This window comes from Dipodomys spectabilis, unplaced genomic scaffold (assembly GCF_019054845.1).
Source record: "Dipodomys spectabilis isolate Male_0828 unplaced genomic scaffold, ASM1905484v1 ptg000630l, whole genome shotgun sequence".
NCBI classification, from domain to species: Eukaryota; Metazoa; Chordata; class Mammalia; order Rodentia; family Heteromyidae; genus Dipodomys; species Dipodomys spectabilis.
The window spans coordinates 182,876-254,964 of NW_024871307.1; the positions used below are offsets into that span (position 1 = coordinate 182,876).

At 40.9% G+C, this 72,089-nt stretch overlaps 2 protein-coding genes across 6 annotated transcripts; both read left to right on the top strand.

Annotated features, from left to right (window-relative positions):
• The first annotated feature begins 24,151 nt into the window (after positions 1-24,151).
• On the top strand, positions 24,152-29,669 carry LOC122101130 (tubulin beta chain-like). 5 transcript variants are annotated; one of them, XM_042671484.1, is made up of 5 exons: positions 24,152-24,208; positions 25,057-25,165; positions 26,634-26,636; positions 27,843-27,953; positions 28,609-29,669. In XM_042671484.1, exons 1-5 carry the CDS (start codon positions 24,152-24,154, stop codon positions 29,667-29,669), a joined length of 1,341 nt encoding a protein of 446 aa, XP_042527418.1. The 5 variants fall into 5 exon arrangements, with proteins under 5 accessions (XP_042527418.1, XP_042527417.1, XP_042527419.1 ...); XM_042671483.1 differs by lacking the exon at positions 26,634-26,636 and having other exon boundaries at positions 25,057-25,169; positions 27,817-27,953; XM_042671485.1 differs by lacking the exon at positions 26,634-26,636.
• Positions 29,670-32,662: 2,993 nt separating this feature from the next.
• Positions 32,663-56,099, top strand: LOC122101128 (chromodomain Y-like protein). Its single transcript, XM_042671482.1, is given in 7 exon segments — positions 32,663-32,845; positions 32,946-33,121; positions 38,453-38,660; positions 44,521-44,594; positions 44,596-44,656; positions 47,701-47,818; positions 56,020-56,099. Coding segments are annotated over 7 exon segments (900 nt in total).
• The last annotated feature ends 15,990 nt before the right edge of the window (positions 56,100-72,089 follow it).

Genomic DNA, 72,089 nt, shown 5'->3' on the forward strand with positions numbered 1-72,089 from the left:
TTTCCAAGTCTTTCCATTTCCTAACAAATAGGGCAATATCATTCTTTCTCATGGAGATATAGAATTCCATTGTGTATATACCGCATTTTCTTGATCCATTCATCTACTGAGGGGCATCTGGGTTGGTTCCATATAATTTGTAGAGGGGAAGGAAAAAACAAATCGTTTACATAGGGATACAGGTAGACCCATTGCAACAATGAGATGTACAAGTCGTTATGTCAAAAACGAACTTTACAACTTTGGAGGGGGGGAAGGAGGATTGGGTGGGGGTGGCGGGGGGAAGATGGGAAGGGATGGGAAGCAGAAACAAAGGAGGAGGCTACCATGATTGATAAGAAATGTACTCAATATCTTGCCCATGTAATTACACCTCTGTACAATATTTTTACAATAAAATAAAATAATAAAAAGGAACCAATCAAGGGCCAGGAACATGGCTCAGTGGTAGAGCGCTTGCTTTGCATGCATGAGGTCCTGGGTTCGATTCCCCAGCACCACATAAGCAAAAAGAAAATAAAAGCCTGAAGTGGCACAGTGGCTCAAGTTGTAGTGTGCTAGCCTTGAGCTAAAGAGATGAGGGACAGTACACAGGCCCAGAGTTCACACCCCACGACAGGAACCCCCACAAAAAAAATAAATAAAAGAAACCAATCAAGCCACAGGAAAACCAAACGTTTCAAGCAGACCAAAGACTCCACAAAGAGACTGGTTATGAACACAAGGGAGATACAGGATCTTCCCATGTCCCCCCTCAAAAAAATTAAAAGATTTTTCTAATTTTTAATTTTTTAAAAATTGTTTCTTATTAATCTTGTTTTTTCCTCTTATAATTTTTACTTTAGGTGTATATATGTGTGTGTGCTTTTTTTTTTATCTCTATTGACCTTTTGGTGCTTTCTTTCTTCATTTTCTTCATTCTTTTCTCTTTCTTTTTTGTGTGACTTAATTGCTTTTCTGTTCATCCGCAGATATATTCCATCGTCGATTATTAGACCTTATCCCCCTTTGTGTACACATTTAATCCAGAAATTTATTATTCAACCTCTTTGGCTTAAATTCTTCAATAGCAGTATTGATAATAGAGACAATAGAGATAATAGCAGTATTATCTCTTTATATATAATATTTTAAGAATTTTTGTTTTTCCATTTTTTTCTTGTTTTTTTCTTCCCTTTTTTAATCTCTCTCCTAACATTCTGTCCAATTCATTTCCCTCTCTGAGATTAGGAGTTGGTTAAATCACTCTACTTTTACCTCTCCATATCCCTCTAATCCTATTTTTCCTCATATTTCTCCCAAAACCTAATAATTTCTGGCTTGCCAAATTCTTCATTGCTGTTCTTAGCCCATTAATCCATAGTTGTTTGATGTTGAATAGATTGTGTCTGTTGAACTAGATTATATCAACTGGCTTTTGACTGTGCAACTACAGGACTTTGGTTGATGTTTGCCTTAAAATAGTCTTCTAGCACAAAATTGGTGTTACTTTCATACCAAATGGGCAGAACAAGCCAGAAAAGAACAAGAAAAATGGTAAGTCCGGGTATTTCAACTCCCACTCATGATAATCAGGTGACAGAACAGTTAATGAATAATCCAGTGTACAGTTCCCAAAGAGCTCTACAAACACTTCTGGTAAACATTGTGAATGAAAAGATTAAAGACCTGTAAGGGACTCAGGGAGAGAGAGGAGGTAAACCAAAGATTAATACAGGAATCTCGTGAGTGTGAGGAAGCTACTCAAAGATTGATACAGGAATTGTGTGAGCAGGTTGAGAACAGTCAAAGAGAAATAAAGGAATTGTGTGAGCAGGCTGAGAACAGTCAAAACAAAGACATGAATTGCATGAACAGGCTGAGAACAAAGAGAGACACGGGAATTTTGTGAGCAGGCTTAGAACAGTCAAAGAGGTCTACAGGAATTGTGAGAACATGAGGAAGTTAATCAAAGAGTAATACAGGAATTGAGAGAGCAGGATGAGAATACACAAAGATCAGTAGAAGCATTCATGGAATCCATAAACAGAGAGCTGAAAGAAGTCAAGGAGACCACAAAGGGAATGCTGAAGGGAGACCAACAGAAGGAATGGGAGTCCAAGGAAACTATAACCAATCAACTAAGTGATTTGAGAATAAACACTGAACAACAAATTAAGGAAGTAAAAAAGTTCATACAAGATCTAAAACAAAGCTCCAACTAAGAATTTGAAGCCATCAAAGACGACGAATTAGAAGGAAAAGAAATAAAAACAAAGTGGAAAGTCTTGACAGTAGGTTAAACCATGCAGAAGATAGAATCTCAATTAATGAAGACATCCTAGATATTATAGAGAAAGAACATACAGCCATCCAAGACAAATCCAAGGAATATTATAGATCAATACAAGATTTAAGAGACACCTAATCTGAGGATAATGAGTGTAGAGGAGCACCTAGAGACAGAAGTTAATGGTCTAGGAAATTTGATTAACAGGATCCTAGAAGAGAACATCCCAAACATGCAGAAAGATAGGCCTATTCAGATACAAGAAGCTTTTCGAACTCCAAATAGACGAGACCAGAACAGGACATCCCACTGTCACATTATAACCCACACAGGATCAATTCACACCAAGGAAAATATCCTTAAAGCTGTTAAGGAGAAAAGATCAATTACCTATAAAGGCAAAACAATTAGAATCATCTCAGATTTCTCAGCAGATTCAACCAAAGCAAGAAGAGCCTGGAATGATGTATGCCATGCCTAAAGACAAACAATTATCAACCAAGAATACTGTACCCAGCTAAACTCTCCTTCATAACCTAAGGTCAAATAAAAACATTCCATAGCAAAGAAAAATTGAAACAAGATATCTCCACCAAACCAGCCCTAAAAAAGATTCTTAAAGATGTCCTACACATAGAAAACCAACAAAACCACAATAAAGACCAAGAAACCACACCCAAACTGAGAATCCAAGAACCATTGGAAGAATTCAGCTCTCGCAGCCACCAAGGTGGATAACATGACAGGAACTCCCAAATACCTCTCAGTCCTATCTCTCAACATTAAGGGAGCTAGCTCTCCAATTATGTGAAATAGACTGTCTAGTTGGATTAAAAAGCAAGATCCTTCTATCTGCTGCCTTCAGGAGACACCGTTCCCATAAAAACAAACACATTTTTAATGTGAAAGGCTGGAACAAAATCTACCAAGCGAACGGCCGCCATAAACAGGCGGGAGTTGCAATCCTAATATCAGATAAAATAGACTTCAAATTAAAATTAGTAAGAAGAGATAAAGAAGGTTGCTAAATACTAATTAGCATATCTCTACTCCAGGAGGATGTTACAATTCAAAATATCTATTCACCAAACAACGGAGCACAAAATTTATGCAAGAAACACTACTTTCCCTCAAATCTCACATAGATCCAAAGCATTAATTGTTGGGGACTTTAACACACCACTATCTCCACTAGACAGATCAATTGAGCAAAAATTCAAGACAAACCGCAGATCTAAACAACTTCATAGATCACTAGATTTAACAGATATCTACTGAATATTTCACCCAGCAGCATCAGAACACATGTTTTTCTCAACAGCACATGGAACATTTTCCAAAACAGACCACATTTTATTTCACAAAGCCAACTTGTCTTAATTCAGAAACATTGAAGATATACCTTGCATTCTCTCAGACCACAATGGAATAAAATTAGAAGCCAACACCAAAAGCCACCTTAGAGAGTCCTGAAATACATAGAGGCTGAACAACACACTGTTGAGTCACCAGTAGGTCATGGAAGAGATTAGAAAGGAAAATCAAATGTTCATGATATTCAACAAAAATGAACACACAAATTACCAGCATCTCTGGGACACGGCAAAGGCAAGAATATAGTTCTGAGTTCCTACATCAACAAATTGGAGAGATCAGAAACCAAATATTGAATGAGACATCTGAACATCCTTGAAAAAGAGCAGCAAGATAAACCCCAATCCAGTAGACAGAAAGAAAATTAAAATTATGAAATTGAAGCAGAATTAAACGAATTAGAATCCAAAAAAACATAGAAAGAATTAACAAAGAGTTGGTTTTTCGAACAAAATTTACAAAATTGACAGACCCTTAGAAAATCTTATCAGAAAAAGAAGAGAACATACCCAAATAAATAAAATCAAGGATTAGAATGGAAACATCAACACAGAAACAACCAAGATTCAGAACATTATAAGAAAATACTTCTCAAACCTTTATGCTAATAAGTTTGAGAAATTGGCAGAAATGGACCTTTTCCTAGTAGATATTGACATCCCAAACTAAACCAAGATGAATTAAACCATCTTGACAGGCCCATATCAAGCATTGAAACACAAACAGCAATAAGAGACCTTCCATCTAAGAAAAACCCAGGACTAGATAGATTTACAGCAGAATTATACAAGGCCTTCAAAGCAGAGCTCACACCAATAATCCTTCAACTCTTCAATGAAATTGAAAGGGATTTCAAAAGTTCACTACCGAACTCATTCTATGAAGCCATCATAACCCAAAACCAGGCAGGGACTCATCAAAGCCAGAGATCTATAGGCCCATTTCTTTGATGAACATTGATGCAAAACTTCTCAACAAAATTTTGGCCAATCGTCTTCAACAATGCATCCAAAAAATCATACACCCCGATCAAACAGGATTCATTTCAGGGATGCAAAGCTGGTTCTATATATGCAAATCAATTAATATAATTCATCACATCAACACATGGTTATCTCAATAGATGCAGAAAAAGCATTTGACATGATCCAACACCCCTTGATGATGAAGGTTCTGGAAAAATTAGGCAACCAGGGAACATTCCTCAATACAATAAAGGCTGCATATGACAACCCTACAGCCAGCATTATACTTAATGTTGAAAAACTAACCCCATTTCCTCTAAACTCAGGAATGAGACAAAGATGTCCACTCTGTACACGTCTCTTCAATTTAGTATTAGAATGCCTACCTACAGCAATAAGACAAGATGAAAACATAAAAGGGATCCAAATAGGGAAAGATGAAGTAAAACTCTCCATCTTTGCAGATAACATGATCTTTTATTTAAAGAATCACGGACACCACTCGAAAATATTCAAGCTGATTCAAAACTTTAGCAAAGTAGCAGGGTATTAAATTAACCCTCAAACATCAACAATGAGAAAAGTGTGGCTGAAATCAGAAAAGCAACTCTGTTCATAATAGCCCCACAAAAAATAAAATACCTAGGAATTAACTTTACGAAAGAAGTGAAGGACCTCTATGATGAAATCATTAAAAATCTGAAAAAGGAAATCAAAACAGAACTTAGAAAGTGGCAAAACCTCCCATGCTCATGGATTGGAAGGATCAACATCGTAAAAATGGCAACACTTCCCAAGGATATCTACAATTCAATGCAATACCTATCAATATTCCATCCTCATTCTTCAAGGAAATAGAAGAGGCAATCCAAAAATTCATGTGGAACAATAAAAGACCCAGAATAGCAAAAACGATCCTTAACAGAATAAAACAGTGCTGGAGGAATATCAATACCAAATTTTAAACTCTACTACAAAGCCATAGTAATCAAAACAGCTTGGTACTGGCACAAAAACAGACCTCAGGACCAATGGAATAGAATGGAAACCCAGAAATGAACCCATAGACCTAAAGCCATCTACTCTTCGATAAGGGAGCTAAAAACATAGAATGGAAGAAAGAAATCCTCTACAGTAAATACTGCTGCAAAACTGATTAATCACTTGTAGAAAACTAAAGCTAGAACCTTATATATCTCACTGCACCAGAATCAACTCCAAATGGATCGAAGACCTCAAAGTCAAAGTAGACACTCTGAAAACGTTATAGGACAGAATAGGAGAAACACTAGGTCTCCTTGGCCCAGGCCCAAATTTTCTTAATAGGGACCCAGAGACACAACATATCAAAGAAAGGTTGGACAAATGGGATTGCTTGAAGAAGCAGAGCTTCTGCATGGCAAAGAACATAGCTAGCAAGATCAATAGAAAGCCCATGGATTGGGAGAAAACTTTCACTAGCCATAAAACAGATGAGGGTCTCATATCAAAAATATACCTGGAACTCAAAAAATTAAATCCCCCAACAACAAATCTTCAAAGAAACAACTGCTCAATAAATAAGTGGGCTAAAGACTTAAAGAGAAATTTCTCTGAAGAGGAAAGAAGGATGGCCAATAGACACTTGAAGAAATGCTCAACCTAGCCATAAAAGAAATGCAAATCAAAACAACATTGATATTCCACCTCACCCCAGTTAGAATGGCTATAATCAAGAACTCTAATAACAACAGTTGCTGGAGGGGATTTGGTCAGAAGGGAACCTTACTGCATTGTTGGTGGGAGTGTAAACTTGTTCAACCACTTTGGAAAGTAGTATGGAGTTTACTCAAAAGACTCCACATAGAGCTCCCTTGTGACCCAGTAATCCCACTTTTAGGCATTTACCCAAATGATCAAAAACAAGACCATACTAAAGCTTCCAGAACAACTATGTTTATTGCAGCCTTATTTACAATAGCTAAAATATGGAACCAACCCAGATGCCCCTCAGTATATGAATGATCAAGAAAACTTGATGTATATAATATATATAGTATATATATTATATTATATTATATATATATATATATATATATATATATATATATATATATATAATGGAATTCTATGCCTCCATCAGAAAGAATGACATTGCCCTATTTTTAAAGAATTGGAAAGACTTGGAAAACTTTATATTAAGTGAAGTAAGCCAGGCCCAAAGAAATATAGATCCCATGTTTTCCTTTATTTGTAATAATTAGTATATGTCTAATACAAACAGAAAGTGTCAGACAAGTTGATGCTAGGTGAAATGAACCCCAAGATAAGGGTTCAAATGTTTTTTTTTTTTTTTCTTGCAATTGTTTCCAACATATTTATAAGATTATTTCTTTGTTGCTTTGTATGTACCTTCCCCAGGCTATAAGCCCTGCTTTCACTCTATTTGATATTGATATAATTTGTGGAGGGGAAGGGAATAAACACACTGTTTAAATAGGATTACAGGTGGACCCATTACAACAATGAGATGTACAAAAAGTTATGTTGAAAAACGAACTTTACAACTTAGGCGAGGTGGGGGGTGAGGGGTGCGGAGGTGGTGGTATAGGGTGTGTGGGGTTGGCAGGGTTGAGAGTGGAATGGATGGTATGGGGAAACAAAGGAGGAGGCAACAATGCTTGATAAGAAATGTACTCACTATCTTGCCTATGCAATTGTAACCCATCCATATGGTATTTTCACAATACTAATAAAAATGATTAATAGTTCCTATTTTATTCCAGTCCTGTTTGTTTTTGCCAGTCCAGGAGCTTGACCTCAGTGCATGGGCAGTGTTCTTGAGCTTCTATTGCTCAAGGCTAGTGCTCTAACACTTGAGACACAGCACCACTTCTGGCTTTGATGTAGTACTGAGGAATCAAACCCAGGGCTTTATGCATGCTAGGCAAACACTCTATTACTAAACCACATTCCCAACCCTAGTTTCTATTTTCTTGTCATGGGAAAATATTTATTAACTTTCTTTTCAAATCATGCACTCACTTTTACACATACAAATTTTCATATTTTTTGAAGGTGGTTTGAAGATCCAAGAATGAGATAAATTGGGGGGATTATGTGTAAGAGTTATACAGTGTCATGTCATATTGAGGAGCTTAGTTCAATGATTTCTTTTGATTTGTAGTAATGAGTGTGTCAAGAATTATTTTCTTAGTGACTAGTAGTTTAACATTGATCTGATGAGAACATGCTAGAACATAATTCCAAAGATGGGAGGTAGTAGATAATGGATATTTTCATTATTTAGTTTCTAGCTATGCACCAGTGGCTCATGCCTGTGAACCTAGGTACTCAGGAGGCTGAAATCTGTGGATTACTATTTGAAGCCTACACAGGCAGAAAAATCCATGAGATTATTATCTCCACTTAATCTCCCCAAGAGTGAGAAGCGGCACTTTTGCTCAAGTGGTAGAGTGCTTGCCTTGAGCAAAAGGGGCTCAGGGACAGTGACCTGGTGAGAGTTAGGGAGCCAGGACTATAAAATGAAATAAAATAAAATAGTTTCTTTGAATCTTTAGTTGGATTACTACACTAGAAATCATGTGGTTTGAGATAGCTGATCTCAGTATCCAGCTTAAAGTTGGAGAAAAACATCCTCTTTCTATGCCTCATAGCTGAGCAAATGTTGCCACCTCAGGCCATGCACAAGAGTAACAAGGCTCAGGACTCTTGCCCCAAGAGCTCATGTCACTGCCCATGGACAGGGTGATAAGACTCATGTCTCTCACTTTCCAATACCCAGATAACCCTCTAATATGGTATATACGTATAAGTTTACATATATATATATGTGTGTGTGTGTGTGTGTGTGTGTGTGTGTGTGTGTGTGTGTGTATGAATGTATGTATAAACACACACACACACACACACACACACAGAAATCCCATTCATCCATCACAGAGTACTATAGACTAAAATTTGTAACTAAATGGAAAGACTGGAAATGCATTACATTAAGGGAAGTAATCCAGACTCAGAGAACATAGGATGCATAGTTTCCCTTATTTGTGGCAGCTAGGCTGCTCCAATAATTCCAGAAGCCAGTACACCGGATTTTGTGCTAAGGGTTACAGCTGAATTACCTGAAGCACAGTGGACTCTATGAAGGGGAAAATAGTATGACTTCCATGTTCTCTGAAGAAATGTTTAATGGTCTGACAAGAAAATAAAAACTTCAAAAGTTTTCAGTTGTCAATAACTTAGTAAAGAAGCATGCTCTCATCTGAGTGGACCAGACTGAACATAGTCACATACATTTTAGCAACTAAAAATCCAAAGCCTACTGTTAGCACAAATAAACGTGTCTTGTTTAAAATTTTAATCTATTTCTATTTCCTGACTTTCCAGACCAAGAATTATTTTCTTACAAGGGAATACAATAACAAAAACATCCATTTCTGGAAATTTGCATGAGGTTAGTTGTTCTTTCTCAGAAGTTTGACTCAATGAAAACAAACAAGAAACTTAAATGCTGAGGAAAATAAATGTTATTTTTTCATCATACCATAAAAAGAATATAAACTCTGAGCAAGGTAAAATGACACGCAAAAATAAGGTAAATGACAGAAGTTTCAGTGAAGTAAATGTCTTTGTTCACATTGCCATCTTAAATCCTTCACCTCTGTGTTCCTCTAGTACACAGCTGAGAATCTGGCAGTCCTCTCAAGAAGCAGAGCAGAATGGACAGTCTCCACACAGGTAAGATGAGCACAGTGAGTTCAAAGGTACCCAAGGTAGGTGTTTCAGTATGGGAAGCTGTTGGATTTACTATTCTTTCCTTATATCTTAACCGACACATGATCATGCCAAGGTCCAGAAATGTAGATGTAAGACTATCAAAGTCAAAGGTGAAAAACAAATAATCAAGCATGAAAGTAAGTTAAATGTTTCAAACATAAATGTGGTAGTGCATGACTGTAATCCCAGAACTCAGGAAACTGAGGCAGGGGCATTTATTCACTTTCAGTCCAGCTAGGCAATAAAGCCAGGTTTTCCCTTATGAGGCTCAGGTATCCTATCATCACTTGCCAAAGAATAACTACTTGCACAAGAATCACCATCTGGGATTTCCATGGCACCCTCTCCACCTTCACATTCACTGCCTTTACTAGCTTCTTCTCTATCACTGCCCATTTCCCAGTCAATCAATTGTAATTAATCTCCCTTGTTCCCCTCTTTTGCACACAAAGTATTCCTGCCTATTCCAGTGTCATTCTCATTCTTTCTCTGTATTTTAGACAGTGTCCTGTCTTCATCTGAGTGATCATTTCACTGGAACACCATGCTATACTTGTGAGCTCAATGTACTAGATATGGTTGATTCTTTCTTTGGTCATGGAGCTAAATCAATATCCTGTTTGGTAATAGCTGACTTTAGGCAACTATTGGCAAAGTTTCAGAGGTGTTCTGAAATTCTCTCCACACGTGAGCCATGCTTTAGAGTAGGAGGAAGCCTCTGTGCCCACTGTCCTAAGATTTGCTCTTCTTACCACAGTGGACACTTCTGGAAAGGAGGGATACTCTATGTCCCACATCCTTTTCCTCTTGTGTCTGATGGTGCCTTCACCGGAGACATGTATCATCCTGTGCTAGAATAATGCTTTAGAAAATGTAAGACAAAACCTAATAAAGGAAGCACAAGGAAATTATACATTGTTCAGTGTGAAAATATAAAATTCACAGTGAAGCAAAATTTATGGGGGTCAAACCTCCATTTTCAGAGGCCTTGCAGGTCAAGCCATCATACTAGTTCTTCATGTCTGTGTGCAACATAGTCAGGCTCTTCTTGTGGTCATGTAGGTCCAATTGACCACCAGGAGTCATTGGAAGTCCAGTGTACATTTGTTACATGGGTGGAGGGGTTCTCCTAGAGGACCTTTTGGGCACTGACAGGCCAGGGATGAGGGTGAGCAGCCAAAAAGGAGGCCGCAGTAAAAGTAGGGAAGGCTGCAACAGTGGCTACAGTCGCAGCCTGAAACCTGAAGGGCTACACCATGGTCACTGCAACCTTTGGAACTCATGCACTCATGGGTAGCTCAATTAGCATGCACAGAGCAGGGAAAAGTGGAGTATCCTGAAGCCAACCTTCAGACAGCTGCGGCGGTGCAAACTGAGGATTGACGCTCAAACATACTGGACTGGACAAGGAGGCTCCAAGGTCACCAAGGGCCAGGGCAGGTCTATTGGTTTTGAAACTCTAGGAAAAGTAACACCCTTTACCCAAAAACTTAGGTAAAGCAAATCTGATCCATCTCAAGGATTGCTTTATGCCTTCCTTTCCTGCTGGGATTCTTTCCATTCATTAGGCTCCAGTTTCACACAGAAGACAAGAACATGAATATGTCAAAGCATAAATCAAGATGCATATTGTCATCTGAATCCCAGACAGACCCTGCATGACATGGATTTAGTTCTAAGTTAAAAATATGCCTGTGCTGCCATACGGGGTCAAGGCTCCCAGGGATCAAGGGTCCTGCCTGCTAAGACACCAGCTGTAGTGGAACAATGTGGAAGCACTGAGGACAACATAGCATGTTGTACTCCCACCTGATATTCAACAAGAAATGGTTGTTAACAAAGTCTCTGAACAGGTTCCAATTGACCCCAATTGTTCTCTTTTTCCTCTGCTGAGATTTTATAAAGCACTAGATCTGTAAGATTCTTTTGTGTGTGTGCCAGTCATAAGGCTTGAACTCAGGTCTTAGGCACCATCACTGAGCTACTGTGCTCTAAGCTAGTGCTCTTCTACTTGTGCCACGGCTCCATTTCCAACTTTTTGGTGGTTAACTGGAAATAAGAATTTTACATACTGCCTAGTTTGGCTTTGATCTGTAATTCTCAGATCTCAGCCTCCTGAGTACCTTGGACTATAAGCATGAGCCATTGACACACAGCATAGATTTGTAGCTCTTAAGGAGTTATTTACTATTACCTTTTCAGAAACATATGACTTTGTTTTTTTAAATCTTATTTTTGTTTCTACTTATTGATTGGATGGTTGCAATATAGGAAATGGAACACAGAATATTGTACATATATGTATCACCTACCTATCTCCATGACCAGAGATAAATGAGCCAAACAGACATAGTGGCACATGTCTATACTCCCAGCAATTTGAGAGGTGGATTTGGGGATGTTCAATGCCAGCCCTGGACAAAATTTAACAAGAGACCCCATTTCAAAAAGAGGTTGAACATGATGGTATATGACTGTTACCCTAGCTATTTGAGAAGCAAGATGATAGAGATTAGAAGTCAGTCAGTGCAAAAATAAAGACCTTATAAGAAAAGAAAATAACTAAAGCAAAGGAAATAAAAAGATAAATAGGCCCACTATTATACTAAAACAACCTATTCAAGACAAAATAGGAAGTTCTGGTTTCTCTCAGTAACAACCCAACACATTTTAAGATCTTCGGTATGAGGTTTTAAGACCTAGATTACATTTGTTACATTCTCATTTATTTTGGTCATTAAAGTCAGTTGGATTAAATAGTATATTTACAACCGAATTTCTATCAGTATTTATCTAATTTCTCATTGAATTTCAGATCTCATTGTTTATAATGTGTGGTGTGTGTGTGTGTGTGGTGTGTGGTGTGTGTGTGTGTGTGTGTGTGTGTGTGTGTGTGTGAGTGTGTGTGTGTGTGTGTGTGTGTGTGTGTGTGTGTGTGTGTGTTTCTGGGGATTGAGACCAGGACCTTCAATTTGCTAGGTTAGTTCTCTACAACTCATCTAGCAGGGATTGCAGGTATTCATTACCATATCCAGGATAATTGTCTCATAACAAATCTTCAGTGCTTTCTGGAATCCATACCTAAGCAGTCATCTTCAGGAAGTGTGGGCAGGGATGGTCTATGTGAGACCCTGCTCACCTCACATATCAATGGGAAGGAGGAAGTGATGACATCTGATGATTACCATGGTAGGTAGCATCTTGGTTATTTGTCAGCAATCACTCCCCGAGGTAAACACGTCTCAATTAACCCTCACAGAAACTCTGTGAGACTGAGAATCATATCCCAGTTTGGGAGCTAGAAAACTCAGGCCCAGAGAGGTGAGGTGAGGAGCTACTCTAGGTCAAATAGGATGTGACGAACAGGAAAAAATAAGGCTTCTCTAACAGAGAACTTGAGTGGATTAAAATTAGAATTCTTGGGTCCCCATATCTTGGGGCATTTAATGAAATCTAGAATGTGGGATGCTCAATATGGATTCTGTTTCTGAGTATATGATTCCTGAATTCTCATAGAAGTGGTAATTGTATTTTTTTCTTTTGGTACTCCTGGGGATTGAACTGAGGATTTCCCACTCGCTTAGCTTGCTCACTGCCAGATTGTTTGCTTCCTCTTGAGTCATGCTCCTAACCTTTTCCTTGTTATTTTATGCATGGTGCCTTGAAGATTTTTCTTACTAGGTTAGCTTCAAACTGAAATCCTTCTCCTCTCAATCTATAGAGGAGCTAGGATTACAGATGTGAGCCATTGGCACCTGCCTCCTGAAACACTAATTTTATGTTTGTAATTAAAAGTAATGATGGGCTGGGCCTTGTTTTAAATCCATCACTAGGTTAATTTAATCTGGAGCATACTATACATATTTTGTTTTATATTTTGAAATCTGTTTTTGAATGATTTCCCTTTTTAGAGTTCAGATAAATTTTCCGCTACTATGTTTTATTTCCTTTGTCTTTCTTCCATTTTTTTCCTTCCCTTTCCCTTTGCATGTCTCCTCCTCCCTTTCACTCTGGGCCCCACCTTCTCTCCCTCTCCCTCTTATTCTCATTCTCTCCCTCCCTCTCTCCTCCTCTCCGTGGAACCCAGGAACTCACACATACTAGACAAATACTCTGACACTGAGCAACACCCACTTCCACCCATAAGTTCAAAAGTTTTAGTTATGCCGAATGCTGGTGACTCAAGTTTCTAATACTTGATGCTCAGGAGACTAAGATCTAAGGGTTGTGGTTCAAACCAGCCTAGGTAAGAAAGTCCATGAGAGTCTTATCTTCAATTAACCAGCAGAAAACCAGAAATCGAGCTATAGCTCAAAGTGGCACTGCATTAGCCTTGAGCAATAAAGCCCATGGACAGTGCCTAGGTCCTGATTTCAAACACCATGGCCCATAAAAAATAAAGATGAATGGATAAAATTATTATTTTCCTTCTTTAACTGCAAGCCTGTACTGTCCCAAAAGGCCCAAGTCTCAGATGATTTCTCCATGACATTGGCTTCTCAACTGAGACAAACCTCATTATCTATTGAATGTTAATTATTAAATTCTACTAAAGTCCATCTCCAGGGTCTATCCTCAAGCCTTCTCTCTTTTCTTATTTTTGATAAATAATTACTCTGATTACATTCTTGTTTTCCTTTTTTGCAGTGCTGGGACTGAGCTATGGCATTGCTTATGCTAAGCAGGGGGGCTCTACACAGAGCTAATATCCCAATCCCCACTCTGATGACTTCAGATATCTCCTTTCATCAGATGGATCTCTGTGAGGTCCATAATTCCAGACACCATCCACTCTTCCTGGGAGCAATTCAAGTCAGCATATCTGCTGCCATCAACTCAGGCTGTCATGACAACTGCCACAGGAAGGCAGCCTAAAGCATCAGGAACATATCTGTGCTCAGTCCTAAAAGGGTGCAAGGCAAGATCAAGGTGTGCTTTCTTCTTGGTCTCTCTTCTTGGGGTATGGTACCTATCCTGGGTCTTCCCATGGTCCCCTATATGAATGTGTCTGTGTCCATCTATTGTCATTTTCATATAAGAACACCAGATGTGTTAGAAGACAACCCATCCGGATGGTCTCATTTAACTAAATAGTGTGTGTGTGTGTGTGTGTGTGTGTGTGTGTGTATGCGTGCATACACATGGGCTGGTAGTGTGGCTTGATCTTAGACTCACAACCCTTGCTTGACTTTTTGCTTAAGGCTCATACTTTACCACTTGAGCCACAGCTGATCTTCTGGTTTTTGCTAATTGGAGATAAAAGTCTCACAGATTAGTGTGGCCTCAAACTTGTATATTAGATTTCAGCCTTCAGGTCCATAGCTAGGATTACAGACATGAGCCACCAGTGTCCATCTAAATTTCTCTTCAAAGACCCTTTTCTGGTGGTTGGGAATATGTTTTAGTGGAAAAGTGCTTACCTAGCATGTGTATCACATAAACAGAAAAAGCATGAGTTGACACTGGGGTTCAAGTAGTAGAGTACTAGATGAGCAAAAGAAGCTCAGGGACAGTGCCCAGGCCCTGAGTTCAAGCCCTTGGACTGGTAAAGAAGAAGACCCTCTTCCCCAATAAAGGCTCATTCAGAGATATTGATGTTTAGAATCTCAAAATGTGCATTTTGAAAAGGACACAATTTAGTCACGAACAACATCTAACACCACAGCCCTTACATCCATACTTAAAGAGGAACTAGTACTATGTTTTTCTTCTTGGGTCTAATACTTGTTTACCTTGCTCATTTTGCAAAAGATGGCTAGTTTGTCCCACACCATATTTGCAAACCAACTTGTCTGTCCACATGAATTCCTAATTAATCTCACAATGATTCTAAAATCTGTTCTATATTAACTTTTGGAGAACTTTCCTAGAACTCCCTACACTTTTTGTATAAAATTTGAATAAAAAACAAAATGACATTTAAAAATGAGATGAGAAAATACCTTGTTCACTTTTTGTCAATCATGGGGCCAGAACTGAATGCTTGGGCACTATCCCTGAGAGTATATTGCTCAAGTCCAGTGATCTACCACTTTGAGCTATAGTGCCACTTCCACTGATTGTGTGTTTGTGAAAATCTTTAAGACTACTTGAAGCCTTCAATTTGCTTTGACCTCATCACTTATATAAACTGTCTAATATGCTAACCAGAACTCTTTCCTGAGTAGCAGTGAGCAGCTAAGTACCCATACCCTCTTTAGTTCAAGCAGTTGATTTGATAGTTTCTAAAAGTTTAAAAATCTCACCTCTCCTAAAATGAACCGTATTACATGTGTGTGTAGGGAAGCCCAGTAATACCCCTGCTGTTAGGCTCAGATGAGGTGTTACCCAAGGAAGAGGAGAAGCCTTTCAACAGACAGACTAATGATCTGGAGGAAGATGGCAGAGGAGAAGCTGGAGGCTAAACAAACTCTGGCATAGAAATCGGTTTTAAAAATCCAGTGAGCAGTCATATGCTAGAGAATCACATCAAGTGTGCCATAAGAGTACAGAGAGTTGGCCAGAGAGAAAAAATTCAAGCAGCTTGGTTAAGGAGACAGATCTGAGCACTTGCTGGTCTCCGCAGCTGTGGCTGCTGTGGCTCCTGCAGCGGCCTCCATATCAATAGAGAAAGCCCGGGACACAGACAACAAACACTGTGAACTAGTGGATTCTACTCACCACCGGCAAGAACTGACAAGGAAGACGTGAAGGACTTCTATGATGAAAACTTTAAAAACCTGAAAATGGAATTAAAAACAAAACTTAGGAAGTAGAAACCTTCCCCCCCCCAAAAAAAATGCTCCTGGATTGGAAGGAACAACATCGTGAAAATGGCAATATTTCCAAAGGCTATGTACAAATTCAATGCGGTACCTATCAATATTCTGACCTCTTTCTTCAATGAAATAGAAAAGGAAATCCAAAAATTCAAATGGAAGAATAAAAGACCCCAAATAGCAAAAATGAGTCTTAACAGAAAGAACATTGCTGGAGGAATATAAATACCACACTTCAAACTCTACTACTAAGCCATAGTAATCAAAATAGCTTGGTACTGGCACAAGAACAGACCTAAGTACCAATGGAATAGAACTGAAAACCCAGAAATGAACCCACAGACTTTCAGCCACGTAATCTTTGATAAAGAAGCTAAATAAATAGAATGGAAGAAAGACAGCCTCTACAGTAAATGGTGCTGGCAAATTTGGTTAATTGCCTGTAGAAAACTAAAGCTAGATTCTTATATATCACACTGCACCATCATCAACTCCATATGGATCAAAGACCTCAAAGTCAAAGCAGGCACTCTGAAAACATTATAGGACGGAATAGGAGAAATACTAGTTTTCCTTAGTACAGCCCAAAATTTTCTTAATAGAGACCCAGAAACACAACAAATCAAAGAAAAGTTGGACAAATGGTATTGCATGAAGAAGCAGAGCTTCTGCATGGCAAAGGACATAGCTAGCAAGATCAATAGAAAGCACATGGACTGGGAGAAGATTTTCACTAGCCATACAACAGATGAGTGTCTCATATCTAAAATATACATGGAACACAAAAAACTAAATCCCCAAACTACAAATCTTCAAAGAAACAACTGCCTGATAAAAAAGTGGACTAGAGACTTAAAAAGAAACTTCTCTGAAGAGGAAATAAAAATGACCAATAGACACATGAAGAAATGCTCAACCTCCCTACCCATGAAAGAAATGCAAATGAAAACAATACTGAGATTCCACCTCACCCCAGTTAGAATGGCTATGATCAACAACTTTAATAACAACAGATGATGGAGGGGATGTGGCCAGAAGAGATCCCTACTACATTGTTGGTGGGAGTGTAAAATTGTTCCAACACTTTGGAAAGCAGTATGGAAGTTCCCCAAAGACTCCACATAGAGCTCCTCTCTGACCCAGAAATCCCACTTTTGGGCATTTACCCAAATGATCACAAACAAGGCTATTCTAAGGCTACCAGCACAACTATGTTTATTGCAGCATTATTTTCCATAGCTAAGCGATAGAACCAACCCAGATACTCCTCAGTAGATGAAAGGATCAAAAAAATGTGTCATATATATACAATAGAATTCTATGACTCCATCACAAAGAATGACATTGCCTCATTTGTTTGGAAATGGAAAGACTTGGAAACAATTATATTAAGTGAAGTAAGCCAGGTCCAAAGGAACACAAGTCCCACAGTTTCCCGTATTTGCAATAACTAGTATATGTTTGGGACAAGCAGAAAAAGTCAAAAGCTATGTACACATGACCATACAAGATGATGTTAAGCGAAATGAACCCCAAGATAGAGACATAAATATACTCTTTCTTGCTTGCTATTGTTTCTAAAGTATTTATAATGTACCATGTGATTTTTTTTGTTTCTTTTTATGTTCCTTCCCAGGGTCTAACCCCTGTTTTTACAGTATTTGATGTCAGTGTCCTGCATCTTGTATATACACTTCTCTAATACAGGGAGTGGAATGGAAAAAACAAAATGCTTAAATAAGCATACAGGTTGATCCATTGTAACAATGAGATGAACTTTACAACTTCAGTGGCAGAGGGTGGGGGTGGGGGGTTTGGGCAGTGTAGTTATAGAGGTGTGAGGGAAGGAATGGTAATGGAAAAACAAAGGATGAGGCAAAAATGCTCTATAGGAAATGTACTCATTATCTTGATCATGTAATTCTAACCCCTCTGTACAGTATTCTTACAATAAAAATGTTCAAAAAAGAAATGTTCTCATAACATTATGTATTAACTGTATCTCCTCTGTACATTATCTTGATGGTAAAATTAAATTTAAGAAAAAGCAAAGAAAAAACAGACAACACTTGTCACCATCTGAACAATAAGAGCTGAGCCCCATCCCTCTCATTCTCCTCTCTGATTAAGGTTATTTCTAATTTTCCTTAAATGTGAACAGTTTTCCCTTATTTGCAATAACTAGTGAATGTCTGAGACAAGCAGAAGCGGACAGATAAGTTGATGTAAGGCTAAATGAACCCCAAGATAAGGATTCAATGTTTTTTTTTTCTTTCTTGCGATTGTTTCCAACATATTTATAAATGATTTCCTTGTTGCTTTGTATGTCACTCCCTCATAGCATAACCCTTGTTTTCACTGTACTTGATGTTGGTATAATTTGTGGAGGGGAAGGGAAAAAAGAAATTGTTTTTAGGGATACAGGTAGACCCATTGCAACAATGAGATGTACAAGACGTTATGTCGAAAAAGGAACTTTACAACATTGGTAGAGGGGGCGGTGAGAGGGTGGAGGGGGGCGGGTGGGGGAGATGGGAAAGGATGGGAAGGGGAAACAAAGGAGGAGGCAACAATACTTGATTAGAAATATACTCATTACCTTCCCATGTAACCCCTCTATACGGTATTTTCACAATAAAATATATGTATAGGTATTTAAAAAACAAACATAAAAATCTGAACAGACGGTGCATCCAGTGCTGTTTCTGTTAAGCATGCTGCTGCCTTCTAAAACTACAGAATTTTAAGGAATCATGGAGAAGCAGGGATCCCACTGAAAAGGAACTCTAACAAAATTAAAGCTCCTTTCTAACATTGGAATTTTAGGAAATTTCAGCCTCCTATGGGCAGATGACAGACTTACAGGAGTAAGAATGTGCATGTTCTGTGCAAATATTATATCTGTCCTTAGCCACCATCTTGTCCTCCTCCACAATGTGCTGCCTCATGTTGTTCTACATAGTTAGAAGTTCTTTGAAAGTCAGAATCCAGTAAGCCAGTGACTTTTCTAATTCCTGCATTTAAACACAAGAAAGAGGGTATAAAGAAAGTCTTCACTCTATTTGATGTTGGTATAATTTGTGGAGGGGAAGGGAAAAAACAAATCGTTTAACTAGGGATACAGCTGGCCCCATTGCAACAATGAGATGTACAAGTCTTTATGTCGAAAAACAAACTTTACAATTTTGGTGTGTGTGGGAGAGAATCAGGGGGATGAGGAGGAGAGTATGGGAAGGGATAGGAAGGGGAAACAAAGGAGGCAACAATGTTTAATAAGAAGTGTACTCGTTATCTTGCCCATGTAATTGTAAATCCTCTGTACAGTATTCACACAATAAAAAAATAAAATATAAAAAAAAGAAAGCCTTCAACTCCAGCTGCTGCTTTTCCCATACCTATAAGATAATCCTTTGATTAGACTCAAGGGGAGAAGGACCAGTCAAGGAAAGGAACCATAGGAATGAAGACCTACCTTGGTGGCCAGCCTCAAACCAAGTTGTTCTGAAAAGAACATTCCTTCCTGCTTTCCTTTTCATTGCCTCAGTATTTCTCTAATGTTTATACAATTCACTCTGATTTAAAATATAGGTCAACACCTCAATTTAGAGAACAGTGAAGTTAATATTTAGTTGAAATATATTTAATAATGCCATTTGTATTTAAAAGGTGTAAATAGGTGGCATCTTCTTTTAAAAATCTGAGGAATGTAGTGCTGAAGTCGTAATCACATGCAATTTCTCTTCAACTGGCATTATTTTTGGCTAACTTTTGAAATGAAAGAGTGTAAAACTTTTTTAAAAATATAATTAGTGCAGATTTATGAGCAAAAATATTCATCTGGCTGTGGATCCATAATTTGTTGGTTTTTCTATTTTTCTTTGTGGTGGCTATCAAACAGAATTTTAGGAAAACATAGGCAAACTATCAGTAGCCATACCCTTGATGATATGGGTTCTATTTAATTTTTTGTGCTGATCCTGGGAATTGCACTCATTGCCTGTGCACTGTCTCTAAGCTTTTACTGCTGAGGCAACTACTCTAAAACTTGGGCCATATTTCTACATCCATATTTTTGGTTGTTAATTGGAGATAAGACTCACAGACATTCTGTCATTGGGCCCAACTTCAAACCAAGGTTCCTATATCTCAGCCTCCATAATAACAAGGATTATAACCATGAGCCACTGTTAGCCACATTGTATCATTTTTTAGAAGCAGCTGTAAATAATAATAATAGAAAACTATCACTATAACTAAAGGCTCAAACCTGTAATCCCCTAGCTATTCAGAGACTGAGATCTATAGGATCATAGTTTAAAGCTAGACTGGTCAGAAAATTCAGAGTTTTTTATTTTTTTAACCTGCTGGCCCCAGAGCTTAAATTCAGTCCTTGGCACTGTATATGAGTTGCTTTTCATTAAGTCTAGTGTTCTACCTCTTGAGCCACAGTGATACTTGCAGCTTTTCCTGAGTAGTATATTAGAGGGAAGAGGTAAGGAGACTGCCCAGTCTGGCTCCAAACTACCATCTAAAAACCTAAGCCTCCAAAGTAGCAAATCAGATATTATTATTTTCAACTAAGCAGCAAAAATAAACAGACTGGAGGTATGGTTCAAGTGTTACAGTTTCAGCCTTGCATGGAAAAAGTTAAGGAAATTTAAGCCCCAGTATTGGCACATATGCACACAAAAGCATTTAGATACATACATACACAGGGTCCTATACTCAATTCCCCGGGATGAAAAAAGATTAAATATTAAATTAAATTACAAGGACAAAAATGAGTAATTTAAACAGTTTAAAAAAAAAAAAACAAAAACATGATAGCATGATAGCCATGTGCTGGTGGCTCATGCATTTAACCCTAGCTACTCAGGAGGCTGAGATCTGAGGATCATGGATCAAAGCCAGTCCACACAGGAAAAGTCCATGAGACTCTTATCTTCAATAATCCACTCAAAAACCTTGAAGTGGTGCTGTAGCTAGAGTTGTATAGTGCTAGTCTTGAGATGGAGACCATAGGTACTGAGCCCAGGCCCAGAGTTCAAGCCCATGACCAACAAAGAACAAACAAACAAATAGAAAATTAAAAAAAACTGCCATAGCTGAATTGTGACTTAGGTGTTAGAATACTTTCTTCCCATAAACGAGGTATGAGTTCAATCCCCAGTGTTGTTCATACCAAAACAACCCAATAAAAGCACACCAATAACAATTTAACAAAAAATATATCATACTTTGTAAAGAAAATTAAAACTTACAAAAATAAATGAAGTAGAGCTAACATGTGACTCATATCCTATTAAACACCAAAAAAAAAAAAAAAAAGGCGTAACTTGAGCTGAGGCTTAATAGCCTGCTAGCTTCGAAATAAAAAGAAAATACCAAAAACAAAACAACCCTCAGAGAGAGTCCACAGGCCCTGAATTCAAGCCTCTCCCAACTCCCAAAAGAAAAAAACCCTCAGGAGTTGAGTTTTTGTTCCTGCAAGCTTTGAGCAAAAAACAAAATCCAAAAATCTCATGGGCAGTGAAGTAGTGTGGCATAAATTGTAGAGCCTGCTAGTTTTGATCTAAGAAAACAAGCCAGGTTTCTCTGGCTCATGCCTGTAATACTCACTGCTCAGGAAGCTTCCCACAAAGGGAAGCCAGTCCAGGCTGAAAATTCCCCTGGTGACTGTTTTTTTCAAATTAAGTGGAAGTGGCACTGTGGCTGAAAGGGGCAGTGTGACTGCCTTATCCCTGACAGACAATACCCAGGCACTGAGTTCAATCCCCACAACCGACAAAATAAATAAATAAATACTGAGTGTGAATAGCTAGGCCCTAATAATAAAGGACATGAACTTTAAAAAGGGGGGAAGGCAAATCAAATAAATGAAAAGGTGAAAAAGGAGCATATTAAAGATTTCTAAATCATGGCTCAAAACTGCAATCTTACTTGCTCAGATTGCTGAAATCTAAGGATCGTGTTTCAAAGCCATCCTTGGAAGAAAATACAGAAGACTTAATTTACTGTGTTCAGTACTGGGGCTTGAACTTGCTATGATTTCCTTATGGCTAGAGGTCTACTTCTTCCTACCTCTTGGTGGTTAATTAGAGATCATTTTCTCATTGATTTTCTTGCCCAGATTGGCTTCCAACCATGATTCTCAGATTTCAGTCCTCCCTGTAATGCTCTTGGCTTGCTGTTGATATTCTAATCTCCTATTGACCACCGAAAAGGCAGAAGCTGAGCTGTGGCTCAACTAGTGAAACCTGCCACCATTAAGGTAAAAATAAAAAAATCCTCAAGGAGAGTCATCAGGCCTTAATTTCCAGAACCAACAAGCAGCACTCAATTTAAAAAAAAAAATTAAAAAAGAACCTCAGTCACCATTACCTGAGTTTGAGCCCTAGAAGAAGAACTACAAAAAAGAGAAACAGCCTGTAGTTTACCTGTGGTCAAATTTGTAAAGCATGGTAGTTTCAAGAGGAAAGAAAAAACTAAGAATGACAGCTAGCCCCTAAGAACAATTGTCAAAAAAGAAATAATAAATAACCGGAAAAGGTGAAAGAAAAGGTAATTAAAGATTTGTAAATGTTGACTCACACTTATAATCCTGAGTGCTAAAGTCACTGAAGTCTGAAGATCATGGTTCAAAGCCATCATGGGCAGGGAAGTCCATGAAACTTGCTTCAGTTTGTTCAGTCGAGGGACTTAAACTTGAAGTGTTTTGCTCATGGCTAAAGCTCTACTATCTTCTGCCTATTAGTGGTTGATTGGTGGTAAGTCTCATAGACTTTGCTGCCCAGGCTGACTTTGAATAGTGATCCTCAGATTTCAAGCCTCACTGTACTGCCCTTGACTACCCATGGGACTCTTGTCTCATATTAAACACTTAAAAAAAAAAGGCAGAAGTTGAGCTGTGGTTCAAGTAGTAGAGCCTTCTACCTTTCAGTTAAATAAGTAAATCAATAAAACCTCAGAAAGAGAGGGGCAGAATGAGAGTGAAAGACAGGAAATCCTACACTAAACAAAAGTAGAGAAATGTAAATATCACCCGTTGTGGAAGAAATAAATTGTATTGTCAAAGCTTATAGAATTCACAAAATTTATAGTCCATGATAATGATAATTTGACTTGTGAAGGTTAAAATATGTTTGTGATTTCAACTAAATATCACTATTCCACAATTCTGTGAAATAAGAGAAATTAAGGTAATCATCTAATCTCAATAATAATAAAAACCTCAGAAAGGGTCACCAGTCCTTAATTTCAAGCCCTAAGTCACTAACATGCCCCAACTCTGACCAAAAAAAAAAAAAAAGACACTCTGACTAGGACCTGAGTTCTTACACTAGGAGCAGATGCCAAATGAAACAAAAAGTAGACTGTAGTAGTCCTATAGCCCAAGTAATAAAGCAAGCTACTTTTAAGAGGAAAGAAAAAGAAAACCTGAGAATGAAAGCTAGACCCTAAGCCCCTGACTCTTCCCATAATGGAAAGTGAATCAATCATGGAATCTAAGTTTGTGCTTGCTCTTGGGATCACAGCTGAAAATGTCCCTTCAGTTCTAGGCCCTCCAATCAAAAATGGAAGGCAGGCTTGTTCTGGGCTTCTGGCACACAAGGACCTTGTGTAGAGGAAGTTCCTCCTTTTCTTTCCTGGATCCCAGGGTTCAGCCTCTCTTGTGAGTCAGAGTGGGTAGTGGATGGCAGGGTGACCAGTGGATCCAAATAGAATGGGAGCTGTGCTAATGGACTTGCAGCTGGCAGCTGGATACCAGGGTAGGTGGGAACTGGTAGGGCCCTCTGATTACCCAGCAATAGGGAGATTGAGTTGGAGCACCTGCTGGCTCCACCTGTAATCAAGTCCGCCCCACCTCCTCTGCCCCTGTAACAACCAGAGGTATAAATGGGGATCTGAGTTCACTGTGTCAGATTCCTGCTTCCCAGATCTACCTGTTTGTCTCTGTGGGCACCACTGCTGAAGACACACATCCATCTGTTCTGCAGCCCTGCACCATGAGGGAGATTGTGTACATACAGGCAGGCCAGTGTGGCAACCAGATTGGCGCAAAGGTGAGCATGGCACTGGCCTAGGATCCAAGTCTCAAATTTAGGGGAAGGAGAAAAAGGATGGGGTTGGAGTGTGGAGGTGGTGGTGGTCATGGCTAGGCTGAGGTAGGTGGGGCTCCATAGTGGTCCCTAACCTTCTGCAAATGAAGCCCCCCAGATAGCTTCTCCAATTTCCCTAATTTGTGTGGCCCTGGTGGGTGTGGTTTTTAAGCAAGGCTGGGGTGGTTTCAAATCCCTTGCATGTCTTAGTCTTACCTGAGACTCAAGGCTTTGTATTTAGTTTCCTGGGAATAGACTAATGCACGTTTGGTCTGGTTTGAATGAAAGGAATGCAGTGTCTTTGAGCTGAAAGATACAGAGAATTCCCTTTGTGTCAACTGATGAGTGTCAGATAATTGAGAACAGTTCTTCTACCTTAATGCAAATTTCTCTGAGTTTCATGCTCCATCTCAGCTCCCTTAAGTTGGGTGTTTTCTAAATCATTGGTTGTCATGTATGCTCTGAGGACACTTGGGGTTCTGGAGACCCTTCTAGCTGAGTCTTCAAGTTACTGCTTTGGTAATTTCATGTCCATGGAACGCCAGTTACTCATCATAGAATACAAACAGAATATGGTACTGCATAAGATGGAATACTCATAGGAGAAACCAGATGTCTTCTATTCAGCCAGATAAAAGAGATTAACAAAACTAAAATAGCACCATTTTCTGTGCTTTTTTTAATTTAGAAAATGTAATTATTTTTTACAAATATATTTGTGTCAACAGGACATGAGTTTCATAGTTACTTTAAAATGCATTTTTTGGACAGTTAACATTCTAGGTAATAATACACTTCTATTTCCATCTCAGTTTTGGGAAATGCTAAGCGATGAGCACAATATTGACTGCACTGGCAACTACTATGGCGACAGCCATTTACAGCTGCAGAGAATCGAGGTGTATTACAATGAGGCAGCTGGTAAGTTTCTTCCATCTTGTTTCCCATACCATGGCAAAATAGTTCCCAGGGGAATACTAATGAAAAGGAAGGAGTTCCTGCCTTTCTTATGGTAGTATTGTAGTTTTAATTTGGGACCTTGATCTTATAAGTCAAGTGCTGTACCCAACTGAGCCACTCCACCAGATACTTTGTTTTAATTTTTGAGTATACTCTTGTGAATTACCCCAGGAAAGCCTTATACCTGAGTTCCCCGTACCTCTACTTGCTGACTAACCACACCTGGATTATTTTTTTCCGGTCATGGAGCTTGAACTCTGGGCCCAGGCACTGTCGCTCAACTCTTCAGCTCAAGGCAAGCAGCTCTACCACGTAAGCCACAGTGTCACTTCCAGTTTTCTGGTGTTTTATTGGAGATAAGAGTCTTGCAGACTTTTTGTGCCCTGGCTGGCTTTGAACCATGATTCTCTGATCTCAGCCTTCTGGGTAGCTAGGATTAAAGGCGTGAGCCCATTTCACATAATTAAAAATGAGACTGCCTAAATATGCATTCTAAAACAATTGATAAAATATAATCCAATGCCATTTGGTTGTGTGCTGATCATCCTAAGCTCAAGCCTGGGCACTAACTATGAGCTTCTTTTATTTTGGGTAGTTTCTTGGAGATGAGTCTCCCAGCCTTTCCTGCCCCAGCTGACTTCAATCTGCGATGCTAAGGTCTCATCTCAGATTTTTGAGTAGCTAGAATTACACCCTTATGCAACCAGAGCCCAGTTACATTGCCTCTTTAAAATACAGATTAAATTTCTAAAACAATATTTTGAAAAAGAAAATTTAAAAAATTTTAAAGAGGGATGTTCAGTCACTAATATATATGAGAATAGTCCAAATCACAAAGCATAAATAGTCTCACCCTGAAATCTATAACATTTCTGGTCTTGAGCATTTTGAATATGAATACTTAGCCAACAGTAAATTATTTTTAAGGTTTTTAAAGTAAGAAAACATTCTTGTGATGTAGAAAAAATCAATACTAATTTGTAAACATGGCTTTTAAATGATTCATATTGTCTTTCCTAACATAAACAGCCTAATTGAAGTCTACAGAGTAGATTTTCAGTTTTTGTAACTGTCAATGTAAAGTTCATTTAATTTTATATTGAGTTTCCATTCTACATTATTGTATACAAACAGAATCATGGATAATTGGCTTTCCTGTGTATTAATCCAATGAACAAGTACAAACAAAATTCCAAAGCTATTTAATTTATGTGAGTTTTATAGATCTACATTTTGGGATGTCCTCACCTTGGTATTTTGTGTTAATATTGTTGAAGTAACATACAAGGTTTTAATCTTCTGATTCCTTGGTTGAGAGTGGTTGGGTTGGATTGTGTCACTCCTATGAACAGAATTTTAGGTTGTGTCTTTATTAGATCCTGTATATCCAGCAGGATGGTCAGTTTTCTTCATGTGAATGTTTAGGAAGGGGGTATTCTAAAACTGGTGTTTACATCATGTTAACTGCTTTCCCTTGGGCCAAATCATGTTAAATGGGAAATTGCAAGTCATTGCCCAAGGTTGCTCTGAGTATTTGAATAAAGGGTATGTGCTATTTGATAACCATTATTGAAACATTATAAGACAAGAAATATATATATTGTATATATGTTTTCTCCAGGAAAGCCTTACACTTGAATTCCCTTACATCTACTTGGTGAATAGCCATACCTGGCTTTTTTTGGCCCGGGGTGGGGGGGGGGGCGGGGTCGGTCATGTGGCTTGGACTCTGGGCCTAGGCACTGTCTGTCAACTCTTCAGTTCAAGGCAAGCAGCTCTACCTCTTGAACCACAGTGCCATTTCTGGTTTTCTGTTAGTTTATTAGAGATAAGAGTCTTAAGGACATTTCCTGCCCCAGCTGGCTTTGAATAGTCATCCTCTGATCTCAGCCTCCAGAGTAGCTAGGATTAAGGCATGAACCTGGTTCATTTCTTGAGAAAGGTAATTGGGGAAGGGAAGGGATAGTGGGAGAACAACAAAGGAGGGGGTAACAATTTTTGACAAGAAACGTTCTCATTTCCTTACTCATGTAACCAACTCCTCTATATAGCACCTTTACAATAAAATAAAATTAACAAAAAAGAGGAAGTTTCTTGCTGATAGGCACTGGTGACTCATTCCTGTAATGCTGGCTACTTAGGAGGCTAAGAACTGAGGATCATGGTTCAAATCTTGCCTGAGCAGGAAAGTCCCTGAGACTCTTATCTCCAATAAGAAAACTGAAAGTGGGGTTGTGGCTCAAGTGATAGAGTGCTAGCCTTGAGCTGGAGAGCTGAGGGACAGTGTCCAGGCCCAGAGTTCAAGCCCCACGATGAACCAAAAATAAAAAGGTGTTGTCACCTTTCTTTTGCACCATTAGACTCAAAGCCTAATGCTCATCTTTGCCTCCTGTGTAGCTGAGATTTCAGCCACCATGCCCAAAGCAAAGGAATGAATATTCATGGAAATAGACAACTGCAAACATCCTTAAAGTTGCTGAAGCCTCTTGCATGGGGATTCATGCTCAAGATATCTTTTCTGTTTCCATGTCTTAAATGCTGTAATTTTTGTAATGAATGCTGAGAGTCACTTAGAATCATAAGCTCTGCCCTAAGTTCCTTCTCAAGTATAGGCCTAAGTCAACTCTTTTTCTCACAGGCAACAAATATGTTCCTCGGGCCATCATGGTGGACCTAGAGCCTGGCACCTTAGACTCAGTAAGATCGGGACCATTTGGCCAGAGCTTTAGGCCAGACAACTTCATATTTGGTATGTCATCATGGTCCATGGGTCCTAACATCCAGGCACTCCAGTGCTGGGCTGAGCCTTTATCCACCTAGATATTCTCCTCAGCTAACCCACCTATTCCAGTCCACGGGAGTCATGCCCCTGGCCACTCAGACAGCTCAGATCAGTGCAACTCTGTAAGTTCTCCATGACAAAGAAGCCTCTGAAGGGAAAGAGCAGCAAGCAGAGAAAGCCACCAACAAGGTTTCAGCACTGCTGGTCATTTTAAAGGCCTGGCAATAACAGAACCACTTCAGGACACCAGAAATCAAAGCACAGCTATGTGTGAGCAAGGAGCAGACAAGTGATTGCAGTTTAGCTTCCCTCTGACCACACTGTGCTTCTGTCCCTGTTGTGAAAGTAATTACATTTCCAGTATTGAGGCAGGCTCAGTTCTTCATTTCTAGAAGTACTTGATTTGGGTTAAAATGTATTTTCCTCCACACTCTCTACTTTTCTTTAGAACCTGGGTGATTTGTAGGGTCCCAGATACATTGAAAACATTTCCTTTATTTCACCATAGTGTATCTAAAATAATAGCAAAGGTTGGCTCACAACACTCCTTTGTCTTCACAATAGGACAGGCACAGTCATTATTCTTGGAGTCTGTGTCTCATCATGTCTTTATGTCTGATAGGCCAGAGCGGGGCAGGCAATAACTGGGCAAAAGGCCACTACACGGAGGGAGCCGAGCTGTTAGAATCGGTGCTGGATGTGGTACGACGGGAGTCAGAAAGGTGTGACTGTCTCCAGGGTTTCCAGCTGGCTCACTCCCTGGAAGGTGGCACTGGATCAGGCATGGGCACCCTGATTCTCAACAAGATCCGAGAGGAGTATCCAGACCGCATCATGAACACCTTCAGCATAATGCCCTCCCCCAAGGTTTCAGACACCGTGGTAGAACCTTACAATGCGATCTTGTCTATCCACCAGTTGGTGGAAAATGCAGATGAAACTTTCTGCATCGACAATGAGGCCCTGTATGACATCTGCTTCCGCACCCTGAAGCTGCCCACACCCACCTATGGAGACCTGAACCACCTGGTGTCAGCCACCATGAGTGGAGTCACCACCTGCCTGCGCTTCCCCGGCCAGCTGAATGCAGATCTGCGCAAGCTGGCCGTGAATATGGTGCCCTTCCCCCGCCTACACTTCTTCATGCCTGGCTTTGCACCCTTGACCAGCCGGGCCAGCCAGCAGTACCATGTTCTCTCAGTGCCCCAGCTCACCCAGCAGATGTTTGATGCCAAGAACATGATGGTCGCCTGTGATCCCCGCCATGGTCGTTACCTGACAGCAGCTGCCATCTTCCGAGGCCGCATGTCCATGAAGGAGGTGGATGAGCAGATGCTCAACATGCAGAACAAGAACAGCAGCTACTTTGCAGACTGGATTCCCAACAATGTGAAGACAGCTGTATGTGACATCCCCCCGCGTGGCCTTACGATGTCGGCCACCTTCATTGGCAACAACACAGCCATCCAAGAACCCTTCAAGCGCACCTCAGAGCAGTTCAGTGCCATGTTCCGGCGCAAGGCATTCTTGCACTGGTACACGGGAGAAGGCATGGATGAGATGGAGTTCACTGAGGCTGAGAGCAATATCAACGACCTGGTGTCCGAGTACCAGCAGTACCAAGATGCCACTGCTGATGAACAGGGGGAATTTGAAGAAGACTTGGTGGAGGAAGAAGTTTAAGACTTCCCATTGGTAGCAGTGCAACAGGACTGTCAGAACCTGCCTACTACTTCTCAAATGAATGGTGCTTTCCTGAGATCCTGTTGTCATGCATTGAGGTCCCTGCTGTGTATCATCATGCACAGCCTTTCCGGTCAGGAACTAACTGATGGTGAATGTAAAAATGCAGATTTCTTTTAAATAGTATTATTTTAAAGCCCTATTTATATAAATAAAGAAGTATACATTTTGTACTCTTGAGTCCTTATTCTTTAGAATCCCTTTTATTCTTTCAATATATTTGAAATATAAAGTTGCCCAGCAGGATTTAATCTTAGCAATATAGGACTGGTGCTCAAAAGGAGTTTCAAATTCATGGTGTTCCTATTATTTTGAACAGGAGGATGACAAGTGCCAATGTTGTTTATTTTCCCTGGCCCAGTTTTAAAGTTAGCAGTCTCTCAAAAGCATGCCAGTAGCATAAAAGCAGTTTGAAGAGAAAGTAAACCAGATTCAGATGTTAAAATTTTCCTAGTACCAAAGTGATGTTTGGAATACTGAAGGGATTAATGTTCAAGACTTGTCTGGGCACTGAGGTAGCAGGGCCTCTTCCTCCTTTATTCTGACACGGGACTTGCTTTACCTGCCCCCTAGTATGCATTCCTCTTTGGGAATGGGACCACAAAATGCAGGTATGAATACTGGCCATTAAGGATCTACTTCTCCTTCAGACAACCACAGGTTCTGGTCTCATGCCCCATCAGAGGGATTTCATTCACATTCCCCAGAAACAGTAGCAGGAACCCCAATCCCTGTGCTTACGGTTCAGTTGGCAGCGAAGCAGCACTCACAAGATGAGTGCAAGATCCTCGTTGCCAGGGTAGTTTCTCAAGTCATCTGGCAGCTCTAAGGACACAAGTGAGTCTAGCTGTTTGAGGGAGTGAGTATCTGACCAGTCCCATAGTGTATCAAGATCTGCTTGATTCAGTACTTACAAGTCAAGGAGTGGAAGGGAGACATGGCCCAATGACCCATTCTCATACTCATTTTCCAGCATTCGAAGCTGTCTGAGGCCCACAGAGGGTTGTAAGGGAAAAAGATCCAGCCTGTTGGGTATGTTTACTTTACATGAGTGAGACAGAAATCTCAATTGCTTAGAACCTACACAATGGCCAGGAAGAGGGTGAACACTTCTGTTTTCACCAGAGGCCAAAATCATTCACTGGTTCTTTTTGCCAGAATCTTTCACTCTTCTTGCAGTGAGGCTCAAGGTAGGTTGTCTGTGTCAGGCATTCCTCCATGGCCACCAATAACTTGTAAGAGCCCCTTTTTCTTCAGAAACAGGACCTATGGGAATCCAGCAACTTTTAGGAAGCTCTAAGGAAAGATACTACTGGGTGAGGTGCAAGTTCCTTGTTTCTAGTAAAGTTGGGAGATGGTAAGTTCCCTAAGCTTTCCTATACCAGGCCTGAGGTTGGGGTAGGTTGGGGAGGAGTGGGGTAGAGATCTTTAAGCCAAGTTGGTCTTACTCATCAGAAAGTAAACTCCCAGAGAGACTGATCTGTGACTAGAAGCCTCAGGGCAGATCAAAGTGCAAATAGCTTCCAATGTGGGAGTCCTAGGGAGTAGGTGTGGGCCAGGAAATTGACATCCCTGCATCTCTAGTCCTGGAACTGACCAGGTTGGATGACTCCAAATCCTTTAAGGCTGCTGGGTCCAAACTGAAGGCAGGCCTGGCCAAGGCACTCTCATTCTTCAGTGGGTTAAGGATTGAGGCCAAGTTGTGGTGGAGGCCCCACCCAGCCTATTTACCAGTGTTTGACTAAGAACAGTTTTGTTTTCTCTTAAGTACCCATTTTTGAGTATTTTCTGGTGGCTTTAGCTTATTTCTTTACACTTTTGAAGAAGTAGTTCTTGGTTCATAATTAATGACTCATGCCTCATCCCTCAGAAAACTCCTGTTGATAATTTTACCAGTAGATTATCATGTATTTCTCAGACATGGCTTTTGTTTTCTCCTAGCCAGAGCTCTGCACACATTGCCACACAAGCTAATGTTGAAGTGACTCCTATAGACAGGGTGATTATTTTGTCCAAATGCTAAGTGCAGCATCTCCCTTATTCTCATGTGCCTTGGTAATTGTATCAAATAATTGAGTCCTTGACTAGTATAAGCAAAGCTCTGGGTAAAGATGCAGCTCAGTGGTAGAGTACATGTCTGGCATGCACAAAGCTCTCAGTTCAGTACCCAGTACCAAAAGGAGGAAAAGTAACAAATGTTAGGCTCTGCAGATGATATATTAGGAGTCAAGGCAAAACACCCAGATTGGCATTGAGGAGTTGTGTCATGAGGGAACACTGGTAGAATGTTTGTAGGTGGAAATAAGAGAGTCCCTTGATATGTGTACCCTTTTAGAAAGCAGAGGTAGGAATGGGGGATGAACCTCTGGTAGAGAGCCTAGGCCATCAAAGGAAGAAGCTGTGACATGTATGTTGCCCTAATGGGACCAGAGTCTAAAGTGGCACCATCATACCAGGCCATGGCTCTACAAGAACAGGTTTGTCAGAAGAACCTTCTTGCATTGGAGTGATTTATTTTGACCACTTTGGCCTTGTTAATCATATTTCCTTATGCTGTTTTCTTTTTTCTTCCAACTTGTCATACCTATAGCAGATCTTGTCCAGGAGACCCATTCTCTCTAATTTCATTCTCTAAAAGTCTCCCAGTTTATAGCTGTACATATCCTAGACCAAAAAAGTATGGGGTGGATTTTCTGTCAGACATAGATTGAAACTGAAAGGTATTTTGAAGTAGACTTTGACAAGGTTCTGATATTGACATCGTTGTGTTGATAAATCCTGGAACTGACCAGCTTCTGGTCTAATTCTGAGGTGACAGTGGAAGAGAACTGGTGATAGGAAATCACGGACCAATGTGATTTCAAACCCTTGGCAGGTACATCTCCATTCATGGATGTGCTATCAGCCAACATACAGATGTCTGTTAAGGAGAGATGGCTGGGAAAAGGAAATATATTGGCGACAGAGGAGACCAGCCTTTGGACAAGTGGTTGCCTTTCAGTGTGAGGCAGACAAAGAGTGCCTATGGATACAGAGATATTTTCAGGAAGCAAGACAGCTTCACTCACATCTTGTTATCCACAAAATCATCTGAGAATAACTCTGTAAACTCAGAGGTGAGAGACATGTGCTTTGTGCTTCTGCACCACTGCTTTGCTGCGTGGCTCTATACGTTCTTCTGAAACCTCCTTCTGAGCTGGCCCACAATGTGCCCAGGAGGTGGGAAGTGGAGGGGACTTGGCAGCTTGGCTGCTAATCACTGTGGCCACACTGACATGTGGCAGTACACATGTGATGGGCATCAGCTCCATGCTAGTTGTATGTGCCCAGTGGGAGCTTTGGCTATTACTAGGAGAAAGTAACAGTTCCTCTGTCGTTGGGCCATCTCCCAGGTCAGGATGTCTTCATCTGCAGAGGCTGGAACTTTGCCATAGCTCTCATCTTGACAGGTTTCTTTCTGTTTTTCAATTTTCTCGTTCTTTCTTTGTTTCTTTTCTTTCTTTGTTTTTTGTTTCTTTTCTTTCTTTGTTTCTTTCTCTCTCCCTCTCTGTCTCTTTTTCTTTCTTTATCTCTTTGTTCCTTTCTTTCTTTCTTTCTTTCTTTGTTCTTTTTCTCACCATGGGTCTTGAACTCTAGGCCTAGGAACTATCTCTCAGCTCTTCAGCTCAAGGCCAGCTCTCTATCACTTGAGCCATAGTGCCACTATCAGTTTCCTGGTGGTTTATTGGAGATAAGTATCTCAAGGGCTTTCCTGTCCAGGCTGGTTTTTAACTGCCATACTCAGATCTCTACCTCCTGAGTAGCTAGGTTGACAGTCAGGGGCCATTGGTGCCCAGCTTGACAGGTTTCTTATTTGTGCAAGATAACAATGGCCATGTTCTGTCCTGTGAGGAGTTTCCCTGTCATCCTACAACACTGATGGTCTTAGTGTTGTGGCAGAGCACACAGTAAGGGGGCTTTCTATGCATGCACATTGACTAGTATCTGAAAAGGCAGCTTGCAATGGCCAGGAAAGCTCCACAATTGCATACATCTCAACTTGGACTGGGCATGAACAAATTTTAAGTTCTAGTGTTGGTTCTTTTCCTTTGTGCACAGCTTGAGCAGGTTGTTTCCAGATGCCTGTCATTTAACTCAGTTACTCAATTAAGTCATCTGCTCTTTCTATGAGTCTGACTTAAATGACTGCTTATCAGAGGCCAATAACTGATTTTAAGGCTAAGTGAAACACAGCTAGTGCTCAGGCATGTTGAGTAAGAGTGCTATATATATAATGTACAGCTGCATGGTACTTGTGTTGTACACTTCTCATATCTTCACTGAATTCTAACTATTTCTTTTTGGGTCAGGGTCCGGTTGTGGGGCCTGAACTCTGGGCCTGGGCACTGTCCCTCAGCTCTTCTGCTCAAAGCTAAGACTCTACCACTTGAGCCACAGCGCCCCTTCTGGCTTTTTTCTTTTTGCTTATGTGATGCTAAGGAATCAAACCCAGGGCCTCATGCATGCAAGGCAAGCACTCTACCAATGAGCCACCTTCCCAGCCCCACTCTAAATATTTCCTATACAGAAGAAAGAAGCCATTCATTTTTGGCTTCTTTGCATAGGTATCTGAATCCAGCTAATGAGCCCATCTTACATTTGTTGGGGTTTTTTTGGTAGTTTATGGTTTGATTGAACTCAAAGCCTCATACATACTAGGCATGCACTCTACCACACCTCCAGCCCCCTTCTTGCTTTAAGTATTTTAAGTAATTTTTGGGCATTGCTCTTCCCTCACATACACCTCCCTCAGAGCTGGGATTGCAGGCATGAAAGACCTAGCCACAAGTATTTGGTTTGAAATGTTGTAATCCCATTGTTATTCTGGGTTCTCTAATTGGAGTTTTGTGGTATAATACTAGAAGGCAGTGCCTTCTTACTTGACCTGAAATTATAAGCCTTAATCAGTGGACATAATTCTGCTCTAGACAATCAGAACCTCATATAAATGTGTGGACACTGCTCATTGTTGAACCATAATTCAGGATATGTTGCATGATTTTAAGCCTCACTTTTTATACGCACTCACTCGCGCGCGCGCACACACACACACACACACACGCACACACCATTGTCTTCTCTGGTGACTTTGTACATTTTCTGTGAGACCACCTGTGTCCTCTCCTGTGCATCTTGGAGCTTCTCTCACCAATCCTGCTATTCTCCAGCCTGTTCCCTCCTCCACTGTCCAGTCTCTGACCTTGAGAGAGGCTGAAGTTTTGTAGTACTGGGATTAGAAAAAGAGAAAAGTTAGATACACACATTTAAGCAGAAACCGCATCTCTTGAACTTTTAGGTGATTTTAGATGCACGTTTTCATCAGATCCTCACTCCTACTTCTTCTACTAGCCTCCCACTGCCATGTTCTTCTCCTGGCTCCCACAGAAGGCTCAGCTGATATTATAGGAAACAAAAACATTGTGCTTCTGCAAAACCTGCATTGCTGCTGCTTTGAGTGAATCTATTTTTGTCATGAGAATTTTTCTTAATGGAATATGGGAGAATCAGAAAAAATAATTATTTAAAGCAGTTTCACTTAAAACCTTTTTCTTTCTTACTCAGTTTATTTAAATTAACTTATATGCCTAAGAGGGACATTACACAAAACCATCTTTCTATGTATATTTTTTTTGCTTCTTTCTGTGGTGTCATGTTTCAAATTCCTTAAACTTTTTGACACTAAGATCCTCATTGTTGCAAATATCCAGAATGGAAGGGAAGGGAAATGAGAATGGAGATCAACTAATATCTTACATTGTCCACTGTCTGGGGCTGCTATTTCCACTATTGGAATTGATGATGGCCAGATTGCAGATTCATTGTCATGAAACAGCCCTTACATCATTGATAAAACTGAGTAGCTTGGGTTCCAATTATAGCATTGGGCTTTTGGTGTCTGCATGAGTCTGAAGGACCCAAAAGCAAGCTCCTCTGCACAGAAGTGAGGTATCCTCTCCTGATACAGTGAGATAGTGTGGGAAGTTTTCAAAGGAAGAGGCTATTACTCAGCATTCCTATATTAGAGAATTTGGAGAGAGAGAGCAAAACAAACCCATAAACTGCCCCTAGAACTTGACTTCTTCCCACTCAATCCTTCCTCTTTCAGATAATAAAGCTGAGTATGCTGAGGAAGGCAGCACACTACTACCTAATTCAGATCTTGTTGCCTGGATTTCCTAGACAATTCCTACTCCCTTCTGTGATGGTCTGACTTAATATCTGACCTTTTCAAGTGTCTTCTCAGAAGGAATTCTGTCTTCAAAAACTAACTTTGTGGCAAATCTTTAACTCAGTTCACAGATAATCCAGTGGGAACAAATACTAATTGAGTATGCTGCATTCTACATCTTTTAATGATTATGGGCTTTAATTGTAAGTTTTAAAAGTTATATATAAAAACCAGGAGCCAGCTAGTGCATGCCTGTAATCCTAGCTACTCAGGGGTCTGAAATCTGAGGACTGCAGTTTGAAGTCAGCCCAGACAAAAAAGTTCATGAGACTCTTATCTCCAATAAACTACTCAGAAGAAGCTGGAAGTATTGTTGGAACTCAATTGGTAGAACACTAGCCTTGAGCACAAAGAGGCTCAGAGACAGTGCCCAGGCCCTATGTTCAAGAACCATGGATAGCAAACAAAATCCTATATATACTTAACAAAGTTTTACACATCTTCCTCTTTAGGTCCATCATAATCTCCTACCACAAGACACACTGCAGCTGGAATTTTGTAGTTCATGTTTCTCCAGCTTTGTGGCCTGGGGAGGTCTCTCCTGACAGGTCATTTCTACAAAGTTTGATGGGTGGCTGTGTTTTAACAAACTGAGTTCCTGTTCAACTCATGTTTACAAATGAATACACACACCATCATGGCACCGTTCCTCTGAGCAGGGCTGCTGGTGAATTTAGCATGGATCTCTGAGACACAGACATAATTTCATTTGGCATTATTATTAATCCAGGCAAAATATAAATTGCAGCTGTAAAACATTATATCAATCCCATTGAAAACCTGGTATTGATTTTCTTCATAGATTTTTGAGACCAGAATTTTTTTTTTATATTGGTACAAATATATCATGGGATAAGCATGGAATAGTGGACAGTTTTTGATTCTTATGTGTTTATGTACAACAGTTTTATCATTAAACCCCAGCTTTCTAACAATGCCTTGGGATATCTCATTTAGAATCATGAGAAATTAGTGTAGCTTGCTCATTTAAAGGAATCAATTCTCGCATAACACAAAAACATTACTAACCTTGGGGGCAAATGACAAGGCTGCGATGAGGTCAGCCTCACCTAATGGACTACACCTCACACCAGTTGCTGGAATCTGCATCTGCAAGCCCTGTTGTCTTGTGTTATGTACAAACCTCCCAACCTCCCTCATTACAATATAATCTAGCAGGAGGCAGATGTCTACATCTGTAATCCTAGCTACTCAAAAGTCAGAAATCCATCCATACAATCTTGACCAGCTCAATTAGAAAAGTCTGTTAAAATTGAGCCTCCAAGTGATTAGTACAAACAGGACTGAAAGTGTGATTCAAATAGCCAAGTGCCAGTCAACTAAACAGAAAACCCTGAGTTCAACCCTCAGGACTTGTAGGGGGTTGGGGGGTAAGGGGAGAGGCAGCACTATATTCCATCTTGATAGTATTCAGAGGACGGAGAACTAGTAGGAAGTGTCTCAATGACTGTTGTCAGTCAAGCCCTGGCTTAGAACTCTGTGTATGAAAAGTTGTAGTTGTTCTTCAGTGGTCAGACTCAAACTACATAAAAAGAATAACTTTGTATGTAGGTAGGAATAAATTTATGCTTTGGCCTACTGCGTGAAATCAGAACAAGAAACCACCTTTGAAAACAGAATCAGCTTTATGGGAGGAGGCTGAGGAAGAAGCTTATTCCCTATATAGTATAGCATCAACCTCCCTGGAACTACAAAGCCTGTAAAAATAAACTCCAGCAAAGCATTGGCTGCGCCTTATGGCAAGTTTTTGTCCCCTGCTTAGACCACCTCCCCCCATGGCTGCTTTGCTCTCCAATTTCCTGTGGCAGTAGCATCCACCAGCACATAATGGGATACCGGCAACGGGATGCTTGCTGATCTTTCTTTCCAACCTCATGTCTTAAATTAGTCTGGCTCCATATCCCTAAGTTAATTTACTCCAGTTTATAAGACCTTAGAAAATACCTGTTGTTTCCAGATTCAATGTGTAAAGTCTCCTAGCAGGGGCAGGTTTTATCCGTTAGTCAATAACCGTTCAGTCAGTACCAGACAATCTTGGTGCTAAGTTCACTCTAAATTTTCCCTTTCTTGGACACAAGAAATCCCTCAAGTCACTGTGATGCTTGGGTCTTCAAAGAGAGAAAGTTGGAAATGCTACATATATTGATCAGAATGTCCTAGAGGCACTGTAAATACCAAAGCAGTTCTGGCTATGTCACCTACAACCGGTGGCAGCAGTCACCCTTGTATGATATCCAGGCTGTAGGTAAGCCTTTGAAACCTGCAGCAAGTAGATCGACAGACTACATTTTCTTGGAGGAGGCTTTTTAAAAAATCTTAGTTTTTATGATTTGCAAATTTTCTCTTTGGCAACTTGCAATCTAGAATAGATTTTTGTCATCTGCTCACACATGCAATGTTTTTACTTGTTCCCCATTTACTTTTTTAACTTTAGAAACTTGGTGAATACTTTAATTCAGTTTAAGAAGCCTAATATTGTAGCAGTAAAGGGCCCAGCCATTGGAGTAGGAGCATCCATATTGCCTCTTTGCGATGTGGTTTGGGCTATTGAAAAGGCTTGGTTCCAATCACCCTATACCCCCGGACAGGATCCAGATGGCGGCTGTAATGTTATTTTTCCCAAGATTATGGGAGGCGTGTCTGTGAGTACCTTCGTTGAACAATTATTTTAGACAATGTCTTAAGGACCTATGGTTTGGATGTTGTTCTACTCAGAGTATCCGGTGTGTTCTTTGGGAACATTTCATCAATGTACTTGGTTGATGTACTGCTGTGATCCTTCCCAGGGGAAGGCCATTCCTCCCATGAGGAGCCTCCAGATCTGCATAAATCACACTGATATCCAGTTTTCAATCAAGAATTGTTCTCTAACTTCACAAGCTAAAAGCTGCCCTTTTAAAGTGGCAGTGGGAGGCCATGCACCAGTTGCTCACACACACCTGTAATTCTAGCCTTTTGGGAGGCTGATACCAGAAATGCAGTTTGAAGCCAGTATAGGCAGAGAAAACCAAGAGATTCTTATTTTAGTTAGAATGGAAAAAGCCACAAGTGGACCAGTGACTGGAATGGTAAGAGTGCCAGCCTTGAACAAATAATCCAGGTTAACAGCCAAGGGACCTGAGTTCAAGTCCTAGTATTCACAACGCCACCCCCTGCAACTGTACCAATACACCTCTGCCAACAAACACACAAAAGCAATTAGGGATCAAACTTGCATAAATAAAAGAAGTGAGGAGATGGGTTCAGTATAAATTTGTGGTTCATTTTTTCCCTATTGAAATTAGCCCAATCATGATGAGAGATTGTATTTGCATTTTCTCAATTACATACACCTGTTCCTTAGTTCTAGAGAGAGACTGAGAGAATTGGTAGAGAAGGGCATCCACAGAGATTGCACGCTGTTGAAGGGAGGGACTGGATGTCAGATTGGATAGAGGAACAAGTGAAACTCCTTTAGCTCCATCATTGAGTGCCCATAGTTTGGCCTGGCCAATTATCATGATGCTGTCTTCATACCCATCAATGTGGGGAGTGCTGGAAGACCACTATATCATGGAGAATGGCTGTAGCTGAGGGAGTTGCAGAAGGAACTGAGAGCCCACAGCTGGAGTAGCAGTACCTCCCTTTGGGGTTCATAACTACGTTTACCTCTGTGTCACTGGGACCTACCTCCTCATGCAGAAACATCCAGGACCTGGGGGTATCACTTCCTTAGGGAGCCTACAATGAGAGGAGATAGACAGTACAATTTCAGGCAGTCTTGGGAGCAATGAGAGTACAATGAAGAAGAAAATGTGTGTATCCTCTCTGAAATTTCAGAGGGTAAGAGTAACTGAGGAGAGAGAGCTGTCAGTCACTGCTGAGTGGGTAGGGTTGAGAAGGAAGGAACATTGGAGCTGGGAGTGGCCTGTGCAATCCTAACTATTTAGGATGCTGAGATTTGGACTATCATTATTCAGGACCAGTCCAGGCCAAAAGGTGGGTGACATCTCCTCTTAAGCTAGGGATGCATATCAACTTCACTACAATAGGAAGCCTAAAATAGGTGAGTCCAGGCCCTATAATGTACCTGGATAGGAAGCAAGACCACAACTGAAAAATGACCAGCACAAAATAGTAGTGTAGCTCACCTACCTACCAAGTCCAAGACACTGACTTCTAACAGGTGTACCATGAACAAGTATAAGGTTGGGGACCTCGGTGTCTCAGTGTTATGCACAGAGATGGCTGTAGCATCTGTTGCTCTGTGGACTCCTGGCAAGGAGGAAGAGTCCTTCCACATCCCTCAATCTATGCCTACCAAGACAGCAAATGCTGAGTGGAACCCCTCATGATGTCTAAGCATGGAAGTTTGGTGGGCACTTTTGTTCCTGAAAGGAAAAGAGAGCAGGGATCTGCAGGACCAGACAGACTCCTGAGTGAGAGAAAGGCAGAGGGAGGCAATGTTGAGGTTAGCATGGGGTTTGTGTTTAGTGACTAATATGACTTCAATGGAAATGTTCTGGCTTTGATTATGACATGTGCATCTAGGGAGAGCTGGGGTAGTCCAGGGAAACACTTGTGTAAATTTTCCATAGGTTGAAACTTACTCTAAAGTCTAAGTTGTTTTTGAAAACTGAAATGTGGAGAAGTTGTAAAAAGCACACAGCCCCCCAGTACTGGCACTGTTCTCTGTAGATGTACCTGCCCTATCCACCCTTCTACTGGTGGGTGCTTGTCCCCAGGGTGCCTCATGCCCCGTCCCTTTGTGCTGCTCAAGCCAGAATAGCTGCTGTTGGGCAGGGAGGATCAGGAAGCCCTGTTGCACCATGTACCAACAGGGCCTCCTTCCCTTGGAGGCATAACACATTACAGAGCTCTGCAGCACCCTATCATTGCTATGAATTGGAGCTTACAACACTTGAGCTTTGCCTGCATTAGGCCCCGACAACTTCAGAACAGCCTTTTGAGGACTTCTGAGACCTGGAGGGAGAGGCCTGGAATGCAGCACCTGTTCCCATTGAGCAGTGAGTTTTCCACAAGGAGCTAACAGGCTGAGAACCTTGGGAATGAGCAGTGCAGGGTGGCTAAACCTTGGTACTCCCTGCTAACATGCCAGGCATTCACTGACCTTTATATGCTAGCCCTCTGTGCCCACCAAACCATGGCCACTTGGTGTATTGTCTGATAAGCCAGGAAGTGATTGGCCAGCAACCAAGAATGACCAGTGTCAATGGGATCATAAAGTTGAATGTACTGTCCCTTTATGAGAGATCCCTGGTAGATGTGAATGTACTGTTGCAATTGACAACTCTTTCCATCAACTCATCCCTCCATTTATAACTCAATTCACATCCTACACCCTACGCCTAGCAGTCCAGGTTCACAACCAGTACTGTTCAGACCCAATACTTTGACATCAATTAAATGTCCAGTGCAGCCCCATTTGGGGTTATTTTCTTTTTTGTCACTATAGGATGATAGTGTAAAAAGTTACCAGTCCCCTCATTGGCCTGCATGCCCACACTCTCTGAACACAACCAATCCTGAGCCATTTCTAAAAGCTAAAATTCTTAGTATAAAGGTGTCTTCTCAGAAATTCCATGCCAAGTTTTAGGCTCCTGTCTTTTCTTCACTTGTAACCTGACATACCTTCCTTGGGCAGATTATTAAGTTTTTCTGAAACTTGGCCAGCAAACTGAGAAGTGTAAAGTTTGGGCTCAGTCTCAGCCTCCTGCTTCCTTGAAATCCAAGAGTCCCACAAGGACAAGAAGGTATTCTGCCCTCACATGTGAGGACCATGTTAAGCACATGACAGAATGGGGGTAGGTCCCATAGTGCTCCACCTGACATTGAAATGCTGTTTTGTCCATTTTACTATGCTGTGTGCACCTGGCCCGACCAAATTAAGGGTAGATCTTTAAGCTCATTGTGAGTTATTACTGAAGAAGTTGACTTGCTAACAATTAAATGCTAATTCTTTCACTAAAGAATCCTTATTTCAGGAACAGGTTATGATCATTGCAAGCAATAATCTGGGGAGTGTGTGGATGTGCAATGGTATGGGAGGATGAGGGTAAAGTAGAGGAAAGACTAAGTAAATTTGGATAAACACCATCTAGCCAAATGGCATTTTGGAAGTGGAATCTTTGTACTGAATGTTGACAGTGGTAGAATTCTTGATAGTTCATTGTGTTTAGAAAGATTCAAATTTGTTTGAAGTCTCTGTAGTATAAGCACCTGCACCTTGATTAATATTCAGTGTACACAAAAAGTGCATGAGTGCATGAAATTGTACACATACACACACATACACAAATTTGGAATTGTAGAGAGGCTATTAGTACAGACCTGGGACTAAAGAGCCTGTGCTACACGAAGCACAAAGTGACCTATACTATGACAGCTGTTGCTCAGATTGTATGATCACCTTAAGCCATACTTCCAGCCCTTTTTGTGATTATTTTGAAGGTGGAATCTCAACACTTTTCTGCTTAGGCTGGACTTGGAGCCACCATCCTCCAGATTTAAGCCTCCTTAGTAGCTAAGATTACAGGTGTGAGCCACCAATCCTGGTCTACTGCTTGTGCATTTAAGTGGGAAACGGTTAACAGCCTTGAATCAGTCATTCACACTCTTGGGAAAATTCAGGAATTCCTTTCATTGTCCTGCACATCCAGCCATTTGGAAAAGAGAAAAGCACAAGTCAGGAATGACTCCCTAGTAACAAACAGATGTGTATGGAGCTAGCTTGAAAGAAGCAAGACGGGCCACCATACCAGTATGATGGCTAGAAACAGATGGCTCCAGTGAGACCAGATGAAGAGAACCAGGTAAGGGCATGAATAAAGGCAAATGGTAGAGAGCCATGTTAGAGCTATTGACTGACAAGGGCAGAAAACATAAAAAGTAGTAATGAGACTAGGCATGGGGTACGTGCCTATGATCCGCATACACATGTAGCTTAGCCCAAAGGCCTACTTAGACCCTATCTTAAAAAAAGAGAAAAGTGACTGAGGAGAACAGAGTGGAACCACTATCACTGGGTTCTCTGGACCTGAACATGTTGCCATATACTGTGTTGAGAATATACCTCCTGCTTGACTGGAGGGACTAGGATGTGGTTTCTCTAGTGTATGTTGAGAAAGAAAATGATGCTCTAAGATGGGCAAATTCAGTGGTCCTAGGGCCCCTCTCCTTTATCCACTCTCACTTTTCTGCCTTGAAGCACCGAGTTAATAAAAAGAACAATGTTTAGTGAGATTTCCAATAAGTGTTTACTTATACACCATCTTTTTACCCTAAGATGTTACTTTGTCAACCTGTGGCTAAGCAGGACATTCCACAATTTTCAGAAGCTCATGACCTGTCCAAGACTGTGCTTAAATGCCAGCCTCACTTAGGGTGATGTTGTGGAATCTTGCAAGGCTTTCTGCTGAGGAACAAGTTCCTTGCGACTGTTTTCATCCCGCTTGCTTCTCTTGAAGGGTGGTGAGTCAGCCACACCTGTGCCCTCCAGCATTTGCTCATGTGCTCTGGGCACTGTGTGGAATTAAAAAAGCAGTGGAAACTGTAGTACCCTCTGGGCAATTTTCATGAAGATTGCATCTCTTGAGAAGGGAGACTCTATCCACCGCTTGTTTACCTGAAGCCCAGAAGCCCTGGGTCTGGTTTTCAGCACTGCCAGGGAAACACAGAAGGAAGTCATCATTTCAACCCATTCTCCCCTCCTCACACTTCATGAGCATCTGGGAGCCTGTTGCTGGAATGGTGCAATCCACACACTTTCCTCTGGAACCAAAATGAAAACCTGGTACAAAATTAAAGCCAGTGTAATGTGAATAAGCTTGCATTGATGTATACACTATTACATGTTGTAAAAACAAAAGAATGTTCACTTCCTTCATGCAATCATTCGAAGTCATGTGTCAGACTCACCCCGCATGACAATAATTTTGGGAACATCAAAGTCCTGGCTGCTTTGTCTCTTATAGTTATATCCATATGGTGAAACGTGATGTCTAAGATGATATCCAGCAGGAAGAGCCTCAGCCATTAGAACATGGGCTCTGTGTCTCAGGAACAAGTCACTTTTCGTAACTCAGAGAGGAAAAGAAACCCCAGAGAGCCATTCCATGCCTGGTTCACTTCCATAAGATTAACAATTACTTGGCATTATTAATGGCTCATTGTCTTGCATATGAAGAGTTCACACATGGGAGCTGGCATTAGAGGACAGAGTGCAGATAAAGGAAGTTAAAATAATAACCTCAAACCAAAGCAGACCTTTTTTAGTTCATATTTTTGGATTATCAATGAGGTTATGTCTTTCTCTTAATCACCCAGCCCATCTGCAAATTGGATCATGACCCCACACAATTCATACTTGGTGTCTACTAGCACCCCCCCCCCCACAGGATCGGGGGTTTGTGAGTACCCATCCTCAATGTTGACATTGAGGAATGAGGCCCCCTCTGTCTGCTTGCATCATGTTTCACATCACATCACTCTGCTTTCTTTCAGGCCAATGAAATGTTGATCAGTGGATGGAAGCTCACCGCACAGGAGATATATGGAAAATGCCTGATGTCCCAGGTTTCTGGCCAAGGATGTCATGGTTCTAATCAAGGAGCTTGCTTCCTGTAATACAGTTGTTCATGTAGTTGGTTCTTTTTTCCTTCATGTTTTTTTTGTTGTTTATTTTATTTCCCATCCCTTCCTCTTCCCCTTCACCCCCCCCAACCAAAGTTGTAAAGTTCATTTTTTGACAAAACATCTTATACATCTGTATCCCTATTTAAACAATTTGTTTTTTCCCTTAGTTGGTTCTTTTACATGTTAGTTTAAAAAATAAAATCTTAGGCTGAGAAGGTGGCCCAGTGATAAAGTGCTTGCCTAGTATGCATGAAGCCCTGGGATCGATTCCTCAGTAACTACAGACCCAGAAAAAAGTCAGAAGTGTTTCTGTGGCTCAAGTGTTAGTGTGCACAAGCACTGAGTTCAGGCCCCAGAACTTACAAAAATGAATAAATTAATAGTTGATCGGCTATTGCCACTTAAGGCCATAAAAAATGGGCAACAAGGCTCAGGACTTTTGCCCCAAGAGCTTATGTCTCTGCCCACAAACAGGGTGATAAGGATCATGTGTCTCACTTTCCAATAAATATAAAACCCTGAAATGATGAATGGATTGATACAATGTGGTATATATGTATGAAGTTGCACACACACACACACACACACACACACAGAAATCCCACTCATCCATCGGAGAGCATGATAAATACCATTTGTAACAAAGTGGAAACACTGGGAAAGTATTATATTACGGGAAGTAATCCAGACTCAGAGAACACAGGCTGCATGGTTTCCCTTATTTGTGGCAGCTACAATGCTCCACTAATTCCAGAAGCAAATACACTGGGTTGTATGCTAATGCTGACAGATGAATTAACTGAAATATAATGGACTCTATGAAGAGCAGAAATAGTGAAATATTTTTTCCTTTAAGGAAATGTTTAATAGTCTGCAAGAAAAAAAAAATCCAAAAGTGTGTCAGGCAATCCATTCACTTGTTAATATCTTAGAAAGAAGGGTGCTCTCACTGCAGTGGGCCAGACTAAACATAGTCACACACATTTTTGAGACTAAAAATCCAAAGCCTACTGACATCACAAATAAATGTGTCTTGTTAAAAGTTTTAATCTATTTCTAGTTCCTGACTTTCCAGACCAAGAATTATTTTCTTACAAGGGAATATGAAAACATAAACATACATTTCTGGAAATGAGCATGAGGTTATTTGTTCTTTCTCAGAAGTTTGTCTCAATGAAAACAAACAACTGAACTTAAATGCTGAAGAATATAAATGTATTACTCCATCATACCATGAAAAGAATGTAATCTGTGAGCAAGGTAAACATGACCAACCAAAATAAGGCAATTAACAGAAGTCTCATAGAAGTAAATTTCTTCTTTTTCATTGCCATCTTAAACCCTTCACCTCTGTGTTCTTCTGGTACACAAATGAGAATCTGGCAGACCTCTTAAGGAGCAGAGCAGAATGGACAGTCTCCACACAGGCCAGATGAGCACAGTGAGTTGACAGGTACCCAAGGTAGGTATTTCAGTATGGGAAGCTGTTGGAATGATCCTTTCCTCATAATCCAAACAGTCACATGCTCATGGCAAGGTCCAGAAATGTCGAAGTGAGACTTATGAAGGTCACAGGTGAAAAAAGGCAATAATCTAGAATAAAAGATAAATGTTTCAAACAGGACTGTGGTAGGGCATAACTGTAATTCCAGAACTCAGGAACCTGAGGCAGGAAGATCTTCAATTTTAGTCCAGCTTGGCAATAAAGCAAGGTCTTGCCTTATGAAGCTCAGGTTTCCTATCATCACTTGCTAAAGAAAAACTACTTGCATGAGAAGCACCATCTGAGATTTCCATGGCACCCTCTCCGTCTTCACATTCATTGCCTTTACTAAGTTTTTTCTCTGTCACTATCCATTTCCCAGCTAATCAACTGCAATTCATCTCCCTTGTCCTTATCATCGGCACACAAAGTATTTTTGCCTATTCTAGTGCCATTCCCATTGTTTCTCTGCATTTTAAACAGTGTCCTGTCTTCATCTGAGTGATCATTTTCACTGTAACTCCATGGTATATTTGTGAGCTCAATGTACTAGATGTGGTTGTTTCTTTGGTCTCGGAGATAATTCAATATTTCAGGTGTCCTGAAATCCTTCTCCAAACTTGAGCCATGCTTCAGAGAGGGAGGGTGGCAGCTGTGCTCACTGTCCTAAGACTTGCACTTCTGACCTGTGGTGGACTCTTATTGAAAGCATGGATACTCTATGTCCCACTTCCTTTTCTTCTTGGGTCTGTTGGTGCCATCACCATAGACATGGTATCAGCTCGTGCTAGAATAATTCTTTGGAAAGAATAAGACAAAACCCAATAAAGGAAGCACAAGGAAATTATATATTGTTCAGTGTGAAAATATAAAATTCATAGTGAAGCAAAATTTATGGGGATCAAACCTCCATTTTCAGTGGCCTAGAATGTCAAGCCATCGTACTAGTTCTCTATGTCTGTGTGTAACATTTATAGTCAGGCTCTTCTTGTGGTCATGTAGGTCCTATTGACCACCAGGAGTCACTGGAAGTCCAGGGTACATTTGGTACATGGGTGGAAGGGTTCTCCTGGAGAACCATTTTGGCACTGACAGGCCAGGGATGAAGGCAAAAAGCCAAAAAAAGGCAGCAGTAAATTTAGGGGAGGCTGCAACAGTGGCTACAGTCACAGCCTGAAACCCGAAGGGCTACAGCATGGTCACTGCAACCTTTGGAACTCATGTGCTCATGGGGAGCTCAATTAGCATGCACAGAGCAACGAAAAGTTGGGTATCCTGAAGCCAACGTCCAGACTGCTGTGGCGGTACAAACTGAGGATTGAGGGCTGAGAGTGGTCAGTCCAGAGGCCCAGTGGTTGGAAGGTAAGTACACATAATGGTCGCTTAAGCCCTGGAGTCATTTGACAAGGAAAATTTGTTGTTTCTTTTCCCCCTGTCTAAGCTGCCTTCCTACCATCACCCACACACCTCGCTTCCTCTATAGCAAGAGCATAGTCAAGAGGCACCCCACTCAGCTTAGAAGAGATTTTGCAGTGGGCCCCTAATGATCCCTACCTCTTCAAGAGGCTGCAGCTGGAGCCGTCATTGGAAAGTTACATACAAACCCAGTGGGCACTCGAAAGGATGCCTGTGCTGCTGAACAGAAGTATGAGAAGCTGAGACCATTTGAATGTGGTGATGGAGGTGTGGCTCAGTTGGTAGACTGATAGCCAATGAACCAAACGGTCAGGTCCTGAGTTCAAGTCCTCATCTAGAACCAAAGAAGAAAGAGTAAAAAAGATCCTTTGTAGCATTTTTTACATTTGACATTCGTCCTATACTCTCACTAAATATATCTCTATATACCTATAAGAAATAAATTTATTCCTTTGTTGTTGGGCTTTAGCTTCATTTTTACATTACTGTATTTTGTAACCCAGGACATCATCAGTCATACTTCCACTCCATTTTTCTTTCTTGGTTCATTTTTTTCTTATCTATTCTAAGAGACTGAAGTCCAGACAAGGGCTCTGGCCATCATCTCTTTTTGCCCACATCCCTACTTTTTGCCTTTGTATCTTGTGTGTGTGTGTGTGTGAGAGAGAGAGAGAGGGGGGGGGGAGAGAGAGAGAGAGAGAGAGAGAGAGAGAGAGAGAGAGAGAGAGAGAGAGAGAGAATAACGTAGAGAGGGGTTACAATTACATGGGCAAGGTAATGAGTACATTTCATATCAAGCATTGTTGCCTCCTCCTTACCATCCATTCCCATCTCTTCCTCATCCCATCCCCACCACGTCCCATAGTTTCCCTTATTTGCAATAATTAATATATGTCTGACACAAGCAGAAATGGTCAGATAAATGAAATGAACCCAGAGATAAGGTCTCATTTTTTACTTGCCTTTGTATCTTTATTGGAGTCTTCAAACCTCATGCAATTTCCAGCCAGAAGTGATCTCCAATGGCGGTTCTCAGATGCAACCTCTAGACATATGTAGTCATGAGCTAGCAGCAGCCGACTTCTACTATAATTTATGCTGGTGATCTTCCAAATCATTTCTCAAAATCTAGGCTGTTCCTGATAGCTTGTAACCCATATCCTTCAGCTCTCACTCTCCTCAGAATCAAGGGTTTCAGGTTCAAACCACCAGCCTACAGCTTAAGACTTGTTTCATCTTCCTTTTTACCTTTTTTATCTTGATGATTCTTTAGAAATTAAGAGTTTCAATAAAACCATGGACTGGGGGCCTAGGAATGTGGCTTATTTGTAGCGTGCTTGCTTACCATGCATGAAGCCCTGGGTTCGATTCTTCAGTACCACATAACAGAAAAAGCCAGAAGTGACACTTTGCCCCAAGTGTTAGACCACCAGCCTTGAGCAAAAGAAGCTCAGGAACAGATCTCATGCCCTGAGTTCAAGCCCCAGGACTGGCAAAAACAAAAACCAAAAGCCAAAATCAAAAAATAAAAAAAGCAACAAAAACAAAACAAAACAAAACAAAAAACTATGGATTGCTGGTGCAGTTGACTCATACCTATACTCCTAGCTACTAATGACACTGAGATCTGAATGTTCCCATTTGAAGCCAGCCTGGGCAGAAAAGTCTGAGACTCTTATGTCAAATTAATGACAATAATCCAGAAGTGCAGCTGAAGTTCAAATGCCAGAGTTCTAACCTTTAATACAAGGAGCACAGGGACAGCACCCAAACCAGAATTCAAATATCTCTAATTGTTGGAGATTGTGGTTTGGTCAATTGAGCACTAGTCAATGAGTGAAAATGGCAAGTATTGAGTTCAAGTCCTGGTTTGAGACCAGAAGAAAAAACAGAAAGTAAAATCAAAGAAACAGACATTATAATAATAACTGGGGGGTGGTCACAGAGCATAAGCAGGCCCTGCCTCCATTCCTCCCTCTTCCAGCCTTCTCTGACTAAGCAGATGGGCAGCCTGGCCTGACTTGCTGGCAGTGGAAGAGGCTGCTGGTTTTGGGGAATAGTACCAATGCCCCCAGTCCCCAGCTCAAGTAGTCAATGAGGAAAAAGATTGTGTGGGAGAGGCCAGTGTTGCTGCTGCCTTAGGCTTCATCTCATGGCTGGCTCTCTGCCAACTTGGTCATACCTCCCAACTCCCTTAATGTCTATTTTTTTCAACATATATTTTATTTTACAGTTTTGTATTTTAATTTTTTAATGAATTTATTTATTTTGTTTTTGGTTCTAGATAAGACATGAATTCAGGCCCTGGCCATGTCCAAGACCATTTCTTTTTGTTGGTCATGGGGCTTGATCTCTGAGACTGGGAACTGTCCCTCAGTTCTTCAGCTCAATGCAAGAGCTCTGCCACATGAGCTACAGTGTTACTTTTGGTTTTCTGGTGGTTAATTGTAGTTGAGTCTCACACACTTTTCGGCCCAGGCTGGCTTTGAACCATGATGTTCAGACCTCAGGTATGAGCCACTGGTGCCCATCCTAGACCATTTTTGTTCAAGGAAACTGCACAATAACATTTCAGCCACAGCTTAACTTCTGGCTTATTTTCCTTGTTGGGTTATTGGAAATAAGAGACTATCTTTTAAATATCTGGTTTCCTGGATACTGTTGACTCATGTGTCTAATCCTAGTTAAACAGAAGCTAAGGATTGCACTTTAGAGCCAACCTTGATAGAATCGTCTGTGAGACAGAGCCAACCTTGATAGAATCGTCTGTGAGACTCTTATCTCCAATTAACCACCATAAAAGTGAAAGTGAAGCTGTGGATCAAAATTGTAGAGTCTTAGCCATGAGCAAAAATAGTGCTGGAACACCACCCAGGCCCTGAGTTCAAGCTCTGAGACATAAATAAATAAATAAATAAATAATGGCTTTCCACTGTAGGTGTCTCACACCTATAAACTTGGTAGTCAGGAGCTAAGATCTGAGGCTCACAGTTTGACGCCAGCCTGGACAGGAAAATTTGTGAGTCTCTTATCAGAAATTAGTAGAAAAGCCAAAAGTAGAACTGTGGCTCAAGTGGTAGAGTGCTAGCCTTGAGCAAAAGAAGCACAGTGATCATTAATTCTATCTCAGGGACTGCCTTTCCCAATTAAATAAATACATTAAAATGTTTAGGGCTTTGAGGAGTGACTAAGACTGCTGAGCATTAGCAAATGAGCATGAGCACTAGGTACCAAGCTGGAGTCCTGCTCTGACTAGGGCATGTGTGGGTCCTGCCACCCCACACCTTCACCATCTGGCTTACAGCAGGGGCAGGCCAAGCGAGATGGGGAGGAGGAAGAAACTGCTGGGTTTATGGAAACTTAAAGATGCTCCCAAACCCCGGCTTCAGTGGGAAAGTGAGTCAGGAGTTGATTTTCTGCAGGGGCATCTAGTGCTCCAGGGAGGCAGGTGATGTAGGAGCTAAGAATAAGGTTGATGTCTCTGCCTCTGTAGGGCAGGAAGGGAGCTTGGGCTGGGCACCTAGACCTAAGGAGCCAGCAAGTTAAGGTAGAGTAAAGTCTTGATGTAAGGGTCTGTTCCACATGTTGCCGTAAAGCAGCAAACCATGGGGTACCTGGAGCAAAGAACGTGCTTCTAGGCTCTGAATCCAGTTGGGGAAGGCTTGGATTTTGTCTTTGGTTCTAGGTTGGCTGGGGAAGGTTGTCTGCAGCTAGGCAGGGTCCAGCTGTGCTGCAGGCATAGAGCTGCTGCTGCCTGTCTGCTGGTTGGAGGAGGATTTTCTTTCTGGGCAGACTGTGAATCCAGATCCTCAGATTGCTGATTTTAAATAGCTAGGATTGCAGATGTGAGCCACCACCTCCTGTCTCATTTTAGAAGCCTTAATTCCTTTTTTTCCCCATATTTTTACCTCTAGGACCAGGACTCCCACAGGCCACCTTATGCTTTCATTCAATGGCTCTACTAATTTAGCCAGGCCTCCCCACCCCCTTAATGCCTCTTTTCTTCCAAATTTCCTTTTATTTTTTGTTTGACATTGTTAAATTTTCATTAATGAATTTATTTTTCTGTTGCTTCTAGCACTTGAACTTAGGGCCTGGCCACTATCCCAGGGTATTTTTGCTCCAGGTTAACATTCTCTATAACACATGAGCAATAGCTCAACTTTGTGTGTGTGTGTGTGTGTGTGTGTGTGTGTGTGTGTGTTTTAGAGACTTATTAGGAATAGGAGTCAAATTGAAATGACTGGCTTTTGGTGGGTGTGACTCACACATAAAACCCTAGCTATTCAGAAGATGAGATCTGAGGGTCAGAGTTTGAAGCCAGCCTGGGCATGAAAGTTTTTGAGACTCTTAGCTTGAAGTAACTACCAAAAGCCAGAAATGGAATTGTGGCTCAAGTGCTAGAATGCTTGAAAAAAAGCACCTCAAGGACAGAGTATAGGCCCTGATTTCAACCTCTAGGGATGCTCCTCACTAATGAATTATTTCAGGGCTTGGAAATGTGCCCCAGTGGGGAGAGTGCTTGATAATGAGCAAGACTTTTCATACCGATTTCAAGTGCAAGCCTGTGAAAGATAACTAGTCTGAAGAGGAGTCTGAAATTCATTTTCTTTTTCTTTTCATCTGTCTTCTGTCTTAACTACCTTAGACTTCTCTGCAACTCTCACTCGACCTTCCAAATTCAGACAAGTGACTTCAAACTCTTCCCACTGAGCAACATTTTAACTCTTGACAGAAGCATTTAACTTAATTAATGAGCTAATATTAAAGACACAATTATTTATGTTCTTACAATCCAAGAGAGTAACCGTGTTGGAGAAAATTCAATTTTCTACATGAAAAAGTGGCTTAAAATATTTTCCAACCAGGAATAAAAAATAGTGAACAGGGAGTCATTTATTCAAATTAGGAAAAGTGATGATGAAGCTTTCAAAAGTGTCCAAACACATAGGATAGAAACTTAGACATGTTATTGGGAAAACAGATACTCTACTTGCTCTAGCTGGGAAATTGTGTGTTTGTGTATGTGTGTGTGCGTGTGTGTGTGTGTGTACCTGCCGGAGCCTGCCAGCAATTAAAAGGAATCCTGATTTAGGGGGCGAGGATGAGGGAAAAAAAAGACATAAGACAAAGGATGGGGTCAAGATGTCTGCATTTCAAGACTGAAGCACCGTTTATTTTTAACTTTTCCTAATATATACTGTTAGAAGTCAAGAGGTAATATAAGGTTACTACAGTCCACAAAAATAAGAAAAATTTTGGTAAAAACAGAGTACAGTAAAAACTAGACAAGGTCAACTGGTTGAATGTAAAACAAACTCTGCAGACATAGCAAAGCAATCCCAGGCACCTGGTGTTATTCAAGTAAGCCAGTTTCTTGTATGTGACTTCAAGTGAGCACAAGGGTCAAGATGACCTTTGAGCTTTTCTGTCGGCTCCCAACATGTACCCACTACAGGTCTTCAGCTCAGGCCTTGGATCCTATCATCTGCTTATTCTGTGCAAGGATGGCAGTAACCACTGAGCCACAGGTCTTCTTTTGGCTTTTTAGTGGTTAATTGGAGATACATATCTCATAGATTTTCCTGTTTGGACTTAATCTTCTGATCCCCAGCAATCCTTGGATTAGTGTTACTGTGATGCTACCATAAAGTGACAGTTCATTAAACTGGGAACAATATGGAAGTACTTGTGCAAGATGCAAAGTAACCAAATTCATTAATTTGGGAATAACACAGGATCACATTAGAAGCCCAAAGCATAATCAAAACCTATTAGCTACAATGTATGAAACATCACATATTTATGGTGTAGAATATATACAATGAATTAAATCCTGAATCAAAAGTCTTTGCTGGGTTTTCTACTTTAAAAAAAATCAGAAATAGAGTGTCATTGAAATGAAGTACAGACTGGAGGTTTGTAGCAAGCAGCAGAGCATCAGCTGAGTGAGCATAGGCCCTAAGACCAAGCCCCAGGATCATAAAGAAGTAGAAGAAATTGAAAAAGAGGAGGAAAGAGAGAAACGGGAAAAGGGGGAGGAAGGGATGAGAGGAGGGAAACAAAAATAGAGGAGGAAGGGTAGATCAGGAGAAAGAGGAGGAGGGGAAGAAAGGAAGGAAGAAGAGGAGAGGAGTGAAGGAAGAGGGAAAAAAGACTGGGGGAGGAGGAGAGGAGACAGGAGGAGGAAGAGAAATGCAATATAACAACAAGAATTGTCGGCAAACATCTTGTATAAGTGATCTGCATCTGCATGGCAAGATTATTTTCTCATCAAAGAGATAGCTAACACAGTGAAAATGTGGGTGATTACCTGTGGCTCATTTTGTCATCAAAGCATTACATTGAGTTTTTACACTGCATACTCACTGAATTTAAAGTTATCACAGATGCATTCAAATGAAGGAGAATGAGTGTGAGGACTTCCATGTGCAGGGTGGTGTGAAGATCTCTCAGGAATATGTTGGCGATGTTGGAAGGCAATCCGTGATAAGCCCATTCCTCCTGACCCTTTCCAGGGAATATGTAACTGAGACTTCTTTTCAGGAGCAGGAAATAGTATGCACACTGATAAAATTAATTAAGCTCAAACAAGACAAATTTGATACACACTATTTCTTCACGGCTCAGCGGGTGGTGGAGAAAGGTTGGAGGCAGTGGCCGCGGCCTGCAATCTGGAACATTGGCCAGTTATGCTGTCTCCTGCACAACAAAACAGATCAGGACAACTCTGAGGAGGCACAGGCACTGTGGGTTCAGAAAAGAGAAACAGTGATGCCACCACTTCCATGTGCTTTAAATATATTACTATCTTATTAGCCATTAATGTTTTTATATTCTTCAATAATACTTTTTGGCAGCAATGCTCTCTTTCATTCTCTCTCTCTCCCTCCTTCCTTCCCCCCCCTCTCTCTCACACACACACACATACAATTTTTTTAAAAGAAACTAATTTGTTACCAAAAATAGGAACTTTTAGCCAGGTGCCAGTGGCTCATATCTATAATGCTAGCTACACAGGAGGCTGAGATCTGAGGATCGTGGTTCAGTGCCACCCTGGGCAGGAATGTCTGGTTGTTTGTAACTCTGGGTTATTTTTCCAACTTTGCTTTTATATAAAGCTATTCTTTTAAGAAAATATAATTTACAAAACAATAATAACAACCAGATAGTCAATATTTACAAATAACCAGCAAAGAGGAATTTGAAGGTTCCTAATACAAAGTAATAAGAACATAATCAGTACATATTGTTCACAAGCATTGAAATATAAGACCATATGCCACAAATATGTACATATGGGCTAAACAAACTTAAAAAATTAATGATCTATAGGTAAGATGTGGAACCATCTCAGATGCCCCTCAAGACAATATGGAATATACACACAATGGAATTCTATGCCCACATCAGAAAGAATGACATCTCCCCATTTGTAAGGAAATGGAAAGAGTTGGAAAAAATCATATTAAATGAGGTCAGACAGATCCACAGAAACAGACTCCACGGTTTCCCTCATTGGTAATAACTAGTGTGTGTCTAGTATAGTCCTAAAAGAGGATCACAACAGCTCAATAGCTATGTACATATGGACCATATAAGATGATGCTAAGTGAAATGAATTCCAAGATGTGGAAACGAGGTTTTTCTTTGTCGGTGTTCTTTTTAAGGTGCTATGATTTTTTCTTTTAACTTTTCCCTATGGTTTATCCCTTGTTGTCACTCTATTTGATTTCGGTAATCTGTGTATTGTATGTACGTTTACCTGAATAGGGAATGGGAACAACAAAATGGTGAGAAAAAAGACAAAGAGCAAACCTACGCAACAGTGATACTCATGAGACAATATGTTGGAAATGAATTTCATAAGTTGTGGGGGGTAGTGAGAGGTGGAGAAGTGGGAGAGAAAGGAGGGAGGGTATAACAATATTCAACAAGAAATATAATACCTTACTTATGTAACTGTAACTCCTCTGTACATCACCTTGGCAATAAAATTAAAGAATTTTTCAAGGGAAATAACATTTGAAGGGGAATAACCATGTCTTGCTTTTGAGGTTTCTTCAAAATTTTACCCAAAAAATTACACATTAGTTTCCAAAAAAATTAATGATATAGAAATGCAAATTATCTTGATTTAATCATGACAACCATGTACATGTGCTGAACTGTCCTTCCGTGCCCCATAAATTTGTCCAATTAAAAAATACAAATAAAATCATAGAATGGCACATAGAATTGACAATATGTATAATTTAATTTAAACACTTGATATTTTACCAACTGACTAAAAGCTATAACTGTCATGTTAAATAAATAGAAGAAATATGTCCATTAAACGTGTTCTTTCTTTACTGGGATTCTGGAAGTTTTTGTTTGCATCTTTGAAAATCTATTTAACAAAAGATCCAAAATATCTTTGTTGTTTGTAAATTAGTCTTCTTAAATTTTTATTACATTTTGTTCAGAGTCACTTGGAAAAGCTTATATCACTCAACAAAGAGAATTATCAAGTTTACCTTCAGGTCTTAAAGCTGAAGTAGATTAGAATTGTAAACAACTGAAAAACAGAAAGATACAGAGGAACTACAAGATCTAATGATGGGAACTCAATGTACAATTTAACCATCGAACTGCTCTTGTGACCAGGGATATCTCAACTAACAAGCCTTTCTTGATGCATGCCCTATCTTGTGCTAATGAATACTGTATTTTATATCAGAATGATATGTTTTATAATTTTGAAGCATCTAAATGTAGGGAACTTTCCTAAGAATTGTCACAGACACATTTTGTTTGCCAAGTCTCATTTATATGAAGTTGAGAAATGTGTCAATATATTTGACAAATAATGACTTTGAAAGTAGTAATAACATTGTAGGTTAAAACATTAGCCAGGTGCCAGTGGTTCATGTTTGTAATCCTAGCTACTGATGTGGCTGAGATTTGAAGATCATGGTTCAAAACTAGCCTTGGCAGGAAAGCCTAAGACTCTTATCTGCAATTAATAACCAAAATTAAAAATAAAACACAGGAGGTGAGGCTGGGTCTCATGTGGTAGAATGCTGGCCTTAAGCAAAAAAATTCAAGGACAACACCCAAGCCCTGAGTTCAGGCAAAGGGCAATTGTCCCTAGGCTTCAGGTGCATAAGGCCTATCCAGTTCCACTGCACCAAGTGCAGCCCACAGGTGGTGAAATCCTCTCAAAGGAACTCTTCAGCCACCACAGGAAGATAGGGAAAGGTGGCTGGGTCAGAGAAGAGAGAAGATGTCATTTCTCTTTCATAGGAAGAAAGAAACTCTAAAATCAGCGGATCTTGCCTGATTCCTCATCACCAATACGTGCTGGGCCAAGCCATACCCTCCTGTGATTCATCCCACTTGACTTCCTTGCTGTTGTTGTCACCTTCTGAATAGAGAGAAAATTTCCAGGCAATTTTTCTTTTTTTTTTTCTTTTCTTTTTCCCCCAACCCTTCCTAGGCATTGACCTCTGGGCCTAGGCATTGTCCTTACGCTTTTTGCATTCTACCACTTGAGCTACAGCACCACTCTGGCTTTTCTCTGATTAAATGGAGAAAAGAGTCTCATGGACTTTTCTGCCCAGGTTGGCTTCAAACCACAGTCCTCAGATCTCAACCTCCTGAGAAACTAGGATTACAGGTGTGAGCCACTAGCATCCCGCTCAAATTTTGACCTTTCACAGGATACTGTTTTTAAGGACTCAGTGTCTTGTACAATACCAGGTTCATAGTAGATACACACACACACACACACACACACACACACACACACACACACGAATTTAAGCAAGGAAATGAATGAATGAATGAACAAAAGCAGCAAATGAAACAAGAGTTTCTGGGGGAAGAGAAGAGATACTTTCTTTGTTTATGATTTCGTAGCTGAAGAAAAACATCTTCCACAATTTATGGAGATGATACAGCTGGACAAAAATTAGATTAATGTCAAATCTATACAGTTCTTGAAGCCTTCAAGTCCCTTTAGAAGAATATCTCTTATCCCTGATCAACATGTAGAACTTATGAAAAGAAGTATCTCCTAAAGTTGCAGAGTTGGCTTAATTTTCTATCACATTTCTTTTCAATGAACAAATAACCAAATACAAAATCTTTATGCTGTATTGCCAATACACATTTATAAAAATCAGTGCAGTTGGAATTAGCAGTGTCCAGCTAACTTGACAAAAGTTACAATGGCAATATCAGGATGGTACTGGCAGTTTGCAGGTGACTTTCTGGAGCACACTGCCAAAGACAAAACCCATTCCTCTCATCACTTTCCTATGGATACCACAGAAAATTCAACCCTTTGTGCTTTTCTCAGTTCATGAGAATACATCAGGCCTGCACCAAATGTTCCTTCCTGTCATCTTTCTTAGCCTGTGACAACACAAACAATGCCATGCAAACACAAAGACAAGGTTGGAAACTGTGCATACAAATCTGAAATGCAGGAGTCATAAAGAGAAATCAGGATGTGCTTTTACTATTTTGTCTTAGATTATTATTAGAACAAAAACCCTCCAACACAAAGGTAATCATCCTGAAGTGTCTTTGATGTCACATTTGAGAATAGACAGAGATGTGTTCAAGAGTATCCAAACTGTGGTATGCAAGGAAAGCATCAATGTTCTACTTGTTATTCTGTATCCCAAGTCTTTCAGGTACCAGGGACTCCTAAGTATTTAAAAAGGTTGAAGTCAAGGTTAGTTCTACGTTGAGTTCTATGTCAAAGTCAATGTCAATAGTGAATCAGGCTGGGTGCCACTGGCTCATGCCTGTAATCCTAGCTACTCAGGAGGCTGAGATCTGAGGATCAGGGTTCATGATGACCATGGTTTAAAGTCAGCCCCGGCAGGAAAAGCCCTCGAGACTCTTATCTCCAATAAACAACCAGAAAACTGGAAGTGGCACTGTGGCTCAAAAAGGTAGAGCACTCTCCTTGAGCTGAAGAGTATAGGGACAGCACCCAGGCCGTGTTCAAGCCCAACGACTGACCAAAAAATAGTGAACCAGAAAAAGAATTAGAGAACTGTGTTGGTAGTATAGAATCAGCTATCCTGTTTTTATAAGGGGAAATGGACAAGGGTTAAAATTAGATTTTCTCCTTTTATAATCAAGAGATTATAAGAAAATTTCACTTAGAAGATCCTGAATCCTTACAAGATGAAGCAATGAACTTGTTCAAGAAAATGATTCCAAGGAAATGCTAAACATCATAGAGAGATTTCACCACCACAATTTTCCACTGGGAGTTAGTGTTTACTTTCCATTTTGTTACCTGATGCAAAATCAGTACAGTGGAAGAATGCAGTCTGAACTCAGGATAAGTGATTTCATACCATTACTTCATTCCAACTGCATCCTATATTCAAGTGCCACCTATATTGTACACAGTTATGTGTGATGCAGTGATGATGACTTTATCTACCCTCTAATGCTAGAAAGAGTAAGTACATCTCCAACTTTTCAAGCCAGGCACTGGAGGTTCATATCTGTAATCCTAGCTACTCAGGAGGCTGAGATTTGAAGATCACAGTTCAAAGCTAGCCTAGGCAGGAAAGTCCAACTAGTCTTATCTCCAACTAGCCACCAGCCAACTGGAAATGGAGTTGTGGCTCAGAGTGGTAGAGTACTAGCCTTGAGTAAAAAGAGCTTGAGAACAGCACCCAGATTCTGAGTTCAAGCCCACAACTGATAAAAAATACAGTGCACCTTTCATCGATCCACCTGTCTATTCAAAGTAGAACAGCAGGATGGAGGTGATGGAAAAGATGAAGTAATCCAGGCTAAAAGGATGATAATAGTAAAGATGTTAAATGCTTAAAATAAGAAGACTAATAGAACCATGAATTTGAGGTATAATTTGGGAGAAAAGTTTATGTTAAAAGAAAACCTAGGAGGGCAGCTGCAGCAAGGGCGGGGGCGGGGCTGGGGCGGGGCCTGGCGCAGCAGCCAAGTGAGCTGAGAAGGTTTGTTTATTTTCCCGGTGGGTTTTGAGGCAGCACTGAAGAGAGGTTCAAGGTCCATGGGTGAAGTGAGCATCTGAACCTGGGTGGGAGGAGGGGTTCGGTGGAGGGGTCAGAGGAGTGAAAGGACCAGAACCACCTGCTGGAAAAGAGGAGCTATGGAGGCCAGGCAGTGTCCAAACATTTCCTGTAAGCAGCTGCGAGGCAGACTTGGGGGTCACAGGGAAGACAAGTGTTCTTTCGAAAGTGTGAACAGGGCTGCAAAGCCACCCGCCCCCCACCCCCCACAGGCCCCAGGCTGCTCAAGGCAGTCACTTGCCAGTTAGAAGGCCATGGAAGCAGAAAGGATTTTGGGACTCTAGCAGCCTGGGTTTTCAGCAACTCAAGCATGACCTCCCTTAGAGAGCACAGGGATGCTCTAAGTTAAGATTGGAGTAGCCAGACTGCAACTGATCTTGCCGAGGAAAATAATGACTCCATTCTCTGTAAGCCGAACTTTCCAGTTGGCTGCCAATCAATCAGATTACTATAAGTCCCTGAGGTGTGGCAGAACCACATAGAGAAGTTGCCTGTTCCTACATGAGAGGAGTGCTGCCCACTGACCTGGAACAATCAATTCTTGCCTATACCATCCACAACAAGAATAAGAACATGAAGAACAAGATTTGGGCCAGCAGAAAAATAGCCAATGCAGCAGGTTCTCAATGGCTGTCAGACTTGCCAATGTGGCTGCTGTGGTCCTCACCTCCACCACCCCTCACTTCCAGCAAGAATCCAGTCAGTCATTCAGCAGATAGTCAGAGCTTCTAACATGCCAGACCTATTGGTAAACAGTGTGCAGTTCCCTGAGCATGTGACTTTATTTCTTACTTCCTAGGTTTTATTGTGGGCTCTTATGGCCCAAAGTAATGCAACTCTTACCTATAGACCTTCCTAAGGTCAACTTTTCCATTAAGACACAAAGAGAAGTTGGGCTCCAGTGGCTCACACCTGTAATCCTAGCTACTGAGGAGGCTGAGATCTGAGGACAGCAATTTGAATACAGGCAGGGAAGAAAAGTCTGAGACTCCCATATCTAATTAATCAGCAAAAAGCTGTTCTGGAGAGGTGGTTCAAGTGGTAGAGTGCCAGCCAAACAAAAAAGCTGATCAAACACAAGGCCCTGATTTTAGGCACCCATATCAGAAAACAGACACAAGAAGGGAAAGCCTTTTCTCACCCCTAAACTTTGCTGTTCTTCCTCCATAATCCTAATATTCACTTTGTTTAGTAATATCCTTGCTATTATGAGCCTTGTAAAGGTATAAATTTTGTCTCTTTTACTTACTGGTATGTTATAGTTCCAGGCTCATTATTTGCATTCAAATGGAAAAAAAGAAAACCTAGATAAGTGTCTGTAGTTCTTATAGTCTCAAAGACACTTAGTTTAAAGTTTATTTCCTTTTTTTTGTTGTTGTTCATGGGGTTTGAACTCTGGGCCTGTTCTCTTCAGCTCAAGGCGAGCACTCTACCACTTGAGCCACAGCACCACTTTTGGTTTTCTATTGGTTCTCATGGACTTCCTTGCCCTAGCTGGCTTTGACCCATGATCCTCAGATCTCAGCATCCTGAGTAGCTAGGGTTACAGGCGTGAGCCACTGGCACCCAGCAGCTTATTTCCTTTTTGACTAAACTGTAAGAGCAAAATAAGCATCTCTCTTCAAATTCTGAGAATAAAGCTCTGGACAGTGAGATCTGAGGGTAAGAGTAGGTCACAATCCAAATACAGCCATAAAAGATTGCACTCAAATATTAGAATGCAAAATGACTACCACCAGCAAGTACAGACTATACAATCTAAACTATGCACATAGTGAAAAGGCCCCAGGAACTCAAAAGGTTAAAAGTAGAGCTGTAGTTTTTAACACACTGCTTCTCTCATTCAGCAGGGCAATGATATACATGATTATAGTAGAATATTTATTAAACAGAGTAAGAACAGCAACAGTTTAAAAGATCAAAGAAATATATGTTTCTGCCTGTGTCTATATCTATGTCTATATCTACTTATGTCTATATCTATAGATATCTACATATAGCTATCTATAGATAGCTTTAGATACAGATACAGATACCTATAGACAGATATAAACATCAGCAGAAATGTAAAGGAGAGGGCAGAATACTGGTTCATGGTTCAGATCCAGAAAAGGCACAGATACCCCCAGAAATCTGGTGTTAAAACCCATCATCCAAACTACTCTTAAACCAGGACTGGAGTGCAAGGCACCTTTGGGATTCAAGTCTGGAATAAGTATCTCCTTGGGAAAGAATTAAATATTACAGTACATGCACATTAAAATATACATTTATCTTTTAACTCTACAACAATACTCTGAATTCTGAAATACTCACCTGTGGAGACCAAAGAGAGAAAAGTAGATTTACTTCTGTCATCTCAACATGGGTCAAAGCTAAAAGCTCACTAGGTGGAAGATGGGGGAAACTGAAGCAAGATGGAATCAATGAGCCTGTCTCTCTTTCTGTCCAACATTCTGCTGATCAGTCTTTGGCTGCTTCTCACTATGCAGCCCCTCCCTCTGTTATTCCTTGCTGGATTTGTGTCTTCTTTTGCCTCCATCACTCTTTTCCATTACCATTTTGCCAAGTCATGTAAAATAAGCAAGCCAAAAAAGAGAAGAGAAGTGACTACACAGAAAGTGATTACAAAGGAAGTGCTCCTTCAGTCCTTTCCCCATTAGAAAGGCCTAACAAGGAAACCAAGAAGAAATACTAAGAAACCCTGACCACTAAGGAAACTTAGCTCCTGCTACTTTGTTTTTTCAAGTATCACAACTGAGTGCAACTGATTTACAATTGTTAAGCCTTTCACCTTGAATTTAGTCATCTCTTCTATTGGCAGAGGTAGACTGAGCTAATATATACAGTTTGCACATGCATAATATTGATTCTTCTCAATTAAATTGTTTTGTTGGTTGATTGGTTGGCTGACCTGTTGACTGGCTGGCTGGCTGGCTGATTAGTTGATTAGGTTTATTTTCTCCAGTGCTGAGGATGTAGTTCAGGGTTGGTGGAAATTAGGCAAGTTAGGAGACATAAAGAGGCTATCTAAATATGCCTTCTTTGAGATGATCAAAAGGCTGTGCTCTGAAGACTTTACAATAGATAAAGAGACAGAAAGAATTAACAGCATGTCCTGACAAAGGGTGTCCTGAAGGTTATATACATTTTGAATAGACCTGACTCATTTTACCCATCTAGAAGCATTTTCTAAAGATTGGGTGTCGCTAGAGATAGTCTTCCAGCTCAGAAAGCATAAAGATCATAGTCAAGGTCCACTATCTTTATGGCCTCCTTTTGTCTACTTCTCCTTGCTTCATTCTGTCACAAAAAATGAATTCTTCATAAAATTCCTGTTTGTGAGATTTCATAAAATGCTTTTTATACATGAATCTCAAGGATATTTGGTTTTTCATATAAACTGGGAAGCCAAAGGAACACTTCATCCAGTAACAGAAGCTAAGAATCCAAGAGTATAGATTATTTGATTCTCTCAGCAAACATCTGCTGAATACTTACTATGTACAAAACTCCCTTTCACCATGATAAAGACCCAAGAGCCAGACATGAGCTAGGCTGCATTGTAAATTTGCTCTCTTGCCTCCCTGCATCACCCTCCAGAACACAATTCCTATTTCCAGAAGTTCGCTTGAACTGGTATCCCCTTCCACCCGGCATTCTGTCTCATCTGGCAGACAGAATAAGGAAAATCTGATTCTGGCTCAACAGGAAGTGGTAAGCCCAAACTGAACATGTAGACCATCTACACCTGCAAAACATAAGGTGACAGGTCCCATGCCTTCTAGGCCACTTCTCTCACCAGCCTGAAGAAAGCAGTCCCTGACTTCCTAAGAAATCCAAACTGAAAAATGTATTGACACACATCACAAATGCCATTTTCAACCTCTTACTACATGATTTTATTTCTTCGATAATCTCACAGTTATTGGAGATTAGAGAATTTAATCCAAAGTCATTCAATAATATGATTCAATATTGAATCTTATTTAATGATCTTTGAAGTGGAAATCTTGTCAAAATGACCATTCTTTACCTCTTACAAGAAGGAAACAATCAAATCTACCAACCACTCTTCTCAAACTGGACAGGCATGGGACAGAGAGCTATCTGATAAGAGGTGGGGAACAAAGCCACTAAGTACACTCTCCTAGACAGACTCTTTTTGCCTCAGAAGAAGACACAATGTTTTATGTTAAAATAAGTCCTGCTAGTCATTAAGATTATGCTTATCATCATTTGCACTCAGGAGGATGAATTCTGGAGGATTTTATTTGAAGCCACCTGGGACAGGATTAAGTCCATGAGATTTATTTCCAATTACAGAGCAATAAGCCAGAAGTGGAACTGAGGCTCAAGTGGTTGAGTGCCAGCCTTGAGTGAAAAAGCTAAAGGACAGCACCCAGTCCTTGAGTTTAAGCCCCAGTTTTGGCATGCACACACACACACACACACTCTCTCTCTCTCTCTCTCTCTCTCTCTCTCTCTCTCTCTCTCTCTCTCTAACTTTTAATAAAATGAACAAGTAGTTATATGTAAAAACTTAAAGACCAGTGAAGTGGCTCACATCTGGAATCCTAGCTACATTTAGGTAGAGATAGGGATAATCAAGATTTCCATCTGTCAAATCAAAAAGCTCCCAAGATCCCATCTGAACAACACCACAAAAAAAAATCTTGAGACTTCTTCTCCCAATAAAAAGCTAGGTTTAGTGACAGGTGCCTGTTTCCCCCGCTAAAGTACAGAACAACCAGGTAATAAATGAAGAAAAAAGAAAAAAAGAACACTGAAGCAGAAGGGGCTGAAGGCATGCTAGAGCACATGCCTAGTTAGCATAGGGTTCTAAAATCAAGTCGCAGTATTGTATACAGAAAAAAAAAAAAAAAACTTCTACTTAAGAGGATCCACAATATCGCAACTTCCTGCAAATAATCCTATTGTCTTTAAATATTCTTTAGTGAAACTTCAGAGAAATGTTGCACCCATACTCTGTACTTTATCTTATCTTTGTTTTTGTCCCCAAGAACATACAACAGTAGCTAAGATAGTATCTGGTATAAATAGGTCACTCAGCAAAGTTTGCAGAACTAATGACATAATGACCACATTATCAGTAACAAAAGACTTGTTAAAATCACTTTTGGTTGAAAGGATAGGTGGATAAATAGCTACAACAGGAAATGGGCGAAAGCAATCCAATTTACCAAAATAGCCAATGGCTGCCATGGTAAATTCAGGTAAATCAACTCAAGTGGAGTTCTTTTCTACTTTGACAAGTTCAGGAAAGCAAATTTTGTACTTGTTAATCTCACATTGAAAGGTGAGGCTTAGGAGACAAGTCCACCAGGTGAGACTGGTGCTCATTAAATGTAATAACCTATGAAGGTTTGGAAAGGCATAGTGATAGTAATAATTCTACCAATGATATGAAGTCTTGATTGGTGGAATGATCTTTAAAAATAAAAAAAGGTCAATAATCATTTAAAGGTTAACAATCTGTTCCTATACTGGATAACTATGAAAAGATGCTATGTACACAAATATGGACAGTATGAATACTTCAGTCCTAAAACTACGTTACGATTTTTTTGTTGTTTTTTGGGTGCGAGCACTGTCCCCTTGCTTATTTTGCGCAAAGCCACAATTCTTTCAGATTTTTGTGGATTTAATTAAAGATGAGAATTTCATGGTCTTTTATTCCCAGCCTAGCTTGAAATATGATTATCAGATTTCAGTCTCCTGAGTAGCTAGGGTTATTGGAATGAATCCTCAAAGACAGTATTATTATTATGTTATTATTATTATTCTTAGTTAGCTGGACAAAGTTATGCTGAAAGATGATTCAAAGAAAGAGCAGAATGTCCAGCCATGTTTACATTTTCCTTACACCCTGGAGGAGACACTGGTTTCATCTCATTTGTAAATAGAAAAGATCAACTGCCACACCCACTTTCTCTACACAAGCCTTCTTATGAGTTAGTTGCTCCTTCCCTAGACCCAGTTCCACAGCTCTGTACTCCCCAGACTGGAGGTTGGGAGGGAGGAGGAACTCCTCCCTCCCCCCTCCAACCTCCAATCTGGGAGTGAGAACTCCCTGCCTTACAAGTGTGTGGGGTGCAAAGCCAGTAAGTAGTAAGTACCCTGACACACAAGGGAACAAGATGCTCTTTTCTGAGACTCAGGCAAACCATTAGCCAATATACTATCTTTCCAATTTTAGTAATAACAAAAAAAGCTCAATACAATTTTAACTAAAAATCCAAACAGCAAGCAGAAGAACCTGCTCAGCATTAACTGAATCGGGGGTGGGGGTGTGTGTATGGGGATAAATAGTAGAACTAACAACTGGAGACCTGACTCCAAGGCAGGGATTGATACAGATGAAGCTGAAACTTTTCTTCCTCCTTCCTCCCTGGATGTCCTATAGTCTGGCCTGCTTGCATCCCTTCCCTCCTGGGAACTAAATGAGAAATGTGGTATTAAAAATTATTTCTCTCATAGACAGAGATTTGTTATTTTATTCAATTGTGTAATAATCCAGTTCTTCTGTTCCTAAGAACAGAGTGTTGTGGGAACTCATGCACACCTGTATACAACGCTTGGTGTATAGTGGGCACTTGTGAACAATCTGGGCCTAAGCACAACCAACTTTCCTTGCCTACCTGGTCAGGATCCTCTGACCTGGAATATGCCAAGTGGGATCACTGGGCTGAAGCCTGAGCTGTGAATCACTGAGTCCCAACAGCACTGCCAGGGGTCAGCCTGTTACCTGGCTCTTCGGAGAGCTCAGGAGTTTCTCCTGGGAAAAGCCAAGCAAGAAGGAGAAAGGGACCCAGAGAGGGACCAAGAATGAGCACCCCAAAAGTCACCAACACCACCACCACCCACACCACATGCCACCTTGGAATGAACCTGGCTTTGGCCAGAGTCTTCCCTGGAAGTCCAGCCAAGCATGGCCACCGGGCCTTGCCAGGCTCCCCAGGGCATCATGGCTGCTGCCCAGTCCTGATCCTCATAGTCCTACTCCTTGTCCTCATGGTGGTGGTGGTCGTGGTTCTGGTCGTCGACCCCGTGCCCAGCCCTCGGCCCTCTGCTGAACTAGCAAGCAGCACACAAACTCCTGGAAGTTGATGGCTTCACTGAGGTCAGAGTCCAGGCGTTGGAACATGGCCTTGGTGTCTGTGGGCTACAGGCTCAGCTCACAGCACAGCGCACTATGTGGCCTGAGCAGTTTACATCGCAGGCAGTGAAGACCGAGCACAGCCATGCCAGGGCCTGCTCCTCGGGGCCCGTGCATATCCTTGTCACCCGTGTCAGCCGGGGGCTGTGCAAGGTGCAAGGAGCTTCACCAGGAGCTGCGCCGGGGCATGGGCTGTGCCGGTAGCCTCGCCAGGGGCTTGGCCATGAGCTGGACTGCACAAAAAGTGGCCATGGGGGGTGGGGGTTAGCTGCTGGTGGGGGTGTCCTGGAGGGGCAAGGCATCCAGGCTGATCACTGGGGCATGGTGAGCTGGGGGGAGGGGGAGGCTTCCACCCTGGGACTCGTTGTGATGTGCCCTGCACAGCCATATATACAGAAAGATATGCCTCATTGCACGCAGCACTGGCCGCTCACCCTACAAGACCTGGCTCTGCCCTCCAAGGCGGGGATGGCGGCTCGGACTCACCCTCCACCTCCAGCTGTGAGCTTCTACGTTCCTGGACTTGGTGGGACAGGCTAAGGTAGGCGGGGCCAGGCATGGGGGCTGAGCTGGGGCCCAGGGGCGGAGCCGGGCCGGGCCTGCCAAGCTTCCCTGGGCAGGATGACTAGCAAGAGCAGAACGGCTCGGCAAAGCCAGAAACTAGGAGGCCTTGCTGTCCTGGAACCCTGAAGGCAGCTCAGGCAGTCCCACTCTCCACACAGTTCAATCAGCTGTGGTCCTGGGTGCGCGGCAACTGCCGCATGGCAGGGCTCCATGGCTCTCCTTCCCGCTGGTGGGGTCTGAGCGCTCCCTGGCCTCAGGACAGGCCCAGCCCCCAGGCTGCCCCAGCCATCACTGTGGAGTCCTGAGTCAGAGGGAGTGTCCTCAGACAGGGGCGGCTCATGAGATGAATTGGATCAGCTCCCAAGGTGAATTGGAACTCCTTCTCGGAGGCTGGTTTAGTCCGTGTCTTCCTGCAGATCCAGAACTGGTCTCTCCACACACTATAAGTGGCTTTTCAGTGCACCTGTTAACCCTAGGCCTTTCTAGCTGCCTCAGATTATTACTAAAGACATTCCCCATCTGACATGCACAGTGGAGTCTTTCCAAACAAGTTCATGTTTTAAACTGTGTTACGGGCTTGGTTCAGAGTTGGTCTGGCAACCTCCAGTCCAAGTCTCCACTCCACCTTCTGCCCTGGTTTCTGGATTTTTACACCACTTCTCCGGGGCCCTTCCTTGGAGGTCATGGAGAAGCCGGCTTACAAATGTTGTGAGTTATCTCCACCTCTCCACCTGTGTCTGTCTACTCCACCCCTACGTCCATGGCCACTGCAAGCCATCACACACAGTGTGGACACAGCAACTGTGTAATGTCCTCATTACCCTCATCATTATCCAGGCAGGGCTCAGGTAGTAGGTTGGCCATAGCTCAGAGGTTGGCAGTGGCTGGCAGTGGCTGGCAGAGACTGGCAGAGGCTGGCAGAGACTGGCAGAGGCTTGGTCCTAAGGTAACAGTATTCCTGGAGTGGGGGGGGAAGAGTGCGTTTCAGATCTCAGCTTGTACTTGCTGATACTTCATCGGCCATGGCAAGTCACCTGAGCAAGCTCTGAGCACATGTATGAGGGAACTGCACAGCCATGTATACAGAAAGATATGCCTCATTGGAAGTTCTTGCTACAGCAATAGACCACACCAAATTAACTGGATATTCTACTACAACTTCTTGTGGTCTTAATCTACCATTCTCCTATTCATCGTATACCACCTCGGCTTGAACACAGAGCCTCACACTAGTTCAGCTTTTCTGCTCACAACTGGCACTCTACCACTTGAGCCACACCTCCAGTTCCAACTTTTTTGCTGGTTAATCTAAGGTAAATTCTGGAGGCTTTATCTGTCTAAACTAGCTTCGAACCATGATCCTCAGATCTCAGCTTCCTAAGTAGCTAGGGTTAGAGGCATGAGACACAAGCACTTGCTGGACAGTCCCTTTTAACCACTAATTATCCCATTATTTACCAGTTCAATGAGTCCCAGTCAGATGACAGTTTTGTTCCATAGGACGCACACAATATTTGAAGACATTTTTGGTTTCCTCTTTTGAGAAGGTGTTTCCTACTGGTATTTATCAGATAGATGCTAGTAATAATAGTTCATATCATGTACAAGCCAATTCCACCCATATTCCCCTATCCCATTAAAGCAAAGTACCTGATAAACAATGCCAGTAGTGATAAAGCTGAGAAAGCCAAAAAGAAAAAAAAAGGCCTTTTATCTCTTACATCTAAGCCATTTCTCAGCTTCAGTAGGATTATGCTTTTCTGACTATGGTTCCACAATTTCATTGTGATTTGACACAACAAATGTGACATTCAGTGTGTTCTTATATCAGCTCAAGTAATAGCTGCAGGAAAGTTTTTGAAGATCCCCAAGAGTGCTCTTAGGGAAAAGCCAAGGTATTATGATGTCATATAATGTTGTTTTCAAGCAACAGAGGAAAGAATGAATCAGGAAGCCTTACTTTTCTATTCTGGCATTCAGGAACAACCAGACAGGAATCGGAGCTAACAGAGGAGTCTTTGAGAGCTAGTGAATTGGAAGTAATAAGGACCCATCATAACATTTAGAAAGATCAGTTTGCTCTCTGGCTGTGCAAGAAGTATTAAAATTAGAGATAATCTTGTTTGAACATGTTTCTAAAATAGTGAAAAGATTCCTTGCAAAGAAAGGTTTGTGATCAAATACTTTCGGGAAAAACAAGTCATTTAAGGATACAGGTGGACCTGTTGCAACAATGAGAAGTACAAGTTGTCATGTCGAAAACGAACTTTACAACTTTGGTGGGGGGAGGGGAGGGTTGGGTTGGGGGGCGGGGGGAGGCTGGGAAGGGATGTGAAGGGTAAACAAAGGAGGAGGCTGCAATGCTTGATAAGATATGTACTCATTATCTTTCCCATGTAATTGTAACACCTCTGTACAGAATGTTCACAATAAAAAAAATTTAAAAAAATAAAAATAAAAAAATTGAAAAAGAATCATATTATTTCCTTCTGGGATGAAATAAAGATATGGATTTCCTAGTTGAATTTTATTATGAAAGCTTTTAGTTTAAAGTTTTGGTTGGAATTCCTATGAATTTTCCAGAGTAATGGCTGTTGAGAACATACTTTGGAAAACTTCATGGTAGACAATCACTAGGGTGGGCTACTGTAGGAAATGATTCCTTGTTTGCATCATAAATCAACCCAACATCCCAAAGCACTATTGAGAATCAGCTCTGCAACCTGCTTTTCATCTGATGAGATAAGGTTTTAATGAAAGCCTGTTGCAATGAACCAGGTATAATTTCCTTTTTGCATGAGAGCATCCTCAATAAATGTTTTACCCCTGAAGTCACTCTGCCTTAGAAAGATCTGATATTCTATTTAAGATAGACCTAGATAGCCAAGTAGTGGAAGACCACTGAAGGGAGCAATGGGTAGGTTTGAGTATTCTCTGAAACTTATGCACCACTGAAAGAGTTGGAGTGCTGGAGTATTTTCTCATAAGCAACTAACTACATAGACATAGCATACTATTTATTTGCAAGAAAATGAAAAGTATTAAAGAGATTCCTAGCACAGATGAGTCAGCATACGTATAGTGATCTACTTACTCTTTATGTAATGCATAAAAAAGAAAGAAAATAAAATAATACTCATATTCTCCTACGGAGTAGCATCCAATGGGAATACTGTAGCACATTTAACTCTGATCTGTTTTATTTTTTCAAACAATGCATTAGAAATTGAGTTGAACTTTTCACTTCATTGTATGTTTCTGGAACTCATCTACAACATTATCTATGTGATATATTAGCAGATATTAGGCTTGGATGAACTTTTTATTATAAAACACCAGACATCTTTATTGTGCTCCAATGTGTAACAAACACTATTTTGCAAGTCAAACCAGACTGTTGTTGGCATTCGTCCCTGGAGCTGAGGGAGGAATGCTAAGTTCAAAACTCCTGATCCCTTCTGTGATGATGGAACAAGGCACCTGTGTCATTTTCTCAAATGTACATAATATGGGTCTTGCACATATTGTTCCTCTCAGTTGAAACAAAACTTTATCATTTATATTATGTGTAGGAAAAACACAAATGGCTCTCAGTTTAATTTTGGTTATCCAAAACAGCAAACTGCTTAAAGTATGATTCAACAAGAGCTCCCAAATTCCCTCCCTTTAGTGTTCAAGCTCTGAACACTACAGGGAAAAGGACCCAAGAACATGATGAGAAATCAGGGCTGTGATAACTTTAGATGATATAAAACTCTCTTCACCTGCTGTCTGTGAAGAGAGGAGCTACCATGACATGAGAAGGCTGGGCAGCTAGGTGCTGAGCAACCGTTTAAGAAGCCTAGGAGAGATCTGAGGAAGGCCTCTAGGAGCTGAGTATGACCATACTCACAGCCAGCAAGGAAGGATGCCTTTGTCCTACAACCAAGAAGGATTGAATATGGCCAACAACCAGAATGAACTTGGAAGAGGACTCTGGGTATCAGATTAGAACACAGCCCCAGCTAGAAATAAGGCCTTGATTCTAGCATTCTGAGACCCTGATCCAAGCACCCAGTTGTCCTGTTCCTTGACTTATTGGACTGTGAGACAATAAATGTGACTTATTTGGAGCTGTGAATCTTGTGTGGTGATCTGTTTTCAGTGACTTTATACTGATATCCAAATGAAAATTGCTTTCCTGAAAAAGAGGAAAAGGAAAGGAGACAGGATAAAGTTTAAAAAATGCAGACGAAAGCTGATAGCAAACTATTACATGTAGTACCTCTGAAAACTATTTAACATATAATCTTAAAGTAGCTTTTAAGGAGCTTTGGTTTTGAGGTCTTGCAAACATAAGCCATTTCAGATTGCCCAGGTATAATCAACTGCCTATTAATATTGCACAAAAACTGATTAAAAATAAACCTTTAAAACAAATATTAGAAGAAAAATAAGGAAGCTTTTATAACTGTGAGACTACCTAATGAAGATTCATCTGAAATCCTTCAATATATGGAATGCCCTCTGGAGCACATGCTTAGCATGTGTGAGGCCCTGGGTTCAATCCTCAGCAACACAAAAGGAGGAGAAGGAGGTAGAGAGGAAGAGGAGGAGGAAGAGGAGGAAGAGGAGGAAGAGGAGCAGAAGGAGGAGGTAGAAGATTGTACAATTAACATGCAATTATGACATAATAAAGTGTTAAAATTTAAAGAAAAAAACACAGACTGGACACAAAGGTCTTACA

What these genes read in the sequence shown, in the direction of transcription:
- LOC122101130 (XM_042671483.1), top strand. Translation starts at nt 24,152, where the DNA reads ATGAGGGAGATTGTGTACATACAGGCAGGCCAGTGTGGCAACCAGATT. An exon ending in GCAACCAGATTGGCGCAAAG is followed by an intron (nt 24,209 to 25,056) that starts GTGAGCATGGCA and finishes TTTCCATCTCAG; the next exon opens with TTTTGGGAAATGCTAAGCGA. An exon ending in GCCAGACAACTTCATATTTG is followed by an intron (nt 27,954 to 28,608) that starts GTATGTCATCAT and finishes TATGTCTGATAG; the next exon opens with GCCAGAGCGGGGCAGGCAAT.